At 38.1% G+C, this 72,089-nt stretch overlaps 2 protein-coding genes across 2 annotated transcripts; one reads left to right on the top strand and one right to left on the bottom strand.

Moving 5' to 3' along the window:
* Positions 1-14,556: 14,556 nt before the first annotated feature.
* LOC128015520 (zinc finger protein 644-like) lies at positions 14,557-39,379 on the bottom strand. The gene is made up of 6 exons (XM_052599400.1): positions 39,270-39,379; positions 20,681-23,419; positions 19,979-20,521; positions 15,579-15,692; positions 15,379-15,484; positions 14,557-15,306 (listed from the first exon to the last, which is right to left on the bottom strand). The coding sequence occupies exons 2-6, from the start codon at positions 23,400-23,402 to the stop codon at positions 15,093-15,095; spliced, it is 3,699 nt and encodes a 1,232-aa protein (XP_052455360.1). The 5' UTR covers positions 23,403-23,419; positions 39,270-39,379; the 3' UTR covers positions 14,557-15,092.
* Positions 39,380-50,608: 11,229 nt separating this feature from the next.
* On the top strand, positions 50,609-54,510 carry LOC128015107 (uncharacterized). Its single transcript, XM_052598801.1, has 5 exons — positions 50,609-50,869; positions 51,549-51,683; positions 51,854-52,009; positions 53,137-54,146; positions 54,263-54,510. The coding sequence occupies exons 4-5, from the start codon at positions 53,222-53,224 to the stop codon at positions 54,508-54,510; spliced, it is 1,173 nt and encodes a 390-aa protein (XP_052454761.1). The 5' UTR covers positions 50,609-50,869; positions 51,549-51,683; positions 51,854-52,009; positions 53,137-53,221.
* The last annotated feature ends 17,579 nt before the right edge of the window (positions 54,511-72,089 follow it).

Raw genomic sequence — 72,089 nt, 5'->3', positions numbered from 1 at the left:
CAGGCATGTATACAGGGAGCTTCAAACAACAATCTGACAAACACAAGATGAAAGACAAGGCAATAAATAGGGAGCAGGTAATGAGTGGCAGCTATAGCTGATGAACAATATACGGAGACGCCCACATGAAACGATCAGTGCAGACGAGAGACACACATAACTCCACCTACATAGTGATCAACAGAGACGACGGTTCTACCAACCGTAACATTATGTCCCCTCTGGATGCAACATATTCCTCGTTTGTAATGTGTTTTATTGGTTTTGTCTCATCTCGCCGCGATACAGCATCACAACATGGTAAGGGGCGTAACATTTCCATCACGTGCTTGAGGTATTCGAGCCAATCACAATGCACTTGATAATTGGCCAATCAGCATACAACTTGTTTTTCAGACCGATGAGCTTTGTAAAAATCAATGCATTTCAGAAAGGCAGGGCATAGAGGAGCAACAATAATGTACAGTATGTTAAAAATAATGTGTTTTACCCTAAACTGTATAAACAAATTGCATTAAACCAAATAATGTTATTTTAGCAACTTCATATGACTACTTTAATAAAAATATTCATATATTTATATATATATATATATATATATATATATATATATATATATATATATATATATACTTAATTCACACTGGACAAATTTTCCTAATGATCTGTTAAACGTTATCAATTATCATTATCATTATCAAGAAAGAAAGAAAGAAATATAAAATATAGAGTATAAAATAATTAAAAATAATGAAAGAATAAGTAAATAAAAGCTAAAAATAATAAAAGAAATATAAATAAAAGAGAAAAGATTAAAAAAAAGAAAAAAGGTAATAAAAATTATTTAATTCAGGTTTACATTTTATTACAAACTAATTATGCTTGTATTATCAAATAATTAATTCATTCATTCATTCATTCATTCATTTTATTTATATATTTATTTCTGCAGGTTTGGTCTCACTAAAGGCAGAGATCTGCTATTCTACAGAATTTATTATTTTTTAGTTTCAAGAAGAACTACTGTAATGATTTTAATAAGAGGCATAAATTATACTTCTTCATGGTATTCCATATAATATGCTAATGGGAATATATTACTGGTATGGTGTCAGTTATGGAGTATTTTTTAACCCTTGATTGTGGGGCTGAGAAAAACATAAGAAAGGGTGAATGCCAGTGAAGCTGAGTCGAGAGCTCCACACCAAACCTCACTGGAGACAATCTATCATTTATCTGCCCTATCCTCTATTCCACAAACAACAAACCAAAGAAACACTAACACCACTCGTGACCAAAGCCTCATGATCTCTGCTCTCCATCCAGACACTCTTAATCACTCAGTTATTACAATCTCATCACAAACAAATCTCCAGTCTGGTCGATTTAAGCCTCAGTAAACTTGAAGACCTCTGATAAGTAGATCAGAGACACGATATATTCATTAAAGGACAACACGGTTTTGATATATACTTCACTTTGACAGAGACGTAAGTAAAAAGCATGAGTCTTTTCCTGTGAGGTCCCTTCAGGTGTTCACAGTGTCTTACATCAATGACAACGTCTCATCAACCACCGAATGGTGATAGAAAGATACAGCTGTCGTAATTCATTATTGTGCCTCGTCGTCAGAGATGTAAAGCTTGGTAACTGAGAGCAGGGATTAATAAACATGTTGTCCTTTGTGAAGTGAGGTGTTTGTCCCCTCATTGTAGTCTTTGTGGATGGTATTGATGACTGCTCTAAACAGCTACCATTGTGTCTGCTTTCATATGAGAATGCCTGTTAAATTGGTTTAGCACTTTGAAACATCTCATTCACGTATCTTTGACCAGTCACAGCATGAAAGCAGTCGTAAGGAACGGCAGACATTGAGTGTGATTAAAGGCAAAGCGAGAGATGTGAAGCATCTGTCTCTTTCTCTCTCGCTCCCTCTCTTTTTGGCAGTGTGGTATGAGTTTGAATGGAGAGATGGGAAGAGCTTTCTCTTGACGCGTCTCAGCTCTGACCAGGCTGAGGGAGAGAGCAGGGTTTTCACACAAGAGAGTCTGGCCATGTCGAGTGTATGTTAGCCTGTCAGTCAAACATGACAGCTGTTTCCAGATTGACTGAGAGAGATGAAAAGACAAGAAAAGGGAGAGAGAGAATAGAGCGAGTCCACTGAATCCATCCAATTCCTCTTGACTACATGCTCATATATACCAGTCACAAACACTTTGTCTTTCAATCAGTCTTTTGCCATGCTATACCACACACACCATACACCATACATATATATATATAAACACATAAAAATAAAAAAATATATCCAGTTGCGAACATGTAGTAGATGAGTATATATGCTCTTGGGACTCATGGCATACTTTAGCCATATATAGAAGACATTTATATTTTAGTGAATTTCTATGAGACCATACATGCCACACATCTGGATGTCTTGTACCAAGTGTTTACAGAGACAGCAAATGTTTGGAGGTTTGATCATGACAACTCCCTCTCCTTGGTCTTTAAATACTGTATGACCAGTGTTTGGAATAACGGCGTTTAAAAGAACGGCGTTAGGTAACAACGTTATTTTTTCAGTAATGGGGTAATCTAACTAATTACTTTTCCCGTCGTTACAACGCCGTTAACATTACTGAACGTTAAATGCGGTGAGGTAATATGTATTGATTTAATAAACTATGCAATCCGAACGCAACCCTGGCTCACACAGCGAGTGAGCAGGTGGGATAATGACGAGATTATGATTGTCTAAGGCAGAGTCATGTGTTTCATGGTAGCCAGTCACACATGCCGGCACAAGAGGCAGCGCCAGCGGCACCAAACACACACACACACACGCAGTCAACACGCAACAGCTACACAGAGATTCGGAGCAATCCGATGAAAAGTTGGCATTTTCAAGGTGGAGATATAAGCACTACTTCAAATTAATTGTGGTCAAAGACATGTAATGCATGTAATGTGTACATGTAATGTACTGTATGACACGCATCTACAAATCTAGTGGCCAAAAACAGTTTTCTTACAAAGATAATAGGGCTTGGGCGCCGCATTGCATTCTGGGACGTGGCGGTCCTGCTGGCAGCCTCGCGAATGTAAACATACATCAAGTCGAACAAGAAGAAGCAGAGTTAGGAGAAAGAGAAAATATGGTAAAATCGTGAAAAGGTTGTGGGATTTATAGGGATATGCTAAATATGGATGCCAGGGACCGGTATGTGGACAAAATCGGCACGATTAACGGTTTGGATCCATATGAAATTCCCAACAAATAGTGGAGTACCGACGGAGACTTGCTGCCGCACTTTTGCATTACAGATATCTTCGGCTACCTTGTTTGTTTTGTGAGCACCTACACTTCAGAATAGTTCCGAAGTTACAAGTCATTGAAGTATCATGTACAGTTCACAAATGGATGGGTATTTTCCTGTAAAATATCCCGTTAGCTCTTCAATCGGACCTGTCAAGTCTCTGTGTTGTTGTCCTGTTGCTACTCCTTGCCCTTCCAGCGAAACAGCTGTTTTCAAAGCATCGTTTTGCTTACTTGAAAGCAACCTTAGCGTGATGTTGGGCTTTTTAAGATAGCGTGGTTGTTGTGAGAGCACGATTTCACGCCAATCTGTAACTAAAGTCACGTTAGACCTAGCTTCACAAATCGCTTAACGTTAGTTAATGCAGCAGTTTTGTAGTTCAAATTTTTTATGTCAGCAGAGGGATAGCAACAAAAAGATGAATGTTGAAATTTCCCATATTTTGGATGAGTAACACAAGAAATTTCCCTTATTTTCAATGTTGACTTAAGCTTTATAAATGAATATTCAGATGTTATGGTCTCCGTCGCGCCTCCAAGCAGGAAAGCGGTGTAAAGTTAATCCATTCTCATTTTATTTTCCCCATGGCGATTATATGTTGCGCTATTTACACCCCACAATACAGCAACGGTTTACCATGGTTGACCTAGATTTTTAATTAATCAAATTAAAACACACGGATGAGAGGGAGTATGTCTAAACACTGCGCAATAGCCCGAGTAGCAGTAAAGGAGGCTGTCAACGTGGTGGCCACGCCAAGTAATGACATCATGACGACCCAAGCCCTATACTTGAAGTGCAGGATAAAACTCTTGTCTGTTGACGTACAGTAAATATCGAAAGTTATGTACGACCACCTGTCTGTTCTACTCATTTCAACTGACTTGTGAAAAATGCAACAAAACAAAAACAAATACAAATTCTTTGACATATAGCAACTTTTTTTTTTTTTTTTTTTTTTTTTTTACAGTAACGCAAATAGTTATTTTCCCTGGTAACGAGTTACTTTTATTATAGAGTAATTCAGTTACTAACTCAGTTACATTTTGGAACAAGTAGTGAGTAACTATAACTAATTACTTTTTAAAGTAACGTTCCCAACAGTGTAGACTGACAGTATGACTAAATTCAGCACTCTTAAAGAAATATGGTAATTTTTTGCAAATATAATTTAAATCAGACTCATTTTCAATTAGTTTTTCGTAAATGAGCATCTCAGATTGACTTCAGTGGGGTTTCAGAGCAAAATATGACTTTCTGTTGTGAGACATGCATCAATTTCATAGATGTCCAGTCTACTGTAGAGGACACCAGGATATACTTTGTGTTTACCAGACGTTTTAGGCAGACATACTAATACATTAACATTTTTTTTTTTTAAGTGACGTGACATTCAGCCAAGTATGGTGACCCATACTCAGAATTTGTGCTCTGCATTTAACCCATCCAAAGAATTGCACACACACACACTGTGAACACACACCCGGAGCAGTGGGCAGCCATTTATGCTGTGGCGCCCGGGGAGAAGTTGGGGGTTCGATGCCTTGCTCAAGGGCACCTAAGTCATGGTATTGAAGGTGGAGAGAGAACTGTACATGCACTACCCCCACCCACAATTCCTGCCGGCCGGGACTCAAACTCACAACCCTTCGATTGGGAGTCCAACTCTCTAACCATTAGGCCACGACTTCCCCATTTATCTAGAAATATTTCTATGAAATATGAGATAGTAAATGAAACTTTTGCTAAATTATTATTTGTTTAATTATTCATGTCAAGAATACATTAATTTAGAAATTAGATACAATAGATATAGTGATTATAATAGGAAAAAACATTTTTGTGTAAAGTAAACAGGTATCAAAATAATTCATTAATATATATTACACAACGGAATATTTTATTATTTTCAAAAGGTTTATTTTTTAAATGTCAAAGTCAGATGTTTAACTAGTCAAGGTATTTATTTTACAAAAAATATGAATTAATAATGATAATAATAATAATAATTATTATTATTATTATTAATGTGATAACCAATCAACCAATCAATATAGTAATTATTTTGTCACTTTTTTTATACACAATTATACACAAAAGTTATACACAAAACACTGTTCACTCAGGCTACAAATCACGTTACTTGTGCCAAGCTGCAAAATAATTTGTGAGCATATCAGTCACAGTCCATTTCCAGCATAACATTTTCTGCATATTCTATTAGATGTGCATCTGTTTTTGGAGAATAGAGAATCGACACCTCCTGCATGTTCATGTTTTACCCGCTCTGGGTGAGAGCTCACACTGAGACCAATGGATAAGATAAGCATAATACTTATACATTTATCACCAATAATCACACTTCTCTCTGTGTGCCAATACTTTCAGACAGGAGTAATGAGATGCCTTGCCGAGACAGGTTTTGAATATAAAACCTCTGCGTGTATGCGAACATCCTGGGACTCTTGCTCTGAAGGTGAGGAAAACACTATTAGACAGCTGTAAAGCACCGTCAACAATTTACCAGATTAGAACGCCTTTCCAATCGATATATAAATAGTTACAAGTTTGGTGCCTACTGTTTCTTGTAAGAACTGAGAATGATAACATCCTGTGTGAAATAGAGAAGCAGAGTCAGTTTTGTACTGAAACATTTTCACATGAAGATATAAACCTAGCTCAACCCTTTCACCTCAGGAGTGACCTCCAAACTTTTGCTCCCGGGTCAGGGCTTGTTCACTCCACCTTCTGGCAGTGGAGTAAAATGCAAGTGTTGCCATTCCATAGTACTTTTCCAAAGGTCATTTTAAATCCACTTAACAGGGCCAAGTCACCCAAGTGGGAGCGCGTCCCAATATTTTCTTATGAACATGTCCAAGACTTCGCCCACTAAATAGGGCTTCATTTTCTAAAGCCCACCTTAATTAAAAGTTATGTTTTAATGTTTTTTTGTTTTCCTATTATAAAGCTATTTACATCAAAATTAGATGTTGAGTATGATAATGCAGTACCTAGAGATCTGAGGCAATATCAAGACTAATCCCTAATATAAATTAAATCAGCACTTCAAATGTTTCAAGAAGGATAACACAACTTATTAGAAGTGTAATGTAGAACTCAATGTTTATGATATAAAACGGGGGGCAGTATGTCACTCTCTTTATAGAGATATCTCTGTGGAGCTGTGGTCCTGTAGTATATTGCTCTGAACTCCACCAACTGGAGACTATTTTGCTGCATTTACAACCAGAACAAATGGGTAGGGTACTGCTGTGTGCTGTGTGACATATGGACAGCCCTTTCCCGCCGAAACCTTAATCTGCAGGACTTTATGGAAAGGTGTATATCACTTGCCACTTGATCATTAAAGATATGATTACCACTGAATGGGCTCAGACGGCAGAACATTCATTAGTATGGGAACAGATGGGGGATGTACATTTTCCTCGCACATACTTCGGAAACGGCTCTTTGGGTAGCCGTATAAATATGATGCACTGCTTCATGTCTCACTTTATAGAGGCACAAAGTCAAAGCAACCAGGTATGCACTACAGGGGACGGATAACACCACGTATTTGGCAACCCTATCACGGATGATCTATTCCACACAATGATATGGTTTACTAGCTGTCTCGCATATTTGCATTTCTTATCATTTATAGCAGTTGAGAGGAATACAGAGCGGAGACATAGCAAGCAACCCTGATTTCTGTCTTCATGGGAAGTACATCTCCCAAGCGAGAATACATCATTTTCCTATTATATGAACAATTTTCACTGTCAGTGGAAATATAGGGCTGTAAAAAAGTGGGATTGGGGTTCGACGTGCACATCAGAAGAGAGTATCACTACTGTCATATACATTGTTCAGCCAGACAAACTGAAATCTCAACCAATATTCATTAACATATTGATTGAAATAATTCATCATCGTGCGATTTTAGGTTTCCTATTTGAGAGAGCGCGAGCGAGAGAGAAGGAGAGACGGGCAGTAAAGAATTATCTAACAAAAGAACAGCATTGTACCACGGGGACGTTTCTCTGTTCCAGTTCATTGATGGAGTTGATGAAGTTTAAATGAAGCAGACACGGGATAAAAGTGAGGGGTATTGACCAGCGGACCATACATGCGCAGAAGCAAGATTTGCTAAATGCTCTAATCTTCAATCAAATCTCACATCAATAGAGACAAAGTTTGGTAATGAGAGATTCAATGAAGCACGAAGGAGAGAGAATTAATTCCCTTCGCCTAAACTGGGTTCAACTTTGAAGCTTTGCTCTGTGGGACAGACAGTTATCTAAATGCTAAATAAGAAACGTATTGTACTTTTCACAGTATGCTAATCATTTGTTCATTTCATCTCCGTTATTTGTTCTCCCGTAGATTAGAGTTGTTGATCTAGTGATTAGAACAACATTGGACAGCGTCTGGAAGTAGGGGAAGAATACTTAACAGTCAATTCAACAAGGCCTACGTGCAAACATAACGCAGGCCTCTAATTTAAAAACGCAATATTGTGCAGCCTGACTGACTCCAATTATGGACGTGACAAACTACAGATTTTATGTCCATCAACCCCATAATATAGTTCAATGTGATAGCAACATTTCATTTTCATTGGAAACATAATAATACAAGCCTCTATTCAATAGCATTTAATAATAGGAAAAACGAAAGCTGTGAAGGTTATCAAATAATTACATCTTGTTAATTTGTATTATTACACATGTTATTACATATGCAATTACACTTTAATAAGAAAGTTAATCTACTTTAAGCAGATTCTGGTTTTGATTTAACACATTTTTCGTATTCTTATATTAAATGTTGCATTGATCCATGTTGTACAGATTATGATCCATGTTGTACAGATAAGTTTAGAATTCTAAACTTATTTTAAAAAATAAATAATGACCACCTCATACAAACTCATGATGAGCCGACATGTATTGGCATGTGTTTCACATTGTTTTTACAATCCTAGAAATGTTTCTGAACTTTGGCAGGATTGAGCAATGATCACAGCTCAGGATGTAGCTACAGCAAGCCTGAAGGTGACAGACGCATAACAGGTGACAACTCCCTGGACGAGCTGGGATATCTACACACACTGTGTCAGCTCTATGACCCCTTAACAGCGGCAGAAAAAAAAGAACATGGAGAGAGGGCAAATTGTAAAAAAAAAAAAATCATTTCTTTTAGATCTTGTCAGATTAGAGCAGTTTAACATGTTTGTCAGTGATTGCATACCACCTGCAATGTTAGCCTCTATGCCAGCAGGTAAAATATGACAACACTAGGTACACATATGCACCACCATATTTTCAGGTGAACAGGCATTGCCAAGACATATGTTTATGTAATGGATCAGAGTTCCTCCATAATTACATAGATAATCTGTTACCTCAATATAAATAGATTTTTTTTTCTTTTAATAATTAATTACAATTGGAATAATATATAAAAAAATGTATAATATGTATTAAATCACACTGTAACCTGAACAAAAGCCCGAATGTAAAAATGTGACCATATTTAGTTGTTATTTTATATTTATCGCCGAAAGGCAATATTAGATTTAGTCAAGCAGGTTCTGTTGTTCTATTTGTGTTGGTATGAGCGGGATGGGACCTGGAATCTGCAAGTAAAGAGTGTCTGTCAAACCCCTTTCTAATCTGCATGTTTGTTTCTTAAACAGGGCGTGTTAGTTTCTTTCTTCAGCCCGGGAGATGTGCGCTAAAACAAACTGCGCTCTCAAAGCTCTGCGCGCCTTTGTACTACTGCGCGTCTTTCTACTGTCACTTATTCCCCTTCTGTTTCTGTCATTTGCTCTATATATTCACGTGTCGCCTGACAGTTGGGTCGCAATTATATATATATCAACAAAGCAAAAGAAAGCATTGCTTACGGTGAAGATATTCCACGTTTAAATGTTAAAACACGTGGCAGGATGACGCGCGCCAGCTGCAAGTTTGTTTGTTTTTGCAATGAAACAACAGACACGTCAGTGCAGTAAATGCGAAATTATTTCGTTCTTCTGTCTGAGACGAGGCTTTCTAATATTAGACATTACCATCCGAAGATGGGGGGGGGGGTATGAATAGTAAAAAAGTACTAAATATTTAGAATTATTTCTTCATCCTCCCCAATCATATGGTTCATCCAGTGAGGAAGAATGTAATAAACATTTGCCCTTTACGCTGAGTTTCATAGCCTGTGCAATTATACTGTTACTATGTTACCCATTCTGGAAAATTGTCTAAATTGGAAACATATTGGAAACTGTAGGAATATATATATATATATATATATATATATATATATATATATATATATATATATATATATATATACTGTATATAGAGTGTTTCTTCATTTTATCAACATGTAAATCACGACTAGTGACATTTAGTCACAATTTTTTACATTACCTTTTTTTTCTACAACTTTTTCAGGTGAGTACCTAAACAGGTTAAAATGCTGTTAGGCAAATGCATCTCAAACGTTTAATGTCTGTAGCCAAATGGATCTTAATTGCAGTGCAGTGCCTCTTAGTGGCCGATATCTGAACTGCATGCAATGAATGCAAGGAAAAGAAAAAGAAAACCTTATAGCAAACAGAGGCTTTAAGCCAAATACAGCATACGCGATCTTATTTGATTGGCCCGACTCTCTACATTTTCATTGGTCTGAAACGATCAATTAACACTCTGAAACGGAGCTGGGAAGACCACATTGGCGCTGCATTTTATTACAGAAGAGAGATACATCTTGCATTTTGATTTGGTTATTTCCCCCAATGTGTGAGAAAAGCATAAGTTTTTTTTTTTATATATATATGATTGAATGAGACTGCCTGCTATTTAATTAATTTATTGTAACATAAAATAAGCAACACACATTTTAATTTTAGATCAAGTAATAAACGCATATAGGGCTGTATGATGCTTTACATAACGCTGGGGAAGGATGTTATTAAATATAAAATACTTGAACCGGCTCCACGGAGAATAAAGAGGCTGTATGTTTTACGCGTGATATGTCTCATGCCCGGGATACCCGTCGGACTCGTCACTTTTGGCTCATATTCGGCCTTTCTTACCGAGTCCAACTCAAATCACTTTCATTTTGTGGCTTGTCAAGCCTCTAATCTAGTGTGGAAAGAAAAGCAGGTCATGGTGCGCCCGGAGGGATGAGCGCCAGCTGCTCAGTGACCAGTCACACCAAGTTCAGCTACACATTCATTCATTCTTCAGAGTCCAGCACAGTTTCGAATTATTATTATTATCATCATCGTCATTATTATTAGACCTATTAGTAGTAGCTAGTCTATTATTGTGGTTGTTGTTGTGAACTGCCTGCTGAAGCATGACACACACCGAATATAACCTAATATATATAATATAATATATATATATATATATATATATATATATATATATATATATATATATGCTATGCTGTTGTGCTGTTATGTAACCTACTTCCTTTAGCTTTAATTGTGCCATTTAACAGCATTAGTCACATACTAATAATAATAATAATAATAATAATAATAATAATAATAGCATAGCATATACTAATAAACGATATATAATATTTGGGTTTAATTAAAATCATGAAGGATACTTTTTTTTCATTATAGGCTACGTAATTAATTCTACAAATGTCATTGCATTCCGCCCACTGATTGGAAACATTTTAAAATAGCCAACTGTAATTATGTCGTCATAATAGTAGCCTATGTAATGACGTGTCTTTAGGGCAGCTAATGATAAGGACCTGCTGTCAGCTGCTGAAATGAACCGAAGCAGTCGAGCGTGCACAGCAACATGACTCGCTATTGTTCGAGGCTTGTCAGCATATTAACCTGCATTCCCTGAAGTCATCCACTATACCGAATTAGTGCAGCAGACAAGGAAAGGGAAATCAGGGGAAAAAGAAGGCGGACTAATTGAAAAACAATTGGCGGGAAAGCGCATTAATTAATAGGCTCTATACCGCGTGTCAAATGATGCCCCGAGAGCTTGAAGCCTTTTGTAAAATCCGTCCATTAGAAATAATTTAGAGCGAATGGGCGAGCTAATTTCTCATTAACCTTTGTTGTAAGACCTAGTTGCACATAATTAGGGATGATACTGTTGCGGTTTAACCTTTATGTTTAAGAATAGGCTAAACGCTGTTTCAAATCTCAAGCAGATATAAACACAGATAGAGAAATGGATTTCCTGACTGTGGTGAACCTCAGACGAGTCATACAGACCTAATTTAATGTGACAAGGGCTAAAGCATATTTTTGGAGCACCAAAATGGTGCATCCCAAACAGGTTTCGTCCTTGTCAAAATGTATTGATTTCTCTAGTTCCGTGGAGTGGTTGATGTCTCTCTTACTCAGCGGTCAGTGGTCAGGGTTGGTTTAACGGGTTCAACTGGAGAGCTGATATAATACCCTCCAACAAGTCTGTAAAAGATTTAACTTGGGCTGTCTCTCATTAGAGATACTCCAGAAGCAAAGTTCTCTATAGATGTTTTCGAGCATCATAGTACTCAACATAGTGAGATATTGTGTAAAAGATAGGCTACACTGACCACATTTTAAATGATTTACATTAAGTGAGAGAATGCACCTACATGCATATTCAATTCTGTATGTCTTTATTGATTTTGTGGGACAGGGGGTAGGAGATAGGTAGCAAAGGGGAGAGAAAGACAGGGAACGGAACACAAGAGTGTGAGCTTGTGCCGACCACGAAGGTGATGAATTTCTCTTGGCCAGAATCAGTGCACCTGGGTTTCCTTTGGTGTATCCAGAGGTAAATAATTGATGTGAGGATAAAAGCGTTTGTGAGGGGGAGTGAGACATTCAGACAAGGGGGTGAAAACCCGTCCGGAGCCCGCTTTTCTATGCCCCCCATCTCAGCCCGAGCCTGGCCCCTCGCCTTTTGGTGGCCCCTCACACCACCCCCTCGGACGAGTGCTTGAAGTGCAAATCTGTGTTCTGACTTGTTCCTGGTTGCTGTCAGCATGTTTTCCTCTTGTCAGTGGCGATTGACTGGGGGCTCGTCTCACCCTTGTGCCGCGACTGTAGTGGGATCATTGACAGGCCAGTGACACTGACCAACCAGATAATGGAAACCTATTGATTTTTTTGTTCTTACACTCTCTCTGTCTTCTCTCTCTTTTCCTGTCTTTTTTCACAGAGGAAGTGTAGGCTCTTACACTTTAGGAATGACCGAAAGCAAGGGCATGGTTGACAACGCTGTGGGTTCGATCACTGGTCCCGATCTCCAGGTCGCTCCTGCTACTTCATAGGGTAAAGAAAAAAAAAAGTCAAGGCAACTGGATGTCTTTGGAAACAAGAAAAACACTAAGAAAGGGTAAAAAGTGCCCGTCGATCAATCTATCTATCTACAGTATCTCCTGGTGTTTGTGTCAGGTGCACCAGAGACTAGGATTGTGAGATAAATGTAATGCGGCCCCTAAAGTCTGCCTTTGTCACAAACACGCCAATGAAATATTAAGAATGTGCTTATCTGCCAGAGGGCGATTTTAATTACCACCTAAGGTTACACCATTAATATGAAAGAACACAGTGTGCAATCTCTTCCTCATATGTTCTGGAGGTTTGATTTAACAAATAAAATATGGTGATTAATAGAAAGCCTCTTTCTGGTTTTTCCAAAGGCGAGTCATTACGCCTCCTGATTCAGATAAGATTTGCTCTCTTGCACACCGAGAAGGGATGACACTTGTATACTGTTTTAATGGAGGAATCTCCAGAGAGCAGGACTCTTTGATTCACTGCCTAATGATAAGCGTGCTCTGGTCTGTCAGCGGCACAGCCCCATGGCAGATGGCTGGTGTGGATCTTACACATTTCTTTATGTTCCTGCCTCCCCCCTCGTCCACCTCATTCTTAAAGCTGCCAATGGTATAATGGAAAAACTCAATCCTGGTCATGGTTAGCTCAATCTCATTATAATCCCTCGTTTTTTATTCATTCGGCCCTTTGGGACACTGTCTGCCGACCATGCAGCTTCCAGGCTTTCTGGAGTGTCTTTTGATTTGGCCTGGAGAGCCTAATGAAGTCACAGAGAGATACAATTATTTCCCAAAGCAGGGGCATTAATGTACTCCAAATTCCCTCTGGAGGAACGTGATGGCAATTGGTTTGTACAGCTTTGATCGCCAGTCCATGCCCTGCCCGGGACAAACTGTGAGGTCGCCCCCTCCCTCCCATTCCATACGGGTACGGATGAACCTGAAAACGGATTCCGGTCAAGCTGCTTTCTCTGGTATTATCAGAGCTGTTCTTCTACACAAAGACAGAACTGATATCATGGAGATCCTTCATACTTGCATAACAACATTGTTGGACAGAGCCTCTGTCAACAAAGTGGAAGTGTAAAGTAAATAAGTATTACAGCAGAAAAAGATACAAAGGTTTAAATCACAATTACATTTTAATTGGCTATTAGCGACTTAACAGAGATGACATGTTAACACTTCCTTTGCTCATTAACACATTGTATACCTTAATTGATCGGTATGTACTTGCACATTATCAACACCAAGCAATGGTATATAGTTACATGGTAACTATTTGAAAGGTTGACCAGGTCATGGAGGGTTATACCTCCATTTGGTATTTACCTACAGCTTTATTTACAATCAAATGCTAAGAAATCATTTACCTCGGAAAGAATGAGCGGTAAAGCTTCTCTTAAGTATCCTAAAGTAACATGGTAATTAGTTGTGCTGTCATACATTTGTGATATATCTTACATTTTAGCACCATAAAATGATGAGCAAAAACAGTATTTGCAGGGGTTCCAGCAATGTACAATAGAACAATGACCTTTTTTGACATTATCTAGATACATCTCATTAATATTGCATCATGCCAGTATTGCCCATGATTTTACTAAACACCTAGAAACCTTTTGAAAAATATACACTCATATTGTCAAAGTTCACAGTTCACAGTTCATTTCTTTGATAATGGCATTAATAGATTGTGTGTTACATGATTTGGGCTCTAATGCTCATATGATCATTTTCTCCTCAATGTGTTAAATGGTGCATAAGAGTAGACAAAACTCTTATGGTTTTAAATATAGAAAAACCATAGAATTCTTATATAATTCTTAACCATAATATATATATATATATATATATATATATATATATATATATATATATATATATATATATATATATATATATATATATATATATATATATATATATATTATCATGTTGATATACTCTCTTAAAAAAGGTTATACGTTGTTTTTGTCAGTGTAATAAACATTACAGTAATTTGCAATAAGTCCTTGCAGCTATCTTTGAAGCTGACAAGTCAACATAAGTGCCATGTTCTAAACAGTGACCTCTGAATTGCATGATTTGGACAGTTTCTAAAATCTAGTTGCAGGATTTTAGTCGTGCGAGTCACGGCAGCTGAGGACTGCAGTCTGTGACGAGAGACTGCCTAATGTGCACATCAAAGATCGAAATATAGCCGAACTCTACATCTATGTTGCAAATAGCATGCCCTTACAAATAACCAAAGATGGAGATAATAAAATAGGCAAATACACCAAAGAAAATAAAAAAAGAATAGTATGCAATATAAGAAAGTCTTTCATTTATATCATATATTATATTAGTATTCTGTATGTTTATTTATATATATATATAGTATTAGATGTGTTTATGAACATGTGCAGAACAGGTGTACAGCGAGTGAAGCTGGTGTGTAAACGTGGCTTAGGAGACCCCCTCAGGCAGACTGAGAGGAGGGTTTGTATCCAGAAGCAGGTGCTCGGGGGGAGATGGGGAACACCGCTCTTTACACAGCGCAGAAACCTCCACCATACCTGCACCCACGCCGGGGATACTCGTGTGCATAAGATGCCTCTGCAAGTGCTTGATCCAGTCTTCCTGAATTGACTGAGGACCCTGGAAGATCAGATCGCAGAACCTGGGAGAGAGCAAGACAGACATGAGAACTCCTGGTAGTGGTAGGAGAGAGTGCAGGAGTGCTATAAAGTACCTGCAGGTCATTCTGTAGATCACTTCACAGGCCGCGCGTGAAGATGAAAACACCTTCCTTTTTGGCCCAGGCCTTGATCTCTGACTCTTCTGTTTACAACCATATGCTGTGAAACAAATTATGTCATTAAAATCAACAAAAAGCTGAGTAGCTGGATGATTAGATTAGATTAGATTGAAAGAGCAAGAATGAAACCCTACTTGTTCCTTCTAATAAGGCGATTTCCTTCCGTCGCGCATATGCCCGAAGATGATTAGACAGGCTGACAGCGCTGTGGAACGTTGTGTTGCAGTGGCTGCAGATCTTCTTATTGTCTGGATCACACATAAATAAAAAGTTAGAAGCTAATGAGCATTTAGATGACCTTGTGCTTTTTTTTTCTGTATCTGCTCTCCAATAATGACTGCTCTTCAAAAGAAAAAGCATGGTTATATGGCTACATGAGTGTGTAATATAGAAAAGGGATGCAGCAGCTTGAAGAAAATAAAACTGTGATTCCCTGAGTGTCATAACCTCCCACTCCATCTGTTTTCTAATCATAAAGATCGTCTGTGCACTCTGTTTTTGAGGACATGTAGTTATATGTTCTCAGTTAGTATCTGCACTCAGTTTGATGGTTTGCTTGTTTGTTTTTAGCTGCAAAGTTTGAAATGAGCAAGCTGCTCTCTTTGTATTTTTAAATTACATGTGTCATTTAATTCTAATCTACAACTGTTGTATGAATCAGGGGACACAGGAGGTAATAATACATGCTACAAATATTTCATGATCAAAAATATATTTAATAACCAGGGTTTGTAATAAATACTAAAATAATACAATAATTACAACCTAAGGCTGTCAGCTGATTAGAAATTTTGGTCTCACTTTATACTAGGTGACATAGTATACTTGGGTCAAGAAAACATTACTCAGGAACGATGTGTTTGTGTTCATGTTGTATTGCATAACTGCTGCTATTGAGTTTTGATACAGTTAGGGTTACTTTACAGTTAAGATTATGGCTAGGACAGGTTTCAGGCTGCGGTTGAAAGTATTAGGAGGGTCAACAGTGTAATTATACTGTAGATGTAACTACAGAAATGTATTATTACTATTATTATTATTATTATTAATTAATTTTTTTGCAGGTATTTTTATACAAGTACAATGTAAAACATGCAAGTACACAGTGAGTGCACTGTATCAAATAATTGGTTTAAGATTGCAACAGTTAGACACTTAATATAAAGTGGGTCTTAAATTTTGCTAAAATTAATTACATGATTAAATTAATTTCATCAGAATTAATTACATCATAATTGCATCAACAGCCACAATTTATTTCACAATCAAATTTGATAACTCTGTCAGAGGTAGATTTAGGAGTATTCAAGAATTCAGTCACATTTCTTTTTCCAATTACTGCTCATGCATAGATCAAAAGATTGCTGATTTTTCAGCATCTTGTACCATGAGTGCCACATTTTTAAAACAATTTAGTAAGTTAAGGTTTCCAGGCAGTGTCGTCAGACCACCAACATTGATCTAATACACGGCACTATGTTTTTGAACAAAATAATGTGTACGATGTCAACGTTATTTTTTACTCATCCTGTGCTATAGTGTCCGCTGGGCCTCTACAGAATTAGCAAATATGTGATTTGCATATAGGTAGTACTTTTCTTTATTATGGAAGTTACATAAGGGTCAAGGGGCATGAATTTTTAATTTGTGTTAGTTGTTTACACGATCATATAACATCACTTTTTTATCGTACCAAATCAACATGTTCAATTGATAGCCCTAATACAAACATAACTGAAGATGGAAAAATACACATGAACAAAGATTTTTTTTTTTTTTTTTTCTAACTTGCATCATTGAACATCCTACAATAGTTGTTATAGTGCTCCAGTTCCAGCAGAACATAAAAAAACAGACCTGATTATTTGAGTCTGGTTGAACAGTCAAATCTAATTTAGTTAACACTGTATATCCAATTAAAATGAACAACCTGTGAAATTAATGTGATTTTTTTGATTTCATTAATTCGATTTTTATTAATGTAATGAGAGTTTTATTTGGGTAGACATGAAACAAAAATGTGCAAATACAGCTGATGTGTTTCCAGTAGTACATAAAAGAACACTATGCATTTTACATTTGAATTTCAAAGCCACTTTTGATGACATTCATTCTTTTTGTACCTGCTACAATATTTCAATGAGTAGCAAACTTTCACCATGAACTCTCTGAATCTCGTGTTCCCTCTCTCTTTTAATGGCATCAACTGGCAACTTCAAGGTTACAGGAAAATAACTTTGTCTTTAAGTATGAGGCATCTGTCATACATATTTAATATGGAGTGTATGACTTAAATTGAGTTTTAAGGTGCACTGTAAATAATGAAGGCAGTAGAGGTGGAAAAACATATGAGAGCAGCTGTGGAACAAGACTGTGCAGTCATGCTACACTGCATTTATCATTTCTACCCATGCTAACTGTAACTATTTCAAATCAATGGTATGGCACTTAAGAAACTGCTTTATAATTTGCACTTCAAGGGCTATAACTATTAACAATAAACTAACAACAATAAAAACCCAATGTTATGTGAATAAAGATTGTTCATCACTGGATTATGACCCAGATATCTGAAACCTCACCTGTCAGTCACTCTCAGATTCTTTGATTCAACATCACTCGAAACAAGACAGATCACATGCTCAGCTGTCAGTGAACAGGCAAAAGCTACTTGTCATGGAGGGGTTTTGTTTTCAATAAAATTGCTCAGTATCAATGGTACCTCCAAGCTCTCTTTGTCAATTTACAATGCATGAGAAAAAAAACTGAAAAGAAATGAATGACCTTAATTAAGAGGCTAATATTTTTTCAGCCACTAAACTTGACGTTAAATGGGCATATGCAGTCAAATACATTAAAGGTACAATCTGTAAGATATTTGCAGTAAAATATAAAAAAACAGCTAGGCTTAATTTTGTCCAGCTGATTATTAACAGTATCTCTAATGTATTCAACTACTTGTAAATCATGAGAAAATTCCTATTCTAAACAATGACACGGGGCAGTGCAGTCAACAAAGGGGCTTAAAAGACAACAAATCCCATCATTCCACGCTCCTTCTTAGCATCATCAAACCACTCAATTGTTATTGTTTTGGTAGTGTGCTCTCTAGTGGCAGGTCATAGAACCTGTACCTTTAAGTATTTTCATCTTAAATGTGAATATGAATTTCTAATCCTTTGTACTTTGTACAAAAAAGTAAACCTGTGGCTCAGCGATCAAAAGGTTGTGGGTTCAATTCCCAGGGAACACAATTAGGTAAAAAAATGTTAGCCTGAATGCACTGTAAGTCGCTTTGGATAAAAGCATCTCCTAAATGCATAAAATTTACAACAGAGGAATAAACAGATATTAAAGTCACTATCCACTTAAATTTTTCTCTTGTAAACCATTAAATGCTGCAACCAAATTCTAAGTCATGATAGTTGGTACATACATATAAAACAAGCTAATCATCTCAAACGTTTATTCTTTTATGTGGCAAAAAGGTTAATTCTGTCAGGCCGGCGACACACTGGATGTGTGGCGCAAGCGTCTCAGCCGCGTGGCGTGTCGGTTTTTAATTCGGCTCCCATGTTAACAGGTTAGAGCTTACAGACCGCCTGCGTGAGACGCGCGTCTCAGGCGCGGCTCGAGCCGCGCGGAAAACGCGTGCATGCTAGAAATAGAACCGACGCCTATATTTCACGCAATACACGCTCGTGTTGGAAGCGTTTCCAGGCAATATATAATAGGAAAATGTGTTTATATATCATTTTGTACACAAATACATATGAATTCATGATATTTTGATATTTGAAAGTCTATAGGTTGACATAAATTCAGATATAAATGTAATTAAAAAAATAAATAATTATTGATTTTCAAATATTGCACCTGTCAAATATAATCTATTTCGCCGTAAATACTTTTGACGGTGTCCTTTATCAGTAGGCGTACATGTAGGTGTGTAAAAAAAAGTTGCTATTGTTGTCATGAAGACAAGAGCCTGGTCTGTCAACAATCTCCCTCTACAGCAGCAGCGCGCCAGGCACGGTTCTGGTGTGTAAAGACACAGAAAATGCGAGGCAGCCACCACGCTTCTGGGACGCTTCTGGGACGCTTCAGACACGCGATGCTCACGCCACGCAGCCAGTGTGTCACCGGCCTCACTTCAACTTGAACTTGAATGACTGGGGGTCATTATTAACCTGCTATTATTAACTAGTTATTAACCTGTTCACCTCTACACATTAGAGACACTTACACAAACTGAAGCTGATGGTGAAAGAACAAATACTGTAAGTACACATTAAATGGTTTGTCATTAATGTTTCTTCTTTGAGAGATTCAGTGAGACTAATAATGGCTTCAAATATCAAATAAAGGCACTTTAATGAGCCTTGTTACTAGAAGAAAAGCTGTAGTATTGGTGTCTGAAATAATTTGTTCGGAATTTCAGAGGAAGACATAAAATAGGTTTCCCTATGTAAATTAATATTGAATTAATTTGAGCAGCAATGACACATGAATGAGTGAGTGTGTGGTTCCTAACCTTGGCTCCAGGTAGGATCCAGCTTCACAGATGGTGTTCTCGGTAAACTGCCACTAGTGGAGGAGATGGTCGAAGGGGTCCTGGCCTCCTCTGAGTGACCTTCAACCTCCATTTCCTGCTCCATTTTCCTATTCCTGAGCAGATTCTCTAAAGTGCTAGATTGGACCTTATCTGTCCTTTTTTTCTCTCTGTCAACCTGGGGGGGTTTGATCATAGTCCATTCATCTGGTGTTCCAGTTGTATGATGGATCTTCATGGGAATGCCGGAGGATGTAAGAAATAGTCCATCGCTGCTGGCAAACTTTTGAGAGACAAAAGGTTTAGATAATTGTGGCCTGGAACCAAACACCTTCATGATGTTCATGTTCTCCGTCTCATCCTGAAGAAGTTCCATCAGGATGCAGAGAGGAGACTTGCTAGCGCCTGAAATTGACTTGCCAATCCGCTTCAGGTGACCCCGCACATGATTGGAGAGGCCGGTCTTAGTGTCAAACCAGCCCAGGCACAGCGGACAGGTATGCTCGGATTTAGACTCTGGCTTATCTGCCATGATGAAAGCACATAATTACTTTAAATAAATTAAGTTACATGTAGAAATGCTTGTACACATATACAAATATAGCTTATGCTTGTGTGATTTTAGTTTGAAAGCATTATCTAAAATCACAATGACTTGAACAAGGAAAGGTGAACAATAATCACCTTTTCTGATTCTGCGATTCACGGGGGGAATTCTTCTGCGTATGCGTGGCTGGCGGTCCTGAGATGCCACTTGCTCAGGTGACACCACATGACGAGCATCATAACTTAGCCCCACCCTATGTAAGTGTCCTCTCACGTGGTTGGACAAGCCCACCCCAGACTCAAACACTGCAGGGCAATAGGGACAGGACTTCCTGCCCACCAAAGTCAAAGGGTTGACAGAATTCTCTGTATAAGGGTCACTTTGCTGATAAACAACATGTTCAGAGTTATCCTCACTTATTATACTCTCAATACACTCCTCCTTCACTATAAATGTACAAATATCATCACTGTCTACCTCTATGCTATTGTCTGGATAAGTATCATTGGTATAGTCCGGAATGTTGTTGTTGAGAGGGATGAAAAAATCACTGGGGGTATTGCTATGAAACGGATCCAAAAACTCTTTGGTGCAGTCGCTGAAATCCTGAGCACATTCACAGTCATCTCCCTCTTGTGGTGCAGCAGAGTCCCATTGTGGAGACTCAGGCTCACATTTTGGAAGACGCACATGAGGAATATTGGCATGGGTGTTGCGGTACGGGATTGACATTTTTCTTTTCGAGGGCATTTTGTGCTGCAGCACTAAAGTACCACTGGTTGAAGGATCTTTGGGACAGCTCTCAGTGCCAAGGTTCAGACAGGCTGCTTTACTCACAATCTCTGTTTTGGTTGTAAGATGTACGTCAAAGCTGGAAAGATATTTTGTCCTCTTTTCGGAGACAGCGCTTTCATATTCTTGATTGTCTTCTTTGACATACGGGAGACCTGTTGTCACGTCTATTTTCTCTGTAGGCAGAAGGGATAATTTGCTTGGCTTGTCACTTCTCGGTGAGAATGGTGACAGCTTGTTTGCTGGGCTGCCAGGGCTCCATTTGATTAGCGAGGAGCTGAAACCATCACAGGCTTTTTGTGTTTCTGTGCTTCTCACATTAAGGCCAGCTGAGCCATTGGGCCTAAAGGGCAGCTCACCTCTGTCCTTAACAGACCGTTTCTCTGTGCTTCGAATCTTTGGCATCAGTAAAGATGAATCCTTGTTTTGGGGTTGACTCAACACAGCTTTTATGTGGTCATCCATATTGCTGTGTGGCTGAGGTTCATAATTCTTATAATTCTGCCCGTGGATAAGCTCCACATGCTTCTTGAAACTATATCTATTCTTACTTCTAAATGTGCAATTTAGACATACAAAAAAGTCACCTGTCTTGCCACATGTTTTGTGGTGAGCTGTGCACCCTTGTGCCTCCATTTCAGTCATAGTCATGTGATCACATTCCTCACAGCTATAAGACGGCTTCTCCATCACATTAGTTTTGCCAGGATGGACAAAAGTTTTGGGGCATTTCGTTCCAAAGACACACTGGGGACACTGAAGACAAGCTCTTCTTCCCTCGACATCTATCTTACTGAAACCTTTAATCTCTTCCATCAGCCTCTCCCTCCGCACCTGGTGGATTATCATGTGCTTTTGCAGAAAGGTTAGGTATCGGAAGGAACGCCCACACTCTCTACATATAAAGGGTCGGGGAATGTCTTCTTGTCTCACCTTATTATTCCTATCTAAATGATACATCATATGCCTATGCAAATGCCTCTTCTCCATGAAATTACAGTTGCACTTTGAACATGGGAAAAAGGACAGTTCCTCGCCTGTTCTTGTCTCTGTCTTTAACCGTGCCGATTTTTCACCCGTGTAGGTGTTTGTTTCTATGTCGCTGCTGCCTTCATCACATCTCTCTTCCTTCTCGCTTGAAATTAGCTCCTGCACGGCAGCTGACTTGTCGCAGAATTTCTCCAGGCGCAAGCCGGCATATGCTTTCAAACTTTCTGGCTCTTTCCTGAAGGCATGTTCTTTGTTAATGGACAACTCAAAATCAGAGTCGTCGTCGGTTAGGGAATACTGGGATGCGTAATCAAAGCCATCATAAACCTGTCCTCCAGTGTCAGCCCTCTCCGTGGTGTGATTTTTACGCATCCTCTGTCTTTGGTTGGCAGGTTGAGCTTCATCAATCTCTACCTTTGTTCTTACTCCATCAACTGCTACACTGCTTTTCAACAGTATCTGCATGAACTTCTCCTGCAGGCCCCAGTTCAGACCATCACAGTCATCAGAGGAACTCTCTGAAAACTCGGAATCAAAGTCCCATAAGCTCCCTGCTTTGATTCCCTTTCTAGCCAACAGTCGGCTGATTGGCCTGTTATCCAAGCCTTCCCCCACCAGAATATCTAAGGGGGCCTCAAAGTCACTGTTGTTTGATTCAGATGAGGCCCGTGCGGGCCACACTTTTAGGGCGCACCCTTCTGTTTTCTGCCGGGTGTCTGATTGAAGCTCACTGGGAGGCGGTAACACCTCAGGGCTGGTGTCTGTCCCGGGCAGAGGGGACATGTCTTTGTTGTGGACGTAGGGCTCCTCTGAGGTACAGTGTGAAGCAGCTCCATTAACAAGTGCTCCTGAAGGCAATGAGTCGTTTGTGCTGGGGGCAGCAAGGACGCTACCACAGACAAATGGGTTCGGCTGGACTCCATTTAAAGGGTTTTGGTGACTGTCCAAGGGCAGGGGCTCTGGTGGATCCAAGCTGTTATTGTTGTTGCTGGGAGAAGATGTGCTTGTCAGCTCTTGAGTGTCATCAGAGGAAGATTCTACTTTGTCTTCCTTTACACTTTCTTTTACTGCCGCCATAACAGAGACAACACAGTCTGTGAAAGAGAGACAAGCAATCATTTTCAAGTCAGAATCTCCATATAACTATTTATAATGGTCAATGTCATGATGGACAGTATCCTTGATAAAAGACAAGAAAACACATGGGTGCCAAGTTGTCTTTGTATTCATGTTGACTTCATTTTCTTTTACTTTCAAGAAACTTTTCTAAAGTAATTTACATATATGTATGTATATAAAATATATATTATATTATATATTTTCCTGTATCTTATTTTTTTCTGTATGTTGGTTGGAACATAACTTTATAGGCCGCACCACATACAGTACTTTTTAGTGCTCAGATATCAATAAGCAGTTTTGTTATATAAAATATCAGATTCAATTTTAATTCATAACTTAAAACACAGACACCAAAAATAGTTCAGGTCATTGTATGTATGATTTTAATGTATTTATGATTAAATTACTAGACCCTATGGGAAAAAAAATGCATCACAAATGCATATGTAGCATCAATAGAACCACGCTCTCTAAAACATACTAATGGTGGCCGAAAAAACATGGCCATCATTTTTTGCCACAACATGCATCTCAAACACCCACTGTCACCACTTTTTTTCCCCAACACATCACAACGTTAGCCCTGGAAGTCCTGGTGAGGAAGCTTAATTATGTGAACGCATCTCTGGGAACTAACCTTCCCGTTCCTTCCACCAAAGTTCTCAGTCACCAACTAAAATTGACCAATTTCCATGGGAACTAAGCACACCACCAATAAGATCATATTATTCTGTCTTATCACTCTCTGATGTGCCAAAGCACATCCCAGCACGAGACTGTTGTTACTTCAAACCTGACAAATTTGCACACTGCACACACATACACAGAGAGACAGACACACACACACACACACTCAGGTAGAAACGCTCTCGTTCATGACTAGCCAGAGAAATATACCTCAGGTGTCATCAGCCGATCTAATTATATTTGATGGTTTTCAACAGCTCAACACCAACAAACCTGTGGGACAACAGGACTATGTTTAAAGGGTGTGTTAAAGGGGCCCAGGCTTGCTGTAGTCCTGCTAGGCCACGGTGTATGCTCTGAGGATTTGACATTCAGAACTAGCTGCTCTCAACAGGAAGCCGCGTTGCTAACGAAGTGTTAAATTCAGTGTTAATGAGTGGCTTCACTGTTACCACCTCCTAGGTAAACCTTCCGAGCTCCATATTCTCTCCATCTGTTGGGGTGTGAGGGGCTTTCAGAGGGAGAACAGACGCTCTGCATTTAAAAACGAACTTCACTGCAAACCCCTAAACAGCAGGGTGGCAAAGCCTCAGAATATGATTTTAGCTTTAAATTTACAGGCCTCATTAGCTTCCAGTTTCCACACTGATCTGTTCCATACATAACAAACAGGGTTCAACTGCAATGCGTCTTTTAAAAATTAATTCGCTTCTATTTACTTCATTTAGTCAATGTTAAAAGGCTGCCTTTGCCTTGCTGGAAGCTATTTACAAGGATTATGAGCTTAAATACATTTACGCTCGGCGCGGAGATCAATCTGAAGCGATTAGCTCTTTCTCTCAATCTTGCTCTAACTCTCTTTCTTCCCTCCTTGAAATATGCTCAGTAATGAACATGTTTGAATTCACAAACAACAATGAATCCGAGGAGGTCCCCCTGTGATCAGTATAAATTAACTGCACAAGTAAAAGAGCACTTAACACTTAGACGACACACATATGTCATGTGCTCTCTCTCTCTCTTTCTCTCTCAGCCCCTATTCTTTCCATCAGCACTTGTTCTAACACTCGGGTTGCACCTCATCTTGAGGTTACTGCTGAAAAAAATAAGAGGTGATAATTGCATATTATCATTACACATTATTCTGGATCCCCAGAAGGTAAACTTTTCTTGGATGTTTATTAATCATAGGAGAATACAAACTACTTATGTTCCATTTCGGAGCTTCAACTTTTTTTCCACCTACTATGGATTTATGATGGTGACAAAAGGCCAAAAGTTGAAAGTATATGTTCCAAGAATACAATTATATGATGTACTACAAATGCAAAGAACCATAATTTATGTTCTATATGAGAGCTGAAGAACTAAAATTGATCTCTATTTAAAAATAACTTCCTAAAGTAGGGTGAAGACATGGACCTACTGTATATTACACTTTTCTTCTGCAAATGTAAGTTATGAAACACAAATTGGTTCCCAAAACACTCCAGACTCATTCAACTGAATGAAGCCGTGAAACCTCTTGTAGTTTTCTCAGACTCTTCCCCTAAAAGGGAGGACTAAAAACCAAGTGGGGCAAGTCATTCAGAGCAGTTATCGGTCTATGTGAATCGGCAACATGCCCAACTCCATTTCACTTTATCTATTACTCTCTCTCTCTTTCTTTCTTTTACCTGTCTATTTCCCCATCCACTCTTCCTCCTTCACAGGAAAAAAAAAACACATCTAAACAAAGGGGGGGAGGCCGTGGCCCCTCAAGTACAGAGCAGAGAATCTTCCTCGGTTAATGGGAGTTATTGATTTGTTTGACACGCTGTGAATTTATGAAGCCGCCTCTCAAGTGTGAGAGACTAACAAAGCACAGCTGTGAGCAAACAAACAGGTAGCTATTCAACCTGACACCTCTCAGACACTGAGGAGAGCCCGTCCTTTCTCTTCTACTCTTGCCATGTTGAAGAATAGCGTTGAGTTCGACTCAAACAGTCTTGTGAACACAAAGTAGCAGTGACAGGAGCTGGGTTTGCTGGGTTACACAGCACATGCTACAGCTGACGGGACAAGAGATGTTCTGGGGAATCCTCATATATTTGGGAATTTCATATTATATTTTGTCATTATTTATGATGAATTTAATGACTTGAATGAATTAGAATTTGTGAAATGTGTTCAGAGGTCTCAGTTAATAAGTCTGTTTAATAAGTCACTGTTTAATAAGAAAGAAGGATTGACCACTGTAGTAACCTTTCCAGATAAACACTCAGTGTTTATAGTTTTGGCAGAAACTTTTATCCAAAGTGACTTAGACTGCATTTAAGTTATACATTTCTTCCTTGAAAATGAAAACCTTTGCACACTCTACTGTCTGAGCTATAGGAAACCAAATACACATTGGAGAGCCGTCAATTGTTGCACACTATTTGTAGCATACATTACGAGTACATTTTATTCCTCCCTCTTCCTCTTTCATTTGCAAAAGAAACAAAGATGCACGGAGAGTAGCAAAGATCCAATTTATTTTGAACACTGTGTGGAAATTGAGAGCTCAGCCATAATTCTGCTTCAACACACAATCTCCACAGACCACGGGGCAGCTACCTTAAAGATCTCTCTGTCTGTGTCGAACAAACCGCTGCTTTACCAGGACCCAAGGCTGCCAACTCTAACGTATTGGTTGCCACTGCACCGCAAAAGGTGTATTTTCCAGGGGTTGCCATTCACAGCCAAGGTGATGCAACGTTGCAGCTTTGTTAACTATCCCCAAAAAAAATAAAAAAATTAAAAAAAACAGTGAACACAAATTTGCCTCTGGATTTCAAAACAAAAGAGCGCATCCTTCCTTTACCCAAATTAAATAAGCATCAACACATACTGAAAGACTCAATCTCCAGCTCTCCTCACTACTCTTTCCTAAAATAGAGCGAGTGAAACACCTGCTCCTCCTAATGGTAGATTTAGGATCGGGGAGAGGGGAAAGGGGGGTCACTGGGCATGATAAAAGGGGACAGGGAGTGAGTGACAGTTGGGTTAAGACAGAAGTCATGTTCAATAGCAGGTAAGGAACATCAAAAGGCGAGTTCACAGGAAACCTATGCAGCCTTATCTAGAAGAAGGATTTTCTGTTGTGTGAAGTAGATTAGTGGTGCCAGAGCTGCTGACATGGCCTCGTTTGCTGCTCTGTAGTGTTAGAGGAGGATTAAACCATATAAACTTTGAAGCCTTAAACAATACCTTTCAAAATTAGACAGATTAAGGGAGGGGATGTCTGATGGGGATTTCCCGTGGCTTTGTCAGTTTAAAACTTCGCTTTTTTTAAAAAGGGAGCGAGAGAGCAGGGGGAAAAAGCTGAGCAGATCTGGGGTTTCGGTTTTAATGAGGGCGCACTTATTGTGAGGCAGGCAGTGGGTGCGAAGTAGTGCAGGTCGACAGGCCCTTAAACCAGTAGCCACTCTCTCACATTAAAGAATGATGCAAAGAGTTTGTCACTTTAGAGAAGGGGGCGAAAGTTTTCTGGGAGTTGCATCACTGAGATAGTTTGTTACACAGTGGCACATCTCTTGAAAAATAAACATTGATTGTTGCACACTATTCTGTGTAAAATATGAAAGCGAAACGCCATGAAATATACTTCCTCTCAGGTCATGAGTTGTAGGTGCTTATTCAGCTGTGTTGTACGGTGTTGACTTTTCTTTATGTGAAATCTGATGATTACTGGATATCGGATTTAAATACGGCAGGGCTGCACGGGCACGTATCTACCGCTGTGATCGAGGGCAGACTCGCATGCGCTCGTCTTGCTTGAGTAGTGCGGAAGAAAAAAGCTAACGTTGTCGCTGCCGCTTTGCTGAAGACACGTGACCAATCAGATGAAAGCACGTCAGTGTCAACGCTTGTCTACACACCGAGGACGGGATCAGGTCTAAGCGTGAAGACATCAATACGCTTAAATTTGGAGAAATGTCAAGTGCCGCAGGTTTCAGGATGAAACAACTTTTATTACCTTATCTTAAAATGTAATGTGCCGCGCAAGCTAAAACATGAGCAAAATAATAAAAGCGAAGAAAGTGGAAAAGGGCAAAGAGTGGCAGAGGATTCCTATCTAAATCAGGACCAAACTGATGGAAGTAAACCCATTCAAACTGACTTTCTGAACCAAAACTTAATCTAAAATAACACTGTGCTTATAAAATAAAATTAAAAAACGACCCGTTCTTAACCACACAAAGCAAAGCTTGCACTTTCTGGTCCGTCTCCCCCTGAACAAGCTCCCTTAGGATATTAAAAAATCATCACATTTTTATCAGTCCCTGCTGCTTGTCAATGGTATCTATTAAAGCTGAATGAGGAGGCGGAGCTGCCTCCAGACTGGTCATTAACACCACTCAATCAGAGCAACTCCCAAATATATCAAAGAGGAAGCTGCATTCTTGCAGAAGAGGTAGGGGGTGTGCTCGGTAGCCTGAGAAAGGCCCCATGGAGAGATGTAAATAACCTCCCGAGAGACTCCCAGCGGGCTGTAAAGAAGATGCTAGCTGGGAGACTGTGGGAAGCTAATGAGTAGAACAGTAAATGTATACAAAAGACAGAAGGAGAGGCCCTCCTTCTTTATTCCAATTAAGATGCTCTTATCAATAACAGGGCGCCGAAGCCACTTTCCTCGCTGCACCGTCTGGTTGTACACAACATGCGGCACTCCATAAAGTAAAAATGCAGCTGAGCAAACCAAAAGTGAAAAATGTTTCCGTTTGATCAACAACAGATCGGGTGATATTCATTTAGCAGATGCTTTTATCCAAAGCAACTTACAAATGAGGACAGTGGAAGCAATCAAAAACAACTAAAAGAGCAATGATATATAAGTGCTATAACAAGTCTCAGTTAGGTTAATAGTACACATAGCATGGGCTTTTAAATAATATAATAAATAAAAACAAAACAGATAGAATAAAAGCTAGTGTTAGAGGTCTTTACACACACACACACACACACACACACACAATTGCATAATAAATGAAAAGAAAATAGAATACAAAAAGATTAGAAAGGTAATTAGATTTGTTTTTTTTTTTTTTTTAAGAATAGAATTAGACTAGTGAGTGTTAAAGTTAGAGGGTCAAATAAAGATGGAAGAGATGTGTTTTAAGCCGATTCTTGAAGATGGCTAAGGACTCAGCTGTTCGGATTGAGTTGGGGAGGTCAATCCACCAGGAGGGAACATTTAATTTAAAAGTCCGTAAAAGCGACTTTGTGCTTCTTTGGGATGGCATAATCAAGCGATGTTCCCTTGCAGAGCGCAAGCTTCTAGAGGGCACATAAGTCTGAAGCAACAAATTTAGGTAAATGGGTGCAGAGCCAGTGGTAGTTTTGTAGGCAAACATCAATGCCTTGAATTTTATGCGAACAACTATTGGAAGCCAGTGCAAATTGATAAACAGAGGTGTGATGTGTATTCTTTTAGGCTCATTAAAAATGAATCTTGCTGGCACGTTCTGGATTGATATATATATATATATATTTTTTTTTTACTTTTGAACTATAAACAAACATAGCTTGGTGTGAACATAAGCATTTCAGAAACAGTGAGCAGGTCTATTGGAAACAGATTTTTTTCAGCAACAAGATGTAACAAATATCAGGTTTTAATACTTAATTTTAATGGAATCTCAGCAAAACTTTCTGCCAGGATGGACTCTGCACAATTCAAAAGTTAACTGTGGTTCCACACAAAAGTGCAAAACAAGGACTGTACTTAAATATAAATCCAATATAATAAAGTCGCTATTAATATTATTACTTTTATTATATTTACATTTAAATACATTCCATGTGTGGACAGAACTATTACTTCCTACTGGTCATTACCTCTGATGACCAACAGATGGCTCTGGCAACTCAACATTTTGCCAGACATTCTATAACAAAATGACATTAAATAAATATGTAAAAACAAAAGGAATATATAAATAAAAATAAAAAATGATACAGAAAAAAAATAAGAAAACAAAAGAAATTTAAAATAAATATCAATATAAATATAAAAAATAACAAATATATTAAGGGTAATATTTAAAATAAATAAAATAAAGATTTATGTGTCTGTGGACAAAAGTAAAATTTCTTAGGTTAAAAATGAATGATAATTGATGCTTCCATTCTTCTATTTTCATACTCCGGTTGTACAGAGTATCAATAAGCAGAATATGAGTGTAATTAATGACAGCACAGGTAAACCAATCACACACTCATCTAGACTCTTAATACCACAGATAATTCAGAGATTTCTTCCTGACAGAAATGCTTTATAGTCACACATCACCCTGCAACCTCTGTTCAAAGCTCTAAAATATCACATCCAACTTCAGGAATAATTGGAAAATGTAATGAGATTGGTGAACCACAACCTTGAAGGCTTTGACAAGAAAAAGGTTTTTGGGTCTTGAGTTAATTTCTCAGGCAAACTTTTGCCTTTACCCTTTTAATCAATAGAAACAGTGGAATTAATTTTGGTTAATTGGTGCTCAGTAAGAGACACCCTTCAGCGTTGATAGAACATTCTTATGGCCTTGGTCCTATTGATTTTGGAATCTCTTGTAGGCAATTACAAACGTGTCCGTTCCGATGGATTCTGTTCCTATGCAGTTCTCATATTTTTAAATACAAGAATCTGTGATAACTGGATACGAGAGTTCAAATAAAACTGGTATTAAATGAGTATTTAATTTTACTCAATACTTTTACTCAATACACTATATCATGCATACAAAAATCAAGCAATATTCAATGTCATTTTCAGCTGTTCATTTAAGACTAAGTAACATTGTCATATTGTTATCAACATTGCATACTGACACAACTACAATTATTTAAAAATAGACTATAAATGGCATAGATGTTAGCGAATCTTCAGAGAGAAGCATTCATATCTATTAACTGCAACCAAATGTAGCACCCTGCAGAGCATTAGTGATCAAATCCTGGCCCCTAGTGGTGGAGTCATCAGTGTGAAATGATCTGGAGCCTGAGGCTGCTGCAGTCTGTTTGTGGTGAGCTGAAAGATTTTACGTGTGTAACTTCCCTCATAAAGTCTTTAATAGGAAGAAGTGTTCTCATTTGCTCATCCATGGTGTGGAAAACTGACTGCCGGGACACCCATGCCATATCGGTTTCAAAGTTGTGAGAATTGCGCTAAGAGAGAGGCATGCTCTTGACTTGGAACGAGCTTAACGGGTGACAATCACATCTGTCAAATAATTCTGGCACACATCCCAAGACAAACTTCAGAGACAAAGATATCGTTTGAATGCCGAACGCAGACAGGTTAACATTTTTCCTGCTATCATCTCAACTCTGTTGGATCATTGTCCAATTACACAAAATTATTTTGGCAGTTTTGCTAACACAACATTATACCCAGATTCCCCTTTTTTGTCCTTTATCTGCAGGGCTGCTAGAGGAAGATGAAGGTTGCCAGGTTTCCAGGCTGACAGGAAGTAGCTATGCCTGTGACAAGCGTAACTGACAGCTCTGATTTAATTTGACTGGTGATCACACCCAGCTATAGTATCAGAGCAGTTCACACATCTGTGCCTCAGCTCAAGGTGTTGAGACATGCCACCAAATATCTGGAACATTACACGCACCCCTGGTGCTGTGTACAGGCATCCAGAGCGCTGTCGCTCCAGCTTTCCAGCAACATGAGCGAAGGCACAAATCTAACATTCGCCTTTTCTAGCCTAAATCTGTCAGCATTTAATCTCCTTAATTAAACTTCCACAAGCTTATTAACAATTTGCAATGATTAGTAACATTATTACAATTTGTGACAATACAGAAAACAGAAGACACCAAATTGTTATTCTTTTAGCAATATATTTGGTTCCTACTAGTATCTACCAAACATTGGTACCCTGTAGTTTTTTATGTGAAATTTTAGGTTATTGCTAGGATTCACCAAACAAAGCGGTTTAATCATCTCATTTAAGTAACAGAGCTCATTACATTCTAATATAGTGATGAGAGATCATGCTAGAGGTTAAATGATATGGAATGAGCAGCTAATAGTCAGAGCATAGCGCTGGATAAATAGGCCTCTCTCTCTCTCTCTCTCTCTCTCTCTCTCTCTCTCTCTCTCTCTCATGGCCTCTTCCTCTAATAGATTTATGCAGGTCTCAATGTTCTGGCTAGATCAACAGCTTACTGAAATATCTCTCCGGCCCAGCTGCAGTAGTGCTGGCTTGCTAATTCAGGCCAGTGTACTTCCATTAAAACAGTCCCCCGTGTCTTCATTTAGAACACTGCGAACTGGGAGACCAGCAAAAACAATGAAAACGGGACCAATTTTTATAATTCTGCACATTCTAAAATTGTCTTGGTGCAAATATTTGACCTTGGTGAGTGGCACATAATCAGTTTGTTTGAAAATCAGCTCAAAGTATTTTCATTTACTTGGTCTTGCCGTGTAAACTGTCTTCACAGGACTTGATCATGTATTTGTGGACATGCGGGTTGCAGGTTGAATGTGCCTGAGCCCTATTACCGGATTCGACGGTGCATACGTGAATTGTGCATTTTAATATTACAAGCTCTCTGAAATTCTTGATTCTGACTGGTCACTCACTAGATCCAACAGCAAAATAATTCCAAATAATGATCATTGTCTATGGCAAGACTTTATAATTTGGGAATGAGCACACCTCATTTGTCCTCATTTGTCTATAGTCACTTTAAGTAAACTAAAAACACAACTTAAAACAATATTTAAGTATCTGTGCAATAAGTGGGAGGTAAAACAGTCATTATACCTTGCTTGAAAAGCTTTTTTTTTTATTATTGTAACAAGTTACTATTGTAGATAATATTAATAGACATGACTGTGAAGTGGAAATGACCATGAAATCTTCTGAAATCTATGAAACAATGTAATAATGCTTCATCTCAGCTATAAAACTAAAAAATCTGCCCTCAGCTTTATTTTAAACTACAATAAAAAAGGTAGATATCTTTGTGTTCTGGCCCCCATTTACCCAGTGTCTAAGGTAACAAAGCAATCAATATATGTATGATCACTGTATGCAGAAGTGTGTGTAAGAACAGCTTTATTGTGAAACTATGATTAGATAATTTAGAATGGAAAAACTGAGTTGCAAATAACTGATTATGCAAACCATAATAAGGATACTTAGAACATATGAAAGTAAAAACTAAAATTATACAGTCCCATATTTGCAATAACAGCCCACAAACACCAACAATGTGACATACTGGGTTATATTTCCAAACTGTCCTTGCTATATAATAATAGTATAAACAACAGTTTTTATTAAATAAATAATCAAGGGTGACATTTTAAGTGTAGATAGTCTGTGCGTCACGGCTGACAAGTCACATACTTGCTAGTCAAACATCTGACTAGTGAGCAAATGAAAAAAGTGAATATTGACAGGGTTAGCAGAAGAAGAAAAAAAGAGTTTACTTTGGCACTCAAAGTTGTCATGCAGCAAGACGAAGTTTGTGCATCTGATAAATTGACCAGTGGAGGTTAAGAAGGATTTATCAAAATATTGTGGCGGGAGGTTTCTTTGCTGCAGCGTGCAAAAGCACCGTGCACAGATTCCCTCCGATCAAGGCCGCGTCCATTGCCTAACAGTGATGCGCAGGTTGATCCAAAATGAGCGGGTGGCTGTGGTCGGGTCGTTTGAAATAATGATGCCAATTAAATCTTTGTAATTAATATAGTACTAGACACAATTTTGAAATACATATGCCTACACTTTATTGGCTGAATGAGCCGATTCTACCTTTTTTGAGCATACTAATACTCTAATGAGAGTTAGTTGGCATGTAGTTGCAAAGTTGATTATAGTTGATTGATTAAGGGGACCATTAAAATAAAATGTAACTGTGACGAGTGGGGCGGGGCCGAGAGCTGTGGGAATGGAGTGAGGCCAGTGGAGTGATTGGGAAATGACGAGAAGGACGAGAGAGGACCAGGCCTGGGCTTTATTTTTTGTTTATTTTTCGCGCTGTTTTGTGTTTATTTTGTTATTAAAACTTTGATTTGAAATGTCGCCGGTTCCCGCCTCCTTCTTCCCATGATTATGGAGTTTTTTATAGTGTTACAGTAACCATATAAAACACTGCATTTTCAGTTGGAGTATTAAGCTCAATTAAGCTCAATTAATTAACATTAGCTTCACAGGAAACACTCAAATAACACTCACAGGGTTTATACAGAGATTCTTAAATTGAATTTACTACCTTTTACTACCTTTTACAACCCCGCGGAAACCCTGACTCAACATTTAACCACTCACAAGCTGTAGTAAAAGATACTGTGCAGATCTTAAACAATGTCGAGATATGATACAGTCCATTATACTATAAATTAAGTAGATTTAATATGGTGTAATAAATTGTGTAATAAATAATCATACTCTTAAACTTAATATTATATTATTAATATTAATAAATATATTAATAAAATAAACAATATTACAAATCATAACTCCATAATCCATTGGTTACGCAGTAGGCTGATTCAAGGTCCTTGTGAGAACATTTTAATGTTTTCACAGAAGAATGATACACGCTGACAAAGTACACGCTTTTGAAATTAAAACCAATAAATACATTCATTTAAATTAAATACACTTTTAATTTAACAGAAAACATGCTATTGAAAATAAACAGTTGAGATAAAGCTGGCAAAGTGTTGTTTTCAGTAGTTTTGACTTGAATTTGAAATCTAATTTCTTAATAAATTAATTTATAACACACAGTTTTATTACACAACTTCAATGGGTGTGTCTTGTTACAGATTAGACAAATATTTTTGATAGTGGTTTTAGCCACAGAACTATAACTGAACACATACTATAGAAAATTAAACCAATACATAATTTAGTTTAAAATACAATCTTCTACCTCAGCGTCAAAGGAAAATAAAAAGAGGCAACTGATATAATATTTAGTTTAATTGTAATGGCTGTATATATACACATTTCCCTGAACTAAGATTATTCTGCGGCTATTATTATTCTTAAATGAAAACGAAAGGAGGCAGTGGTGTTTGATATCCTATCCGAAGTCCGACATTTTTTCGTACTTTGTATTGAGGAACGCAGAAATGCAGAAAGCAACAGGTCTGGGGGGAAAGTAGTTCCTGGGTAGCCATGGGCCGGTATGAGATTTTTACGGTATGATAACCTTAAGCAAAAATATCACGGTTTCATGGTAAAGTTATTACAGCTCTGAAATGTGTTATTTTTAAACAACTGGGTAAAACATATATTTTATATACACAATATATTTTGATTTTGAGCAACATGCTGAATATTAGAAAGAGTAGAATTTGTTTATTTTTTTCTTTGTTTCCTATAGAGAAAAAAATTCAAGACTGACATCTTTATTTAACCTAAATCTGTAATTAGTTATTTAATTTTAGTTATGTAATTCATATACATATAATTTATATAATTTAATATCCTTTAGTTCTATAATAATAACCATACACATAATTTGATTTAATAATAACCCAGTTTGAAGCAAAAACAGAATGTTCTGACAAGCTTTGTGAAATTATACCATGTAAACATTTCAGAAGACAGTCAGCTCCCTTCATAAACACATCCATATAAACACCCAAATCAATATTGAGGATTTTCTTCCAATAGTATGTGCATCATGAACAGCGAGTGATCTGCCTGCTACAATATTTTTCTTTGTGCGTCTTCAGCATCTCTGGGCTGTGTTAATGGCCATTAACAGACTTCATATTATCACATAAATTACATTGTGAAAGTCCAGAACAGAGAGTTGTCTAAAGGCAAAAAAATGTCTGGTTGCCGATCGCGTAAAGGCCAAAGTATACTTCGGCCATACGCGCACCGTCGGCATTAGGTAATTCTCATCATCAAGAGGGCTCACACACATCCGTGCACCCCATGGTACTGCGCATGTTGAGTTGAGTATATACTTTTGAAAGCTGTGCGGACATGGCTGTGTGCGAGACGGAAAGGAACACTGAATGTGAAGTGCCCAAGCCTTAAGTTCGGCCATTCTACACCGGCATTCTATGTTACTCTTCTTCGACCTCCTTAAAATACACTGCACACATCTAACTATTTAGTTTGAACTGTTCCAGAACAGTGCTGTAAATAAAACTTAACCACTGATTTCTAGTTGTATCCTCTTTTGGAAGGCCAAAATAAGTATTTTCGCTTTCACAACGATGGCGGCAGCGGCAACAGTGAGAATAAAAGTTATGCCTTCTTTCTTTGCGTGAAAATTTGAATGGTGTTATGCAAATCTTCCCACATCGTGACATGGGGAAGTGTTAGAACGAGCCATTTTAGGGTGGTGTGGTTGACTCTTAAATTTTATAAAGAATATCTCTTTGGATATGAGACTTTGATTTGGATTTTCTAGTATTTGCAACTTTACAGATCTGCTTTATGCACCAAGAGCTTGTAACACTCCAAAGAGAAAGGAAAAAAATTAATTGCATCGTGCAATCACCTATGAAAGGCTTTGTGAGCTTTTTGCTCAATTCCTTACATTTAAATAGCTTTTGCTTTGTTGCAAGTTTCACGACTATTACCACCATTTAAATGTTGTTGCATGAATCAGTAACATGACACACCCGTTAATATTGGGACAGAAGAGTGTATTTATCAGAAATAAATATGTGTTTGTTGCCATTTCAATATCGTGCATCATTTTATAGTTCTGTACATGAGACCAGCATGTAAATTTTGTTCTATGAACCATTAACAAGAAACACCCTTTAAAGTAGACATGTCAAACTTTGTGTATTTTTTATTTGTTTATTCACATTTTTTTTATATCAAGCTCAATCGAAGCAACTGCAATGTTTTCCTCTATGGGGCCGTGTACTGCAAACTCTTTGGGAAGCTTCCAGGGCTTTTTCTCAGTTTTTACAATACAATAGCTTGTGTTGTGTTACACTTCAGAGAATAAAAAAAAAATGTCAGACTGTGTATTTTTAATGAATTGATTCACATTTTAAACTCCTCTAATTGAGTTTCTCAATTTTTACGTACATTAATTTATTTAAACTTCTGAAGGACAAACTTGGTCAAGACAAGTGAACTGCACAATCTCTAATGGTTTGCGAGCTTTTTCTCAATTGTTCCATTTCAATAGCTTTTGTTGTGTTAAGTTAAATAAAACCAACAACCGTTTGAATTCTTTCGTGAACCGTTTTCTTCAATTATTGGATCGAACTGTCCGGAAGAACCTGTTCGCGGAAAAGAACCGAACTTCCCATCACTGCTGGTGATCCGAAAACCAATGCAACCAGATCTTGACTCAAGAACGAGTCAATCTTTCGCTCGTTATCTGGCTCGGCTCGGTGTTCATCTTCAGTTCTCTCTTCACAGCAGTTCAGTCAGTGTACTGTTTAAGTAAATGAATTACTCCGTAATATAGGTTTGTTTGAACTCAGAGGGAGTGTCAGCCTCATTAAAAAAGTTAACAGCTTAAGTCATTTGTGGATTAATGCTTATTGGAGACGCGGACCATTTCAAACTATTCAGTTCGATTTTGTGAACTGGTTCAAGAAGATCTGGTTACATCGAGTGATTCGTTTGCGAACCGGATATCACTAAACTGCAGTGTTTTGAACTCGCTCACAACAGACACAGAAGAGAAGACCACACTGAATAAAGTTGTAGTTTTTGCTATTTTTGGACCAAAATGTATTTTCGAAGAATTCTAACTGACCCTCTGATGTCACATGGACTACTTTGAAGATGTTTTTATTACCTTTCTAACCATGGACCGTATACCGTATACACACATTTTCAATGGAGGGACAGAAACTCTCGGACTAAATCTAAAATATCTTAAACTGTGTTCCGAAGATGAACAGAGGTCAACGGGTTTGGAACAACATGAGGGTGAGTCATTAAAGGGGGGGGGGGGGGGGGTTAAATGCTCGTTTTCACTCAATATCCTGTTAATCTTGAGTACATATAGAGTAGTACTGCATCCTTCATAGATCCAAAAAGTCTTTAGTTTTATTATATTCATAAGAGAAAGATAGTCTGTGCCGATTTTTCCTGGAAAAACACGACCGACTGGAGGCGTGACGTGTGGGCGGAGCTAAAGAATCACGAGCGCCAGTAGGCTTTTGCGTTGAGAGCGTTTGGAAGTTGTGACATTACCGTGAGGAAAAACCCATCATCCAAAACAAACCATGGCTTACAGTCAGATTCAGCCGTTTATTTATGATCCAGAATCAGATCCAGAGTCTGAAACTGAACGAAAGCAGCAGCAGCAACGACTCGCTCCGAGCGGGTCTCGAACCCGGGTCTCTGGCATGGGAGGGGACGCACTAACAAAGGAGGCAGAGATATTTGAAGCAGTTTTACTCACCGCCTGCGGTTCCAACACACGATCGTGACCCTTTTTCGTTGGGATTGCATCATCCTTAAGAAATAAACGATACGCAAATCCGTCGTCAAACTGGGCCTTGTGAACAAGCATCTTCGAAATGCAGGGAACAAACAAAAACACTTGCACAACTCCGTTGATGCTCTGTAAAAATAAACTCCATCCACTGGTCCCTTAATGCCGTTTTTTTCCAACTCTTCACCCCCCCCCCCCCCCCCATAGTTTTCCTTTTTGAGTGAACTATCCCTTTAAGGCAGACTAAAACAATTAAAACACATTGTGTGTGCTCTTCTATATTTGAAAACAATTGTAACACATTATGTTTCTTGTCCTTGTGCTTCTTTAAATCGTTAAATAATTACTGAAGATTTGCGAGGCTGAATCTCTGACAATTGACAAACGTCACACGTCAAACCAACTTTATATCTGTCTTGTAAAAGTGTGTATGAAGTGTTTATCAGAGGAAAGCGAGAAACCGCGCGAGTGCGCTCAGATGGCAGAGAAGTGTCTAACTTTTCCCCAAATATAATACTATTCAGAGCTGACAACGGAGGGCTGAAATGTTAGCTTGCGCAATTCGTGACTGGCACGGTGTTGACATACCTGATGCCCTTGTATTAGCTCTCGTTCCCATACGAGTACTCATGCCACTTTTCCCATCTCTCAACACGGTTAAACACACATCCGGTAAGGGAAGATGTTCGTAAGTTTTAAACCTACCTTTCTAGAGAATGACAATATAACATAGGACAAGTTTGTCATGGTACTTGATTACAGTCCTTTTTTCCATCATCCATCCATTACAATGTCGCCATTTTGCTTAATATTCTGCAGGTTGAACTAAAACTCCAGGAGGGATGTTCGGTATGCGCGTTCACAAATCACGCCATATACTACGACTAAAATAAACGCTGACATCCTTTCAAAGAGAAAATGGATAGTTAAAGGCGTGTTATTTTTCACGGGGAAGGTATATTGGGTCTGTATAAAGAGAGGTGAAGTGGAGACAAACTGTAAATCCCCCGCTCGCAATATAGATTATTCCACAGACAGAGGGTGAATTCTTCTTAAGGTGAACTTAATGCTGGTGTTGAAAAAAATAAATAAATTATGAAAGATGGTGGAGGGTGGACTTACACACCTAGCGATGTGGTGAATAATGGAATGTTTTTTTTTTTTTATTTGTCAGTGGTTATTTATTGTTGGAAACTGTACCCATACTTTAGTTGTAAGTTTTTTGATAAAACCATACACAAACAGTCTTGTTTATATGCATACATTCAGTACTGAATTCCTGAATTGCATTTTTAGAGATATGATAGATAGTATTTTGCAAATCAGTATCATTAAGAATTTATCAAATGTCTTTTAAAACACATATCTCTCCTTTATCGAATTTAAATGTAAAATATTATTTCATGACATTGTTAGGTGATCAGATTCCAGTTGGTTTGTTTTCATTTTTTAAGAATATTTTTGAGCCATTAGGCACTGATAGAAAGAAACAATGCTAAATACAAATATTAACATGCAGTTTACAGTAGGCCTATAGTTGTGCATAGCCTGATCAGTGTGTTTGTCTTATATTCAAGAAAACTCTATTTATTTTTTGCAGGAAATGCATCTGTTATTTGGTAGAATTGCAGATGGGCAGGTTGTGTGCTATCTCCAAATACCATAAACAAAGCTATGCAAGGTAAAAGAAAGATGAAGTGGTGTGTTTTTCCAGTTGAACATCACACGTTTTATGTTAAAGTGTTTTTACAAGCATTTATTTAATAAAGTTGTTGGCACTTGTAGTTAGCTTAACTTGGTTGTAATCTTTTCTTCTTCTTCTTCAAATGTGTTTGACAGCTGAGCTCTGGGTTCAGAGAGCTATGTGATTAAACAGTGAAATCAAATGAATATTGTAAAATAAATGCCTGTCTGTAAAACTAAAACCAACACTTACAGTTTAAAAATATCTGGGTCAAATGATGGAGCACAGAACATTAAACCCAGGAAAGTTAATTAATCTGGAGGATGTATTTTACGTTTCAGACAAAATATCTAACTTAACTTTAGGCCTCTGTTTTCAGAGCAAGAAGAAATTATTTTAATGGCCTGCCAAGCAAACTGTTAAAAGTTTGATTTTGGTCTACTGGAATAAGAGCAGAGAATAATTTATTATGCTGTTTGTGCCTCACGTTAGTAGTTAACATTCCCTACCTTGGGGTACAATTGGCCATTTTTATCCATTTTCACTGGTTCACATTTTTTCTTGATCCCGTATGCTGTCGACTAATCTTGAGCCTGGAGCAATGGTGTCGAAACATCATAGGAAACCACATTATTATACTGCTAACTGTTAACAGGCAGAAAAGAGACAGTGTACCCGTTTAAATCTGGGGGCAGAAGAATGAATACAAAGGATCAGAGAGTTCATCATTTCACCAGAGGTGGTTTGTCTTTAAAGCAGAGCAGAGCAGAGCAGAAAGGACACCGCGTTTCATCCGTATTTTTTCACAGGCAGCTCTGAGACCTGAACATATTAATGAAAGACATTCTTCTCCATCAACTCAAGGTCACTCTTCTGCACTCACCTGTCCTTAAGGCATAATTTCACTGTTTATGGGGATCACACTGTTTATAATGTCTTTTGAAGACAGATATATATATATATATATATATATAAGGAAATTATGGATGCAAAGTAGTGAGGGTAAGCAGTGGTGTAGTGGTGCCTGCAGAAGTGTAAAACTAGTCTTGTATATTTAGTTCACCCCAAAATGGGCCAGTAGTATTTGCATATGGTCACTTAACTTCTGCTGCTTGACTTCAAGGAGTAAGGATCATTATGAATTTAAAATTAGCCACAGAAGAGGTGCAGATTTTGCAATAATTATAATTAAAAAAATACAAATAAAAAATAGAGTGCACTCATTAACATTATGTCAGAACCTCTAGTTAGGGATGCCATATGCACTGTTCATATGGGACACATCCCGGCCAGAATTTAAAATTTGCTAAAAATATCCAGCTTCTGGCTGTTAGCAATGTGTAGGTCGATCCTTGTGTGAGATTCATGAGTGCTATGGAGAGCAGAGTAGACGGCTCCTGATGCTTTAAATCACTCTCGCACCTACTCTTTTTTTTTTTTTTTTATCGATGTTTGCATCGCTTTGATCGTTCCCTGTAGATATAATTTTCTCATGTGCAGCCCCACGATTGGTCGATTATGAACAATACCTGCATGTTATTGTGGAAACTGCTTTGGATGTTTAAGGTGATATTAAAATCCTGGCCAGGCCGAGATTAAGGAGACATGCAAAATGTGCAGTGATGGGGCTCCTCAAGGAAAGTCCAAACATTACATGCTTTTGTTTAGTTGTCTGATTCAGAAACTGGTTACTCACATTCTTCAAAGCAGTATCTTTGATGTTCCACAAAAGCAAAAAATTATTACAGGTTTGGAACAACTATTAGGAGTGTGAACGATTGACAACATTTTCATTTTTGGGTGAACTATCCCTTTAAGTCAGACAGTCCACGGGCCACCGTGAGCAGCATCTCTGTCACTGTTTTCAATCGGCATCCTCTCTGACTGGGGTCGGGGATCCCAGTCAGAAGGTGAAAGAACGCATTTTCATTCCAGGATGTTCCACTTTACAGGAGATGACAAAGCCACATGGTGGCAGAACGTGTGTGGACATGCAAGATCTTGGACAACATGATTTGAAATTCCGAAAGAGAATTCTAATAAGTTATAAATTTATAGCCTAATGGGGCATCAGTCTTTCCAGTGTATTCATGAAACAATTCAGTAGATGTAACATTTTGCAATAGCTTTCATGTTTTTAAGGAATGCTGTTAAAAAAAAAAGGCCAGGCAACTTTCTTGTCTTGTGTGCCGTGAATCAAACAGTATCATTTCAATTGAAGCATTTATTATTTATAATAATTTAATTTAATGATAATAGAAATATGATAGTGTCTCCACAAATAACAAAAAGAATAATGTTTGCTTTTTAGTTACTATGTGAGTTGTTTTCAGTGTTATTATATAAAAATGTATCGAATCCATCTCCACTTAACTTCCTGAAGTTTGTTGTTGTGGGAAGTGTTGACAGCATGTTTGTTATATGTTTATTTGATTCTTTTAGTTTTCACTCATAATCTTTCACTTTCCCACTTTGTATTGTCTCTTCCTAGTTTGAAAGCGTTCTCTGAGTTTCTCTGAAAACTCTGAAAACTTTCCCTGCCAGAGGCTTTGTCTACCTCTTTTAACTGAGTATCGCATCCATGTAAACTTAGCAGAGCTGAAGTTCATGTTCTTTGTGCTGTGCTTTCTGAATGTTATTAGCAAAGCAATTATGGCAAAACACAGAGAGTTTAAGGTCATCCCACCATTCAATTATTCATGTCAGAGAGTTAGTTATGTCTTCCCAAGAAGTTTTGTAAATTGATCTTTCTGTAAACAAGATTTAAGAACGCTGGATTTGAAATAGATTACAAAACCAGAGCTGTTTTGAGTGCAAGCCTTCGGCTTTGATGTTTTCTTTGTTGGGGGTACAGAACAACGTTCATCAGGAATTGAGAGACCTTGGGCAAAAAGCGAAGACTAATTAGTTCTGCACTCTAGAGATATGGGCAGCAGTGAATGTTTTTTTTTTTCTAATATTTGTTTTCATTCCACTGAAAATCTAAGGAAGAAGACAAAGAGAAAAGCGTTACATATCACCGATTCTTTTTCTCTTCAAAAGACGTGATTCTTTTGGTACGTCCTATGTTCTTGCTCATTATAACAATAAGCCATATTGCGCCTCCACAGATCATTCTAGAAAGAGAATTGTCAATGACCCACTGCTGTTTTCCACTTAATGTATTATTACAAAAGAATAAAAGATAGTGGTGGGTTTGTGCCAAGGCTACAGGAGCACTGTCAAAAAAGAAAAGAAAAAAACCTCTGGCTCGAATGTTTGTTTTGGGGCCCGTCAAATAAATTGAGTCCTTTGGTAGATTGCCGTGTTTCAAGCTGTTGATCAGTCTGTTCATCTCCATTCTTTAACAATTAGAGGTAGTACTGTTGAGAAACAATAGTGAATTTTTATTTATTTATTTTTTTCCCAAAGAAAAACATAAGTAAAGCAAGTGCCTATGTATCATGTATAACTGTGTAGATGTGTTATTTAGCTCTGAGATCTGGTTCAGTACATGGAGGAGTCAGAGTTGAATCAACCCCATACAGTAGGAATCCATGATGATGTATCAAGATGATTATTTTTTTTTTTACCCTCTTTTGTTTATGTTTTACCATTTTATTTTTCTAACCCAGCTCTCTATACAAAATCATACAATTTTAGCTTTTCAGTTTAACTGGCAGGGTGTGGAAAAAAAATCAATGGGACAGGCTAGTTGTCTTTTTTTTTTTTACTTATTAATTATTTTTCTTTTTCTGATTTTTTTCAATTGAACATTTACAAATTATATAATGTGTGACCTTTTGTGATGCGGCAGCATGTTGTCACATTATATGGGATAGATTGTCAGAATGCTTGCCAGGGTTTTCATCTAGATGTATATACATATAAATATAAAAATTAAATAATAAATTCATAAATATTAATAAACAAATGAATAATAATAATAATAATAATAATAATAATTATAACTTCTGAAAGCCCTGTCTTAGTTTTACTGTAGTCTCTTTTTACCCAAAGACAAAAAAAATAAAAATAATAATGACTGGAGTTTCAGTTTAGTTTTACATAACAATATCCTAATGTACAACACTTGAAACCTAAGCACACAATCACTGATAGAGAAAGCTAGCATTTGTGTATTATGACAGTTATGACAAACCCCCAAGTGACAACTCGCCCCAGTCTTCCCACAACACTACTTGCAAAATGATTAGATTAAACTTTATTGTCATTATGCAGAGTACAAGTACAGAGCTAATGGAATGCACTTAGCATCTAACCAGAAGTGGAAGAATAGTGTTTTATATACATATAAGTCCAGAGTAAGTGAAGCTATGATTTACAGAATGTACTGTGGAGTTGCTATATGCATATGTATTGAACAAAGTATATACAGAATACAAATAGGAATGCAATGTAGGGATTATATGTACATTATGAACAGAGCAATGATTATATATATACATTATGAACAGCAGCAATGTAAGAACAGTGGTAATAAATACAGTTGGATGAGTGTGCAATAGTATTGTTAAACAATGTATTCTATACAAAATAACAGTAGTGCAATGATATTTTTATAGAAATAGTTTACTGTGCTTTGTACAGTAACAACTTTAGACAGTTAACAGTGTAATAGCTTGAACAATGTGCAGTCTGTGCAAAATATGAGTAGTTCAATACATGTATGTAAAGTACTGTTATCAGTGCAGTAAAAGAGCAGGTGCAGGATAGATTGTTGGTGTGGAGTTCAGAAGTGTCACAGCCTCGAGGGAAGAAGCTCTTCCTGAGCCATTTTTATTGATGTAAAGAAAATAGAGCACCCTTTACAATAGGGTCCCATAATATTAGGTAATACTAAAACTAACATTAACTAACAATGATTCTACTACATGGCATTTGAATGAACTTGAGCGCATAGAAATTCACAGACACTCAAATATCTCACTTTCACCCATTGTTAAAGTTGTGTGTGTTTGCTAACGTAGAAATCAAGCACTCAATGATGCATGTATCGAATCCATCTCCACTTAACTTCCTGAAGTTTGTTGTTGCACCGCAAGAGGAATACCAGCGGAGGGAGGGTGGGGGTTCTGGAGGCGGGTGTTGGGCAGGTCAGGGGCAGGCGAAGAGGGAGCAATGACCTAGGAACCAGGGCGGAGTGGATGGAGGGAGAAGCCAGGGAGGAGCCCGGAGCAGGAGGAGCCAGATGGTGCTCCAGAGACCAGCCAGGATGGAGATCCACGGTGGAGTCGACGGTGGGAGAAGGCATGGTGGAGGAGGAGCCGATGACAAAAGGGGGCCGACAGACGGAGACTGCACCGGTGGGTGAGGAGCCCAAGATGGAGCAGAGCAGCCGCAGAGCCAGGGTGAAGCCGAGGATCCGGAGGGCCAAGGTGGAGCAGAAGGCTCAGGCGACCAAGGCAAAGGCGGGGCGCTGGAAGACCACTACAGAGCCAGAGTGACTGAAGATGGAGGTGGAACCAGAGGGAAGGAGGAGCCTGACGGAGCCGGAGGGATGGAGTAATGAGATGAAGCCAGAGGAATGGAGTCCCGAGGCGGCGGATGGTCGACGACTGACCAAGATGGAGCCAGAGGGACGAGGGAGCCCGGTAGAGCAGGTGGGATGCCAGGCCACGGTGGAGATGAGGGAGCTAAGAGCCAAGGCGGAGCCGCTGGGTCGAAGGACCGTGGAGGAGTCCAGGGCTCGGAGGCTGGAGGCGGAGACAGGGAATCCACAGGCCAAGGCGGAGCTGGAGACTGGAAGTCTTGCGGCGAACCATCGCGCCCAGATAGCGCAGACTGAGGGTGAGCTGTGGGACTGACTGGCACCAGCAGAGATGAGGACGAGGAACTGGCTGGTCTAGGAGGAGATGAGAGAGGGAGGATGGGAGGAAACACAGTAGGATCAGGGCTGGACAGAGCCATCAGAGAGACCGGAGATATGGAGCTGGATTGAACCAGCGGAAGTGGAGCAGGGGAACTGGCAGGTCTAGGAGGAGGTGGTAGAGGGAGGCAGGGAGGGAATACATGAGATTCAGGGCTGGACGGAACCAGCGGAGACACAGGAGATTCAGAGCTGGACGGAACCAGCGGAGACACAGGAGATTCAGAGCTGGACGGAACCAGCGGAGACACAGGAGATTCAGGGCTGGGCAGAACCAGCGGAGAAACAGAAAATGCAGGGCTGGGCAGAACCAGCGGAAATGGAGCAAATGAACTGACTGGAGGAGGTGGGAGTTAGAGACTGGGAGGGAAAGTGGGTAAGGCACGCCAGATCGAGAAAGTCCCTACTATGGTCCTCCAGCAAACGGTCCAGTTGCTCCAGGCACAGGAGTTGGACAGCTGGAATTGCCATTCCGGGAGAGGGTATAATTAAAGTATAATTTCCCTTTAAAAGGATCTCCGCGTCAGATGTTTTTTTTTCTGACGTCATGATGCATGAGCCTGATTTCAACTTGTTGCTCAACTGACATCCACCATTTTTTTCTCTCCCGACTCAAGTGAAAAAGGTAGGTCGGAAGTTTATTTTAATTAATATACTCGAAAATGAAATTTTTGGATGTGTGTTTTAGTTGTTTATGAGTTTATTAATGTTGTTTGTGAACTAACAAAATCGTAATTAACCGAATTTTTGATGTGTTCAGTTCAGATCTTGGGAGTGTGTGTATAAAATTATTTTTTAAATTGATGCCTCCTTAAGTTAACGTTAAATGTTTGTGCCGCGTGAGATATTGGAAATACTTTGGGCGGGAAGTGATCGAGGAGCGGGATGAAACGTTCGAATTTGATTTCCTGCAGTAAAATATTGAGTATGCTTTTAATGTAGTAAAATTAATGTTTGTCTGTTCTTTTATTTTGTCTTTGAAAATGTTAGCTCTGATTTATTTATCGATACATTTTTTCTCCCCAGAAATATGATGATGAAAGTCATTGGGTGTGTCTCAATCAGCTCCCTAGTTAAGCAATCAGGGCAATGGTTAGTTGGACTTGTAACCCAAAGGTTGCAGGTTTGAGTCTCGGTGCTGGCAGGAGTCGGAGGGAGTGAATGAACAGCGCTCTCTTCCACCCTCAATACCCACGGCTGAAGTGCCCTTGAGCAAGGCACTGAACCCCCAGTTGCTCCCCGGGCACTAGATATATAGCTGCCCACTGCTACGGGTGTGTGTTCACTGTGTGTTCACTTCTCTCTGCTGTGTGTGTGCACTTGGGTGGGTTAAAACCCTCTGGAGTCTAAGAACATTGGTTCACGGGACTTTTGAGAACTGGAGCTTGTAGCCTAGAATTTTTCTTTCTAAATTATATCAAAATCATCTTGTTTACTCACTTACAGGGCACCAGTTCTGAGTATGGGTTACCATACTTGCCAAATCTCACGACATAAAGCGAACTGTGACTAAAGCGCGTTTCCACCGAAATTACCCGGAACATTTGTACCAGGAACTTTTTTCCCCCCAGACCTGTTAATTCCTGCGTTTCCACCACGGTGTAAAGTACTGGGAAGATTAGGCAAATAGACTGGTGACATAGGTCTGCACATGTTTCTCAATACAAAGTAAGCTGATTTTGGACGTGCATCCTCGGTAGTTCAGACTTTGTGCATTCGACTTGGGAGTGTGATGTTCGCGACGATGCAAATCCAGTAAATTTGCAAACAGCAGCGTACTGTAGCAGCTGCTCTTGGATACATGATTACTTAGTTCCCGCTGATCACATGGAGCTCACGTCTCCGAGATCAGCAAAAAAAATTTTTTAAATAGGCGCTGTCTTTATAAATAAACCACATATTTGAGTTATAAACAACTACATTCTCGCCTGAAATACTTTTAAAATTACATTTCATGACACAGTAACAGTAATATTTTGAAAATAATCCGAATAAATGGTGGTTGAAATCAACCAATGCTACGTGAACTCAACCAATCAGGATGTTTAGCGCCCCGCCCCCAAAAGTTCTGAAAAGTACCACCTCGCCAGCAGGGACTTTCTGAGGGGCATTTTTTACCCGGAACTTTATTTAGTCCCTGGTTCCTGTGGAGGAATCACACCAAGTACCAGGCCAAAGTCACTAGTTCCTGGGTAAAGTCCCTGCGGTGGAAACGCGGCAATATTATACCCCAAAACAATTCATACAGTTTACTAAATGTAAAAAAAACAAACACTTTGACCTGACCATGTTTTGCTTACGTGTTTTTTTTTTTTTTTTCAGAATTGCTAATGCAACCTTTTCACACCACAGACTGAACAAAATTATGGTAATTGGTCAACAAAGTATTGACAGTTATCTGAAGTTGTGTTTGATTGTAATCCATTACATATCTTTCTATCAAATTTATCTGATATTATCAAGATTAATTTGTTCTGACAGTTTAACTCTGAGTTTTTGTAATATTTTATTTCTAAACTATAGCAAATAAACTGATAATGTGAAAAACAATGAAGGCGTCTGAATAAATTTTGGTTTGACTGTATATTTAATTTTTACAGTGCTATTTTACATTTAATTATTCGGTTTCTGTAACTGGACACTTACAAACTTGAAAAAACGTAGACACTGTGTAAATAGCATAAACAAATAAACAGAACGAACATACCCTTACAAAAGGAAAATATATTTACCAATATATTTCTTAAAATATATTGTGATATATTGTAATATATTATTTTTCCTTTTTATTTTCTAATATTTCATATAGTTGAATACATTTAATAATATATTGATGATACATATATTATATAATATATTGCAGAATATACAAATGATTGCCGCTTTTAATATAGTGCAATATATTGGAAAAATATAAATATATATTAGAATATAAGCCTAATATATTACATATTAAGGGTACAAAATAGATACTTTCAAAGAGGGCCCACTGGTACAACCTGCACCCCAGATACGGCCCTGATTTCACATCATCTTATCATTTCAACAAATAATTTAAATTACTTTAAATGTCCTTTAAGTCAAAGCCGCTGGAAAGCAAGCCTGCAACCTTTAGCAAAAAAAAAAAAAAAAAAAAAAAAAAAAAAAAATGCATGTTGATGATTAACCAATAGTCATATTCAGTAAATGTTGAATTTATTGTTTATTCAGCATATTAAGCCTCTCCTCCATTGACATCCATTTAAAAATAAGAGCCTCTGGTCTCCTTCCCTACGTACCACCCAGTGGCGTAGCCAGGGGAGGGGCCATGGGGGCACTGGCCCCTCCTGAAAACTGATTGGCCCCCAGTGTGCCCCCACCCTTCTACTTGTCTGTCACTCACAAATTCAAATTATAATCTTTCAGTTTAGTAAATAACTCATGATTGCGTCGCGATGCTTCTCAACGAGGACCAAGAATAACGAGCTGCTGTTTTCCAACGAAATAAAGCACACGATATAAGTTTATCTATTAGCGAGTTGTTGCAGTGCAAGAAGTGTTTGGTACTAACGTTAACGTCTTTCGGTGTTAGACAGACCAGGTTCGATGACGATGTTATCTCCTAGAGCAGACCAAGATGCTAATCATTATATTACTATGCTCCTCTGATGCTGAATGTAAAAGGGGTTTACTGCGTTAACCTGCTTTTTTTTTTTCGGCCGAACGCGCCGATATAGGCAACAACGCAATTTAAAGCAATGGTTTTAAAAAAAAACTATAATAGCAATTCGAATAAATTCATTATTGAATCATGCAGTCGATTAGCAACATTTTTCACTCAAGTGAGGTGACGAAACAAATCGTGTAATGTTTATCTAACGATCCACACTTGAGACTTTTTTTTTAAGTCTATGGGTGAGACACATGCAAAAACATCTTTTTTTTACTGGTCAATTTTGAGATTTGGGGCTGTTTGTCTTCAGTAACATGTCTTCTTTCAGACTTGTGGTGAAAAAAAGTCCAAAATACACATATAGGTCTTTATTTTTCTACACCTTTAGTCTATTTGCGTCTGTAGATTCCCAATGGGTGCTCCGCGATTGCTGTCTGCACCCTGGAAAGCTCTCTCTCTAGCTCTCTCTCCCTCCCTTCACAGAAGTTATTGACAAAACGTCATTTGATGACACCCAAAAACATTCTCAAAAAAATCATACATAATTATTTAATGCATGATTAAATAGCAAAATAAATAACTAATACTAAAATAACACTGGACTAATTAAGCTATTCTAAACTATTTTATAGAATCCACATATTTTACATGTTAAATTAAAGCTACCTTTTTGAACAAGTAGCTTTCTAACAAAGTATGGCTATATGATATTTTTAAATCAATATGCTCAAGATTAATTGTATTCATGCGACGAACAACCGTATAAGTCCAAAAAAACAAAAATTGAGATAACCATGTGACTTCAATGTATGTGTTTGTATACAGAATCACTTTGGGGGGTGTTCGCGCGACCAAAACTCTGAATTTAAAATTTTAAAATAGTCTCACGCGGAAAAACCGTTTATGTCCAGTAACGAAAAATGGAGACGCCGGTTGCTTTCATGTCCGCTGCGGACATTAATAGACAAAACGTCGGCAAAAAAAGGAGAGCGAACATGAATGAATGGAAGGACAGGGCAAGGAAGTCTCTGAGGGATGCTGGGAAACCATATGTGAACCGGAGAGGAGAGCAAAAACGAGGAAAAAGTCCACCAAAAGAGGTGAGTGAAAAACCGTATACAAAGTATCTACATAAAGTTAGCGGTTACAGACAGAGGGTCATCGTCTACTACAGTTCATTCATATAGCTCACTCTTTTTAAAGGTTCAAGTCATGTCGTATGAAAGCTGAGAAAATTAGGATTCAGGGGACGTTTTAAACATGTCTCTCTACTCCTCATAATCACGGAGAAATGAATCGAAACGCTTTAGGTGCGTCTGTAACACCAGCCCAGCTGCGTCTACAGTAATGTTAGGCTTTTTTTTTTTATACCATTCATTGATTTTGTTATAAGCACTGCTGGCAGAATTTTATATACATAAACAAACATATGTAAATTCATCCCCAATCTTTAAGATGTTTAGAGTAGAATTTGACTGCTTTATGTCTTCACTGAAATTGGTTAAAAAAAAAAAAAAGATAGAAAAAAAAGTCATTGACGTGTTTAAAATATTTTGATATAATTTTTGGATCCCTGTTACCATTTAATGTAACACTTTGTTTTTGTAATATTGTATGCTATGCTATGTTTGTTACTTGTTATTTAATAAATAATAAAAAAAAATGCATTGATTGTGTAAGCTGTTATACATTCTAGCTAGTAACCTTAATAGCTGCTAATAGCTCTAGTGTTTTATAGCTCAAAAAAACAAAAACGCTAATGTGACTGTTTCTGTTAAGGGAAAGGCGTGCAAGGAGACATGTCCCAGGCAGTGTTCAAGCCTAACAGACCAAAGAAAACTCCAGCTCTTCACAGAGTTTTATGCTGTCTCTTATGAGAGGCAGCAGGCTATCATTCTCTCTGGTTTGGAGCAGGTATGCTAACTTAAGCAATTCATGACCATATCATGTCAACAGTATGCAATGCATTACAATGTAGGCCCATAAAATAACCAGTGAATTGAATACTACTGTATGCCTTCAATTCACTAAGACTGCACATGTGCCTGATCACTGATCATCCCAATATGTCTTTTTACTTCTAGCACAAGGTGAGTCGCAGACGACCACGTGGGCCCAACACTGAGAATACTAAGAGGAAGTACACCTTCAAGTACCATGTGCAACAAGGAGGTCAAAGACTTGCTGTTTGTAAGCTCACATTTATGTCAGTCTTTCAACTGACCAACAGTCGCCTACAGGCAAGTTTTAAACAGCCTAGCTTTTTCCGTTTGTTAACTTTTTATTACATGCATGATTTTAATTAGATACATTGTCCATAACATATTTATTTAAAGTTACTTATCTTTGAAAAGGTTATTCAAGAAAAGTTAGGCAGTCAGTCTGAGGGAACAGAGCAGGTAGTCAGGTCTCCATTAGAGGACTTCAGAGGAAAACATAAGAACAGGTAAAAAAAAAAAAAAAAAAATCCTGGAAGGACCTCATGCTCTCGTCCTATTAGTTTTTAAAGCTGCACCAATGTCAGCATCAGTTGCCCTACAACATTCCCTGATCTAATGGTGCACTTGACGCTGGCATTATAGGGCGTCGGGTGCCTTGCCACCCTATAACGCCAGCATGCACAAACTGTAATGGTTAGGATTCAGCTCACTGTTGTTGCCCAGTCAGGAAACATATTTTTGCACTTTGAGATCGATATCAGAGGTAAAGTGCTATGCAAATGTAATGTATGATCCCGGGATTTCGAGATCGGCCAAATTGTCCGGGATTAGGCTTTTGCATTCTACAGTTGCCATTCATTGTGTTTACTGTGGCAAGCAGGACGAGACTGAGGGCCGCGGGAGAACGGCGCAAGGCCGGTGGCGTGATTACTGATGAGCGACACCTGTGAGACGCACCGGTCTCGTATCTCTCACGGAGGAGCAGGAATTTTCTTAGCAATGCTAAAACGCACACATCAATCGATCACATGTTTAGCGTTCATGTAAACACTACATTCAGATTCACCAATCAGAATGAATTCAGTTAGATTGAAACAAAATGTGTGCATGTAAACAATGACAATTTTTGCGTCATATGAGGATTTTTTCCAGACAAAAAATACATAAATCTCTCATCTCAGGGGGATATGAGGGAGGAAAGCATGGTAATTCGAAAATACTACTGGTTTTCTACTAATACAAAGCTTAATGCTAAATCCTGAGAATCCCATTAATGATTGTTTGTGAAAAACAAAATCCTATAGTTTAGAGAAAAGTTTACAATTATATTAAATTTTATTGTCACAGAAACAATGCAATTGTGCAAAACAGACCAGCATAGTTTATTATATTTCCCTTGTTCGTGAGTTGTGTTGTTTATTTTTTAGGCCTCATAGCATTCATCCTGCAGTGAGAGAGGGGATAAGAGAGCACATCCTGAGCTTCCCACGCCAACCGAACCACTACTCACGGATGAAGGGAGATGTGGAGAGGGAGTACCTGAGCCCTGATTTAAACCTGCTCCGCATGTTCCGCCTGTACAAGGAAAACAATCCAGCATCCACTGCAAAGTTCTGGCTCTATAGGGACATCTTCAAGCAGCAAAACCTCAGTTTTGGGCAGCCAAGAAGTGATACTTGTGCAAAATGTGACGCCCTGTTCTCAAAATTAGTAGCTACTACAACAGATGGAGAAAGGTTGAAGATCACAGCCAAGAGTGAGCTTCACCACCGGAAAGCCGAAAAAGCATACACCCAGTTGCAGGCTGACACAGAGTGGGCCAAAGCCAATGATGACTGCCATGTCATTTGTATCGACATGCAGGGGGTAGTGTACACGCCAAACCTGACACACTCCAACGTGTACTATCAACGGCAGCTGGCCAACTACAACCTCTGTATCCAGGAGATGGGCACTGACAAACCTCCTACAATGTGCCTCTGGCATGAGGGCATCGCTCACAGAGGTTCCATCGAGGTGGCAAGCTGTCTTTTGAAGTGGGCAGAAACATCTTTCGCTCCCCTAGTCCAGGCAAAGGAACGGAAGCTCATCATCTATAGTGACCGATGCTGTGGGCAGAACAACAACTGGCGAGTCCTAAACCTCATGGCCCTACTCGTATCTAGAGGGTACTTCAGTCAGATAGAGCAGAAGTTCATGGTGTCTGGTCACTCCTTCCTTCCCTGTGACCGTTCATTTGCCACGCTGGACAAGAGGCGTAAGGTGTCCACACTCCACACCCCCAGCGATGTCGCCGAGATGATCCGTGGAGCCAGGCAGCTGCATCCATTTAAAGTAATTGAGATGAAATGTGCGGACTTCAGGCAGCTCCCTGATGCAACATTAAAGCATCCACCTGGCTTCCTAATCACATCCATGATGTGGTTGAAAGTGACAGGTAAAGAACTAAAGAACTAGACTAAAACTAAACTGGTTTTCTGAGATTAACAGTGTTGGGGATATGTGTGTGAAGGAAGAATCATTATTGAATTTCTTGTTGAATCATGATTTCAGCTACTGATCCATGGTGTGTCCACACAAAAGGGAGCCACAGCCTCTATGAGGGATGGAAGCATTGGCTGATCACCAAACAGAGGAAGAATCAACCACCTCCAGCTCCCTTGTTCTCCACCACGTATGCTCGTGCTTACGAGGACCCTTTGCCCATCAAGAAGGAGAAGCACCGTGACCTTATGAAAATGCTAGCCTACATGCCAGCGGAGGCCCAAGCATTTTATGGGACATTAGAATGTGAAGAGTAGCCTGGTATGTGTAGGTCATGTGCAGGGAAAGGTGGGATATATTGTGTATGTTGTGTGAAATTAATCATAAAAGTAGTTGTAGCTTATCTTGTATGCCTTATCTTATGTTGTATAATAGGAATATATAGGTATTTATTTTATTTTATTTAGAACCAAAAAAAGGAAGACGTATATGGTAAACTAGCATATAGAACCAGCATGGAATGAAGATGATGTATGTCTCTATTGTAAATATGTATTGTTTACCATTATTACTGTTTATTGTTTGTATTTATTGTTTATTGTATGTACGGTTTGTTTGTACTGACGTTTATTTTCTGTACTATAAGTAGGCCTATGTATTGTTCATTGTTCGTACCGTATTGTCCGCGTTTTTGTTCTGTGATTTACGTTGGCAAAAAATAAAAAAAATTGAAAGAAAGAAATGCTTAATATTTTCTTTAAGGTTCTGTTACTGTATTAAAACTAAGATAAAGGAATCAAATCTCCAGTGGTTTAAATTGATATGATTAATTGGACTTATACTGTTATTCCACATTAACTGGACATATACTGTTCTTCCACATTCCAGAAATGTAAATTACTCTAACTTTTTATTTTTAAGATTGATACTAAAAAATCCAGTCTCATTAGAATTGGGAAGCTTTTGTTGTCTATCTTCAAGTAAAAAAAAAAAAAGTAATATAATATTCAGTCCAAATTAAAAAAAAATGTATTATTCAAAAATTGAAAATATGGACTTATATGGTTCTTCGTCTCAAGCCCTCAATTAGCCTTGACATAAGTAGATTTTGTTTATTCATCAATGCAAATTTACTGCAACTGCTGCTATGCAAATTGAATGGGATGTGGATAATAAACAAAAACATATAATGAAATTATATTAAATTTATATTAGTTATATTAATTAATTAATTGTGTATTTATTTCTATGAATTATTAATGTTATTCTGCATTTATATAAATAAGGCTATTATATATATATATATATATATATATATATATATATATATATATATATATATATATATATATATAAGGCTATTATAAATGAATTATATTATTATTATTTGTGAGTTGTACACTATTTATACATTGGAATATTTTATGTATTACAGTTTTTCTTTCACTTTTGTAAAGTGAAAAGTTAATACAAATTGTATTTGATTTTTTTATTTTATTTAGAGCAGTGAATAACTGCTATTAAAATATAATAGGGTATCACTGTGTATTACTGATTTTAAAGGTTACTGAACTCTTGAAATGATTTGGATATACAGTTCAAACAACACAAGATTGGCCCCTCTGTATTAATCGTGGACCCTCTTGTGCCCCACCAGTTGAAAAAATCCTAGAATCGCCCCTGGTACCACCTAAGCGGAAGCATTAGTATTAGCCATTACACTTTTTTGGCTAAAGTTAAAAAAAATTTGGCATCCAGTGGCTTTGTTGAGTGTCATACAACTCTGACTGAAATGCAGTGACATCAAGGCTATAATCTGGTTATCAGGGAACATGAACCAAGCTGACAGTTACACTTTCTGCAACAGAGAATACAAAGACTATTAAGTACCCAGAACGTGTCTCAGAAAACGATAAAGCTACAATGATGGTGTATTTTACTTGATGCAGTTTAAACTTACAGCAATTATTGAGCGGATGTTTTATTGTGCAGAAAAATGGCAGTTTATTATTCATTAATTTGCCCCCTGTCTCCTTTCACTGGCATTGTAAACGGTAGCCTACTGTCCAGCCAAGCAACTTCCTGTACAACCACATGTGCACATATTCAGGGAGCATACTGAATCTGGCATGATGAACTACACACACACACTTCTCTCTCTCTCTCTCTCTCTCTCTCTCTCTCTCTCTCTCTCTCTCTCAAATTCAAATTCAAATGAGCTTTATTGGCATGACTTGCACAGTATTGCCAAAGCATTGTACATTACATGAATAAGGAATAAACAATTATATAATACATAAAACAAAAACATATTCGTAAAATAATTAAGTATATGTATACTTTCTCCTTTTTTTTCTTCAAACGAGAAACAAGTAAAAGACAACAACAAATAACAAAAAAATAAAAATAAAATTTCTCTCTCTCTCTCTCTCTCTCTCTCTCTCTCTCTCTCTTAACAGGCAAGTGGCTGCACTGCCAAAAGCAGGAAACATGGCGAGAAATTATCTTCAAACTGACAGTTATGTATAAGCGCTGAACAGAAATGCTTTATGACCACTAGAGGTCGCTGCCGCAAATAAAATCAACGCGCCTGGGCGAGCAGCAGACAAAAGATGACAGGAGCGCAATTCTGATCTGACAGGTGGGTTGGGTAATAGATAGTTTTAGGTCCATTTTAATATCAAGTTGATTATCAAAATGAAAACAATTTTAATATCCAATTTATTATCAAAATTAAAACAACACAAAAAACGTAATATTTTAAGGAAATTATTAACAATTTAAGGGAAAAAAATTATAAATTTATTTGTGTTTTTTTTTTGTTTTGTTTGTTTGTTTGTTTTGACGTAACCTTGCATTTTAATAAATGATGTTATATAATGACAAGTAAACAGCAATAAATAAACAGACCTAGATTATGATTAAAAGTGCACACAATGAAATCATGAGTTTTATGTTGAAAACCAACAAACAAGGAATAAAAGTAGCAGATTCAAATTAAGATTTGACCAAACAAGTTTTATGAAATGACAAACCTCACATTTCAGTCTTTTACAAATTTTTAAGGATCAAAATCATAAATTAAAGGCATTGAATCTGCTCCATAAACCATTCTATGTAGGCTATTATCCAAAAAGTTTAGATTTTTAGAATACACATTAGCTTGTTTTCAGTTTACCAGTTAAGATTTACAACAAAATTCAAATCGATTTTCACATTGGTCTGAACAAAAAAGGCAGACAGGCTGAATGAAGATGTAATTTCATTGTCTGACAGCAGGTGGCGCTTATGGCACAGCAGAAATAGAGCTGTTCCCTGGTAACCTGTAAGCAAATCTGCACTTATACACTTTTGTATTAGGCTTTACATGTAAAGAAGATAAAAAGCAAATCATGCCATCTAACTTTTCTGAAGACAGTTGGTCCCACCTTCACAGAATTAAGTCAGTCATACATTCTTTCATTTCATGTCTTTTCAGGACTCTGCCTTCCTTCACGTTTTTGCACAAAATTATCTGCATGTTGTGCATGTGAGAATGTTAATTTTTGCTTAATTCTGAGCAGTATTTATTGCAAGTTTTTCTAAATATTTATAGATTAATGCTTATTAAAGATGAGGTTATTCAGTGAAGAGCAGATTTAAGCAGAGTTGCCTAACTTTTCTTTCTTTTTTTCATTAAATTGCTCTCCCTTTCAAATGTATGGATCTGACACACACGTCAGACTCTCTCATTTTATGTTCATTTAAAACATTTTTCTTTCATTTCAAGGTTTTTTTTTTTTTTTTAAACATGCCATGTCCCAACTTTTTGAGATATGTTGATGCCATGCAATTCAAAATCAACTTATTTTTCCCTTAAAATTATACATTTTCTCATTTTAAACATTTGATATGTCATCTATGTTGTATTCTGAATAAAATATTGAAATTTGAAACTTCCACAACATTGCATTCTGTTTCTATTCACAATTTGTACAGTGTCCGCACTTTTTTGGAATCGGGTTTGTAATACTTTGCACTTAGACAAACTTCTAAATTTGTGTGCAGTAATTCCTGAAAGATACAATGTAATTGTGTTACTTGTAATTATGTGATAAAAAGCAGTTGGAAATGTCTTAGAGCATGCACATATTAATCCAGTATCATTAAAATGTGCAACACTTTACGTTTTACACAAATTATATTCTTAGCCTCAAATACCGCTCCGAAGTGTTATTACAGATAGTATGAATTTAGTGTGTGTTAAGGGCACTGATCTTTGCCACTTTTCAGACCTGGGACACACTCTCATGTGGTCAACACCACAAGTGTTGGTATTCGGTACAGACACTTACACTAAAAACTACTGGACACCAGTTGCTGTGCAAAAATGCAAAAGAACGGTGAAGCTAGTTGTGAGAAAAGCCCATAATTTATATATCTAGAATTTATGACATTATTGCCACTGTAAATAAATAAATAATTTAATTAAAAAATCTATTAAATGACACACACAAAAAAAAATCTAAAGTGTATGCTTCATAAATCTAAAACTGTATTTATGGAGGCTTTGTGCATGAGTACTGTGACTACATGTGTCCGACAATACAATGCTAAGTGTTAAACTTTAACCATGTTACTTTATCTACAGTACCTTGAATACTGGCCTTGAGAGGACAACACATGAGGTCATACTACATGCTCCAGACATACACACGCACCTGGACACTGTCCAGCTGTGAGGGTGTAAACAGGAACTCACCAGACAAGGGGAATCGGACACCATAAAACATCATTAGTGCTCAAGCTCGCCCCTTTCACCACAGTCACATCCTTCTAGGGAAGAAAGTCAGTAGATGAGAAGGCCACATACAGCAAGAAGCAAGACATGCAGTTCTTGAGTCTATAAGGCCTGTGCTGATTGTTGCAGTGATGCAGTGCAGGTCTGTCTGTCAGTGAGTGTGCTTTACCAGGGCATGACACTTAAATTGCTTGCACGCACCCATTTGCAAAAGTGAGGTGTAGGTTGGGAGTTGGGTGTCAAACACAATAAATAGTACCTTATAGTAGCTTATAAAACGTTGGTAATCTAGCAATGGTCAGGTCAGTCCCAGATATTTATTTAAAATTCCTGATTTTTATAATGAACCAAGCAAAACTGCAAATTAACTTGACTGCCAGTCATTGCTGCACTGTAGAACTGTATTTGTTGTGTTGGAAAACCTCAACCCCCAATAAAAATAACATTTATAATAACATTTTGCTTCAACTTTCGCTGTAATAATTACTGCAATGTAAAGTTTAGCAAGAACATACAGTACATTATTATTACATGCTATCACTATTAAATTAAGAATATAAGGCCTATAAATCATCAGTTCAGTCTTGCATGTATTCTGTATCTTATGAAAGCAAATTAATTTAAAACGCAAGCATCTGACAACCAAAAGATTAAGCATGTACCTTATCTCTGCATTTGACAGTGCATTTTGTGAATCAGTGGCTGTTCTTTTTATTCCTTCAAAGAAACACATCAGATTAACCTAACATGTCGGTGAATTGAAAAGTCATTTGCACAAAATCTTTCAGAAAAATTTTATATTTATTCTCCCAACCACCCATATACAAGAACAGAGGTTCTGCTTGATTCCTAAGCTAAATTACATATTTCGGCTTTAAAACAGTAAACTTCACTAAAAGGCGATGACCTTTGGCTATTATTTATCTTGTATCTACAATAATTGTGGAGCTTAATTATTAGACGTGAAATTAAATGAAATTAAAATCTGAATGCATTTGTTTTTTGGAAGTTGCATTCCCCTCATTTTGAATGATCATGATGCCTCTGTACACACCAACTCACTTTTTTTTCTGCATTAGAACATTTAAAGTACATCCTGCATATGAAAGAATATAGTCTGTCCAGCTGTCCATCTTCAATATTTTTGTTTGTAGATGGTGCTAGCAGAGCAATTCTGAGCTACACTGACTGGCATGATTGGAAATACAAGCCTGAACATTGAAATATGACTAAGCTTTCATCGCCAGGGCAGTAGGGTTTACACAACCCAGACTGTACTAAATCCATCCCAAACTTTTTTCTGTTATAGTGAGAATCCTCAAGTTTCCAATCATGCCAGTCAGTGTAGCTCAGAATTGCTCTGCTAGCACCATCTACAAACAAAAATATTGAAGATGGACAGCTGGACAGACTATATTCTTCTAGCCACACACTCACTGGAAATGAATAGATGGTAGCATATTTTTTAAGGCTTCTATTTCAGGTGTCAAGTTCAGGATGTAATCACTGGCTTGTGTGTGACATATCTGGATTTTTACTAGGTCTGTTTCAAGCAATTGGACTCAGCAGTTAATTCCTGCACAGAAAGACACTGATCTCCAAAGTCAACTCATTCTTAAGCATAATACTTGACATTAAAGCAAGCATTTCAAAGTTATGGAGACCCAATGCCCTCTAGTGGTCTCCTGACTCTTACATTTTTGGGGATTTTTAGTTCTGTACATTTTTTCATTCATTTCAATGACAGTTGACACTATACTATATTTTAATTTTAAAATATATGTTGCTTCACGTCATATTTGAGTTTTCACGAATGAAAATTATGTGTGAGGGATCCAGAAGCCAAGTTTGTTCTTTTTATGAAAAGAAGTATATTCAGTTTATATATTTATTTTCTTAAATGTTGCATGCACCTTTACCCTTTTTCAGCTCTTGTGACTGGAGTTTAGAACTCTATTTCATTGCCTTTAGAACAAAATCGATTCTTATACTAGAGTTGACTCTGATCTAATCAGAATCAAATAATTGACTCTTTTGGAATTGACTTTTTAGTTATTCCAAAGTTGTGGACATCCTTTAGTGGTCACAATTAATTATATAAGACGAGTGTATCTAAAAGCTGACCTCAATTGTCTGCCAAACAAACACAAAAACAGAATATATGGATACCAGTTGGTTCGGTCATAAAGGTCCAGAGTGGCTTGCAGATTGCAGACAGTGATGTCAGAAGTTTGCTAGCAGGATGAGTTATCCCTGCTCTGCATCCCGCCAAGGACTAATGCCTGACTGATCCACAGTGTCCCTGGCCAGCAGATCCTCACGGGAGCCCCTTTCTCACTGCACGGAACGTTCCGTCATCTCTGTCTCTCCTCCTCTGTCTGGAAGCATCTGTCTGCTGGCACTAGAGAGAACGTCCTGCTACACACACGCTCACACACTTCCATTTCTTCCACTCTTTCCTCATAACTCTGCTCAGCTCTGCTTCTCTCATCTTTACTCTTCTGCGCTTTCCAAATACAGACAGTTTTCTGGTTGCTTTCCTAGGACACATGTTTCTTTGCTATATCCTGCAGTGAGCAGCAGGTGGGACTGTAGCAGGTACATCTAAGATAAAAGCAAGCAAAAAAGACAACCATGTATAGCCTTCACATCACAAGATCTAATACATTACATCTCGATGTCACTGCAGAAGAATGTACCAGCAACATAGCTGTGTATTTGTGCTTGAAGTTATTAATTTGATGTATTACAATGATTTATTTTTCTTACTCAACACCTGAGAAATACATTAAGAATACATTTGTATACTGTTTACGCCAGGAAACCTGTGTCACACCTGCTGGATTTTCATTGACAGTTCACAGTCTGACTGGGTTAAAAGCACATAAAACAGAAAAAAAAAAAGATTTGTTTCCCCACTTTTTTTTCCGCTAAAATAGAAAGAAAGTTTGTGAAGTGTATTTGGATCAGCTATGATGTTTCTAATTCTCTCCAGTTCACTCACTCCCTCTGTTTTTCCTCTTCTGTAATTTCCTGCAGGACAAACATATTTACAGTTTAAAGTGCGTAAAGACTTCATTCCATAAGAATGAGCTGCTGTCTAGTTTAGTTAGCTCTAATTTCTAAAGGGACAAACTAAAGAAGGCTAATGAAAATCTCAGTAGAAAGTTAAGAGAGCAGAACAGGGTCGTACGGTCAGTCAAAAGCCTCTTCATATAAACATTTTTCCACTCTTTCATGAAGTGCTAATGATATGTATATTATCATGAGATTGAGATATTTTCTCCAAACTGAAATGATGTGGTTGAACATGCAACTGGTACCTGCAGACCACATCAACACATCTTTCTGGAAAGATGAATATTCCAGATCTCCCACCACTCAACCAGACATAAACATCATCGTAATTCACCCGGGGTGTGTGTTAACACATATGTAACATGTGCCTTCAGTCACATGGTACTCATGGTACAATACTTAAAAGTACAGGAAATCATGCTGTAAATGCAAAGCATGCTTCGAAACCTCTCAGTCAGTAAGTTAAAGGGATAGTTTGAATAAAAATCTAAAGTCTTTCACACATCCTCATGTTGTTCTAAATCCATATGACTTTTTTGCGGAACACAAAATGAGAAGTTTATGTCCTGGCTGCCCTTTTGCATTCAGTGAGTAGAAAAGATGCTGGCAAGCTCTAAAATTACATGGTATATATCGTGTCTCATGCTCTCTATTCCAATCCAACAGAGATTATGTGATGAAGAGAGCAAAATCTTTATTCCCTAATAATCTTCTACTTTGCTAATATGTGAGGACTTGACCCCATGATTTTAAACTTGAATATTCAAACTCTTCTGTTAATGACAAAGACTGGAAATACCCTTGGGGAAAAGGATCTTCACTTTTAAATAATATGAAAATGATCATACTTTGACCATTGTTTAATTTTGTTTTTCCAGACGCTTTATTATATAAAAACTGATCAAATCAAAACAGGGTTTAGTTAGACAAGCACCACAGGCTGTTCTTTGTATTGTATAATGGAGAAGGTCTTCTTCAAACACTCTTACACAAGCTGTCTCAAATCAGAACCAGTGTAGCATATCCTCCATGTCAAACGCTGAGCCTTACATAAGATTTAATAACTTTCTTCTCTCTCTCTTATGGCTACAGTACCCAGAAAACACAAAAGACCCCATTCTTCTGAGGTTTGGCAATGTCTGCTTTGTATTTATTCCCAAAAGCTTATTTCTTTGGTCCTTCCCTTTAATCATGCTTGTGAATAAACAAGACTGAATCAAAATCAATCTCCAGACCATTCTCTCACCCAAAACACTGATTGCAACAATCAATTGTCCTAGATCTTTGCTGTGGAGCCACACAAGAATTTTCAACAAAATGTGGTTCTTCCATAAACAGACAAACAGCTTTAATTATGCATTGATTATGTTTAATAAAAATGGCAACACATTTCAAATCTTCAGTGTGTTGAACTGGGAAATGAGTTTACTTGTGAATAATTTTAACATCTTGACTTGTTGCCACACTTTCTCGTTAATTATATATCAAGCAGCATTTACGGCTGGCATATTACAGTCTGGAGAGTCAGGGATACAAATGCCTTTGTATTAATTGTTTCCACTTGTTTTTCTGATTGTTAATTTATCCTGATGGAGAACACCTGGGTTACAGATCCAGTTAAAAGCTGAGGGGGTAAAAAAATATATATAATAATATAATAATGTAATGGAATTTATGTTACAAACATATACCAAACACCTCAAACAAACCAAAATATAAATATTAAGATAATAAGATATTCACTTTTGTCTAAACAAAAGATAAAGTTTGAGAATTTTCTGAAATATAGATTAAAACAATGTAGTCTTTATTTACGTCTTCTCTAACACCTTCAGTCATAAGAGTGTAGTGAAGCCGTTCTACTACATACATATATATATATATATATATATGTATATGTACTGTATGTAGTATAGAAGCAATAACTGGTATCTCAACGTAGCTCGAGTCGAGGGGAATATTTTTTAATAGAGATGCCTCAATGATTTTCAGTACAAAAAATGTCAACATAATATCATTACTCATTATGTGCTCTACTGATGATTAAGAGGGTCATTCAACTCTTAATGTGAACACTAAGCAAATAGTAATAGCAACAGTGAGACTGATGTAAGGCTTTGTCAAATAAAATACCTAAAATATTAATATTCCTGTAACAGCACCATACTACTACTCGTTTATCATGGGAACATTTCACCTCAGCAGCTTTGTTGAGTTTATTCTTGTCTTAATGAAAAAAGAAGGAAGAAGTGGGTCTGGAGGCTGTGTATCAGTTTATGCTGTCAAAAAGAGAAGATCTCTTTAACCTCCCTCTTCTGTAGGATCGATAACGTTCCACAGACGTTACCATGTGTGGATCACATTAACAGCTCGGAGAAAACCCAGACCTGAAGGCCAGTTTTCATCTGTGGATTGGCCTTCATACTGAGCCATTTGTATCTTTCTGCTCTAGAACCGGTAAAGTGGTTGGACAATGATCTAAATGATCTCTTAACAATTCAACAATGGTTTTCACAAAAATTATATTGTTCTGATTATTCCAAATGTAAACAATCCCCCACCAGCCTCTCGTTGGACTTCATCTAGAGTGCAAACTAAGTAAAGGTTATTCCCCAAATAAGGCAAGAGTAAAAGAAATACAAGGGTAAATCCAGAACCATTTATTTAAAGTGAGTTTCTTGTTTATGCTTCCATCTGTAACCAGTTTTCCATCATGCTTGTATATTGCTAAAGGAATAGCGTATCCTATAGTGGAGCACAGCTGTGCAAAATCCCATGACTTGCTATGAAAAACACATGATAACAATGTGTCGAATTAAATATTAAATGTGTAATTTATCTGCCATCTGTGAAGGTTATGAATGAGGACTCCAAGGGTTAAAATTCAGTCGGCTGAAAAAAATTCAGCCATTTGAGATTAAATCCTTCCAAAGATGAAAAAAAAAATCATATTATGGTCCATGAAAATACTGAAAATAATATGTAGTACTAAAAAAAAAAAACATCCCCACATACTGTATTAACAAGTTTCCACTAACACCTCATTGGCTCTTTAAATCAAGGGCTCTTATTGATATGGCTTTCTATGGCCTGCACAGGTGGCCAAATGTAGCACAAACGGAGAGTAACACACTTCTATGAGTAATGCTTTCGGCAGCTGGTTAATTCATCTGCATATTTTCGCTACAAACTAGACAAGATAATTTCACAACAATGACTTGTAGACACAGGCAGGTGACGTAGCCACCAGAACGCTATAAGAGCACATGCGGTGAAACCAGCGACAGCTTTCTGTTATTCAGCAAGCACTCTCTGTGTGTGTCAGTATGATCTCTGTTGTGAGTTCTGTTTGGTGTTTTTTGTCCAAATACTATAAGCTCCATTATGTCTAAAGCTGAGCCAAATACAAAGCATTTGGGCGAGAGCAGACAGAGACCACTACATTATGAGTGGGGATACACACGTTTTCTGCTTGGGAGCGAAGCACACAGAGTTGGCCCTCAAATTAGCCCCCTCATTCGCCCCAGTATGAGGAGCTTTTGGATGTGGTTATTTGTGCTGTGGCCAAGCTGAATATTGAGTGGCCCACAGAGAAACAGGCTGAACAACAGAAAAGCAAGCTGAACTAACACTTTCCGACTCCCTGCCGGAGCCTGCAATTTTCCCCCGACCTCCACACCGAGGTGTCAAGGTTGTGGGCAAAACCATTCTCGGCTCGCCTCTTTATTCCCACTTCTGACTTGATATGCTAATGTTGAAGGGTTGAATGAGCACGATTACAGGGTGATGCCCCGGGTTAAACAGAAACTAAAAAGCTATCTGCTTCCCGGCACGGCATCATCCTTAAGAGCTCTGGTATTGCCCTCCAAGGTGCTACAGACGACTTCAGTGCTGGTGGGCAAAGGGTACACGGCAGTGGGTCAGGCTGGCAATATTGCAATTATACAGGCATACCAAGCTGACCTGCTGAAAGAGCTAGATGACAGGGAATACGCCTTGAAACTTTTCACCTGCATAGACCAACAGCTCGACCCAGTTAACTGCCCATTTGGTACAGTGCTGGAGTTCATTCAGGCCTGCTTCTCCATAGGGTTGACCCAATCCACCCTGAAGGTGTCAGGGTTTTGGTAAGGGAGGAACTCAGGTGCAGACAGGAAGTAACGAAACACAGGATTTATTTAACAAAAAGGGAAAACAAAAACCCACGAGGGGGAAAACACTGACTAGGGAAATACAAAATAACTGAACAGGACTGAGTTAACGAGATAAACAAAGACTCAAAGCACAGGAACACTAACTATAAACAAACACTCACGGAAATACAAAACACTTCTTCAGGAACAATCACAAATGTGGTAAAATCACAAGTGATGAACAATGAACCGACGCAAGACAGAGCACACTAGGAGATCTAAATAGGGTAACAATTAAGACAGGACAGGTGGCACAGATAGCAATCACGACACGACTAGGTTAACAAGGGGGGCGGGGCAAGGGAACGAGACAACACAAGCACATGGCCCAAAGACAAGGCCATGTGCTTGTACACAAAACATGGGTCTGTCATGATCCTGCCTCAAGACTAGGGAAAAACCAAGGACACGAGGGCAGAATCATGACAGAAGGTCTACATGGCAGTCATTGCTGCCTAATCTGTGGGCAGACACCCCCTAGTAAAATTTTTCCTCCCTGGTGCACTGAGGCTGAGGCCTCCAGTACGATCCCAGGTTTCCCATTGGGACCTGGCATTGGTGTTAGAAGCTCTCTGCAAGGCTCCCTTCAAGCCTATTGAGAAGATATCTGATCGCCACCTCACTATTAAAACTACTTTTCTTCTGGTGGTACCTTCTCTAAAGAGAGTTGGGGATCTTCAGGCTCTCTCTGTGGCCCCTTCCTACCTAGACTTTTTGCTTGGTCTGGCTAAAGCATTAATCTACCCTCGATGGGGTTATGTCCCTAAGGTCCCCAGCTCTACACCGTGGCCTGTTGTACTACAAGCCTTCTGTCCACCTCCCTTCCGGGAGCCCGACCAGCAGAAGGTTAATTGTACGTGTCCTGTCAAGCATTGGACACATATGTCCACAGAGCTGCCATGTGGAGAGGCATACTCATTAACATAGCGTTTTCCGAAGCAGCTTGAGTTCTCCAGGTTACACATGTAACCCTAGTTCCAAGAGGGAACGAGACGCTGCATTTTAGTGCCATTCTTTCGGCATCCCTGCAAGCACATGCTTCATTCCTCGAAGCGGATGCCGGTTTCATCACTTGTGCTTTTATAGCTTCCTGGTCACTATGTTGCCTGCCCATGAAATCTCGCCCATCCACTGGACTGATTACAGACTTGATTCATAGCACGGTCATCATGATGAAGGCATTCCCATAGTGTTTTCCAACACAGCGTCTCGTTCCCTCTGTGAATTAGCAGTGTTTTTCCTGCATAGAGAATTATGAGGTGGCCACCTCCACCAAATTTTGTGCTGCCTCTGGTTGTCACAGTCACTTGCAATTATCACTGAACTGCTTCCATTAGAGCAGCAGTTCTCAGTTCCAGTCCTCCAAACCCCCTGCTCTGCACATTTTGTATGTTTCTCTTATGCTTCAGACGTTTGTTCTATTCAAAAGTAAGTGCCCTGCACAGTGGACATCACAAAATATTCCGCAATGATTCCAGTTCAAAGTGAACATATATGTTCCATTCAAAGTGCATTGAAGTATGCGAGACGTGAATTTAAATTGTGTTTATGCACAGAGATATATGATGTCATACTTGTGCGTGTGTCTCGACATTGCGCAGTGCAAAGCCATGAATAAATTTTCCGAAGTAAAGTAAACTTTAACCGATTTCCCCTGCTCAGGGAGTAGGGAGCAATGAACACTGTGTAGGGACCATATGTATGCATTGCAAGTCATGATGTAAGATGTTGAAGAACTGACAGTGCTTGGAGATGTTGGGGGTTGAAATCAGGATTATAGTGGAGAGGGCGCGCTCAACTCCCAAGTCATTTAATGTTTGCGAGCAATAATGAAGTTATCCAGAGGTAAAAGAGGAAAAACCGCACTCTCAAGATATCCTTTCATAAATGTATTCATACCATGTCTTACACAGATGCGTTTCGGCCTAAGCCATCATCAAGTTGTAATCAGGACCTCATACATGTTAAGCAGTTTTCTGTTCTCTTGTATGTTAACTTTTTATTTCGGTCATAGTATATAGACACACATTCATGCACTCGTATGAACATGGGATGCATTCAAGTATTGACAGCTTCTGGAGATGCTGGGGATTAAACCCAAACATGAAAATTCAAGTTGTTTTTATCAGTCCTATAGGTTTTGGAGAGCTGTTCACATCACTCATAGACAATAAGCTTCAACTGAGGAAAATGACCTAAAGCAGTCACAGTTCTTGAAGATGGTGGGGACTGAACCTAGAACCTCATACATTCCCAACTGTCAGCATGTTTTTGTATTCCTGTATGTTTGATAGTGATTTTTTTCAATAGATATAGCAGATTTATAATAGCCTGGTAATACCAAACTCTGCTACTTCTCTTTTCTTCGTAGACAGAGTCTGGAAGGGCATAGTTGACAAGCGTTTTCTTTCTTGTGGAAGGGCGTTTGTCTGAAGTTTAAAATCCTTGGTAAGCCTACCCGTAAGCCAATCACATAACATTTGGTTATGATGTGTGTTATTCGCCAGCTCAGCCGCCTTAAACTTCCGCTGTAAACACAATAATGCAGCGAAAACAAATAACGGAGCGAAATAACGGAGGGAACACGGCAGTTCACAATCACAATTATCGCCTTGCCCAGTTTCTCGCTAACGATTGGTAACAGCTGATAAATTTAACTTTTCCCAAAACCTGTCGGGTAGTGATGGGAAGTTCGGATCATTTTACCAACTCGGACTTTTGAGTCTCGTTCAGCAAAATGAACGAATCTTTTTTCGAGTCATTTCGTTCATTTTAGCAAAATGTTATTAAAATATTAAGTGCTACCTCCCCAACACATCTAGCACTTATGCAAACGTTGATCACACAACAAACAATACAAAAATAAAATGCTATAAGATACAGAAAAAAATACTCATTCTTTACCTGGGTCTTCAGTCTGTGATTAGCTCATCTCACCTCTTATCTGACAAGAAGTCTTCGGGTTTAAGTCATTCCTTAATAACATGACAGACCCATACGCAAAACCAACGCGGTCTTGAGCTGGAAAGAGAATTGATTAGTTCATCTCATGAGTCTCGGGTCGAGTTTGACTCGTTCCTTAATCACGTGACAGCCCCATACGCAAAACTAACGCAGTCTTGAGCCGGAAAGAGAATTGATTAGTTCATCTCATGAGTCTTTCGGGTCGAGTTTGACTCGTTCCTTAATCACGTGACAGACCCATGCGCTATTTCTGACGTTTCTGTCACTGTGTTTTTGTTACTGTTTGTTGAGAATCTATGGTTTGTTATTATTTTATAAATAAATAAAACCCTGTTACAAATAACAGATTAATTTGTCTTCTTGACTGTCTATCGGTAAATAAACACTAGGCTATATAATAATATAATAATCCAAGTTTACAATAAAAAGTATTTATAGACTAGTTTGTTCATTTTTACTCCAATTTTGAGTTTGCTGGTATAATAATTGCTTTTCCTAGGCAAACTTGACATTTTGGTGTAATATATGTATAAGAAGATTTCTCAAAAAAGGACATAATGACATACATTAAAAGCAAATAACATTTTGAATTATTAATGTTAGTTTAAGACATTAAGGCTATGATAACTTCAGCTTTAACAGTTTTAACCCAGCTCAGAGTGAGGAGTTTCAGATCCTGGTGCGACTGCCATTGCAGGGGCCTTGTTTTGGGAAGACTTTGACAAAAGGGTAGCAAGTTTGAGGCCTTCTGCTACCTCTTCTAAGACCTCAGATGCTATGATGGAGATGCGGGCCAACCTTGCAGAGCCACTCTGCCTAGTGGAGGAGATGTTCACCAGTATAAAAAAGCCTTTCTGAAGTCACAAAGACAAGACTTTGCATTGTGGCCACATCCGTGCCATCTGAATTTTTTTTTTTTCTAAAACTGGGCAGATTATCTCAGATACTCAGAACTCACAGACTCAGCCCATCAAAGGTCAGGGAGCTTGTTTTTTTTATTAAAATGCAAACATGAATAAAAAGCAAGTCCTAAAAATATAACCACAGTGTGTTTTTTATTTTAAAGCTTATTTATTTTTATTTATTTAGAAAAAGACTAGCTTGTTGTGCAATATTTTTGTTTTTGTGATTTTAAAGGTAATTTGTTATTGTTATAAGGCTCCGTAGCTTTAGTATCTCTTAATTTTCATTTATTTTTTATTCAAATGGTTTAGAATTATTTTGGGAATAGTTATCCTCTTTGATATAAAGTTTTTATTTTGGCACAAAAGTGTTATTTATTTTAAAATGCATTCATTTAAAATTATTATGTAAAAAAAGCAAAGCTTGTTGTGCAATATTTAGTTTTTCTTTTTTTTATATTGTACTTTTAAAGTTCATTTGTTAAGGTTATTAGACCCTGTGGCTTTGTTATCTTTTAATTTTTATTTCATTTTTAATTATTTACATTTTTATTATTTTAATTTATTTTGGAATAGTTGTCCTCTTTGTTACAAAGCTTTTCTGACACAAAAATAAACAATAAACAACAATTCAAAAGTATGTACACAGTGTTTTTTAATGTTTATAAAGTGTCATATGTCACAAAAGTATGGTTTACACAGACAATCTGATTTAATAACTGCACAACTAAACAAAAACAAACAAACAAACAGACAGAAAAAGATCAACATTTTAAGCATAACCAACTCTTTATTTCCACATTCAGTGTTATGGAAAAGTACCACCATGACAGAAATTAAAAACAACAATTTGAAACCAGAAATCACGTTACCGTAAGAGTAAATAATACTAATAATAAATAAGTACTACGCACCCAAGGTGAGGAAAGTTGTAAATTAACTAATTACTCTAGCCAATGTTGTCACATCACAGGACAAAAGAACGAAAAACCCGAAGAACCGAAAGATGAACTCTTCAATTCTCTGCATTCTTTTACTGTCTATGGTTTTAGCGTATTTGGTCTGTCACGTGATTAAGGAATGACTCGACCCGAAGACTCATGAGATGAACTAATCAATTCTCTTTCCGGCTCATGCTGCATTGGGTTTAGCGTATTGGGCTGTCACGTGATTGAGGAACGGGGCAAAAACCCGATAGACCCGAACTATGAACTAATCAATTCTCTTTCCGGCTCAGACTGCATTGGTTAAGCGTATGGGGCTGTCACGTGATTGAGGAACGAGTCAAAAACCCGATAGACCCGAACTATGAACTAATCAATTCTCTTTCCGGCTCAAGACTGCATTGACTGATAGGTGAATTACTACGACTAGAACAGAACCTATGGAATAATGCGCATGCGCGACTGAACGAATCACTCCCCGAGACGACTCGTTCTTCCCGAGTCACATTAAAGATTCGTTCAAAATGAACGAATCGTTCAAGAACTACACATCACTACTGTCGGGACTCGGGAGTAGGGCCACAACTTAACCTACATTCAAAATGTGAAACAAACACTCTTCTTGTTCAGGCTTCAGTTGTCAAATGCTGGGATTATTCTCCACAACAGAGTGAATAGCATCCCGTGTCTCCGTGTCCGTTTTCGGTTTCCCTAACCTAAACCACAATCCTAAATTCGTCACGACTCTCAGCCCGCACTCTGTTCATTGATTGGCCGACTGTTTTGGAGCCAGAGGAAAACCGGAGGGAGATAGTTTCCTATCTCAGACTGAGTACAGCAGTGAACTGAAATTGAGCGGAAGTATGAAGTCTGACGTAGTCAGGCTAGATATATAAGCCAAGATTGGAAGAAGTTTGCTCTATTGAAAACAGGACCCATTAAAATATTGACAATACTTGGAGATGCTGGGGACTAAACCCAGGACCTCAAAAATAAGTCGTAGACAATATATAGGCTCAGACTGCATTATGCATT

This window comes from Carassius gibelio, chromosome A6 (assembly GCF_023724105.1).
Source record: "Carassius gibelio isolate Cgi1373 ecotype wild population from Czech Republic chromosome A6, carGib1.2-hapl.c, whole genome shotgun sequence".
Classification (NCBI taxonomy): domain Eukaryota; kingdom Metazoa; phylum Chordata; class Actinopteri; order Cypriniformes; family Cyprinidae; genus Carassius; species Carassius gibelio.
This window is presented reverse-complemented; position numbering and strand designations above follow the sequence as displayed.

Coding starts and splice junctions, on each gene's coding strand:
- LOC128015520 (XM_052599400.1), bottom strand. CDS start 23,402: ATGGCGGCAGTAAAAGAAAGTGTAAAGGAAGACAAAGTAGAATCTTCC. Junction 15,693..19,978: donor GGATCCTACCTGGAGCCAAG/GTTAGGAACCAC, acceptor TGTGTGATCCAG/ACAATAAGAAGATCTGCAGC. Junction 15,485..15,578: donor CGCCTTATTAGAAGGAACAA/GTAGGGTTTCAT, acceptor TTTGTTTCACAG/CATATGGTTGTAAACAGAAG.
- LOC128015107 (XM_052598801.1), top strand. CDS start 53,222: ATGAAGGGAGATGTGGAGAGGGAGTACCTGAGCCCTGATTTAAACCTG. Junction 54,147..54,262: donor GATGTGGTTGAAAGTGACAG/GTAAAGAACTAA, acceptor TCATGATTTCAG/CTACTGATCCATGGTGTGTC.